Source organism: Phaseolus vulgaris, chromosome 8 (genome assembly GCF_000499845.2).
Source record: "Phaseolus vulgaris cultivar G19833 chromosome 8, P. vulgaris v2.0, whole genome shotgun sequence".
NCBI lineage: Eukaryota > Viridiplantae > Streptophyta > Magnoliopsida > Fabales > Fabaceae > Phaseolus > Phaseolus vulgaris.
The window spans coordinates 36,272,925-36,335,230 of NC_023752.2; the positions used below are offsets into that span (position 1 = coordinate 36,272,925).

The 62,306-nt window shown below is 35.9% G+C and overlaps 1 protein-coding gene across 5 annotated transcripts; it reads right to left on the reverse strand.

The window, feature by feature from the left end:
- Nucleotides 1-19,708: 19,708 nt before the first annotated feature.
- On the reverse strand, nucleotides 19,709-21,892 carry LOC137826609 (LOB domain-containing protein 25-like). 5 transcript variants are annotated; one of them, XM_068632640.1, is made up of 3 exons: nucleotides 21,605-21,659; nucleotides 21,395-21,519; nucleotides 19,709-20,483 (listed from the first exon to the last, which is right to left on the reverse strand). In XM_068632640.1, the coding sequence occupies exon 3, from the start codon at nucleotides 20,473-20,475 to the stop codon at nucleotides 19,987-19,989; it is 489 nt and encodes a 162-aa protein (XP_068488741.1). In that variant the 5' UTR covers nucleotides 20,476-20,483; nucleotides 21,395-21,519; nucleotides 21,605-21,659; the 3' UTR covers nucleotides 19,709-19,986. The 5 variants fall into 5 exon arrangements, with proteins under 5 accessions (XP_068488741.1, XP_068488739.1, XP_068488743.1 ...); XM_068632638.1 differs by having other exon boundaries at nucleotides 21,039-21,519; nucleotides 21,605-21,656; XM_068632642.1 differs by lacking the exons at nucleotides 21,395-21,519; nucleotides 21,605-21,659 and adding an exon at nucleotides 21,661-21,892.
- Nucleotides 21,893-62,306: the final 40,414 nt, after the last annotated feature.

Below are 62,306 nucleotides of genomic sequence, written 5' to 3' on the forward strand. Positions count from 1 at the left end.
TTTTATTTTAATAAAGAAACTTGTATCATGTTTTTTTATGTTTATTGTGTTAGAGTATATGACCTTAAACGAGAGGGGGGTGAATTGTTTAAGGGGGATTTTCGAAAAATTTTTAAGCTAAAATAAAATCCTTTGTATGAAACTCAATCAGAAATTCAGTTAGCCAAGATATAAAGCACAAAACAGCAAAGCACCAGAAAAACAATCGGTTGTTTCTTCGAAACAATTGGTTGTTTATACCAACAAATCAATAACAACTGAATTTAAATAAGTTTAAGGGAAGAAAGAAATACACAAACAATTTATACTGGTTCACTCTTAAACCAAGAGCTACATCCAATCCCTAGAATCCACTGGGCAATCAACTAAGCAATCAAATACAGATTACACACAAAACAACCAAAGAAGTGACCTTGAACTCTTCAAGAAACACACTTCCTTTGGCACAGCACACACCAAGAATGTTGATCTTGACAACCTCAAGAGCACACAACACTCCTTGGCTTACAACACCAGAAAATACAAAGTATTCAGAACGAATTACACTTGTTTACAGAATAAACTGAAATCAATACAGATGTAATCCTATTCCACTCTCTCTTGAGAAAACCAAAGCTGAAAAGTGAATGTTCAAAACTTGAAAGCAATCTCTCATAGCTGAAAAAACACAAATCTGTTTTTCTTGTTTGTTATAAAACATAAACAAACTATTTATAGCTTTCAAAGATTGGTCAAAGTTGAAAATTATTTAAAGCACACTCAACTAACAAAACAAAATTCTGTTAGGATTTTCAAACAAACAATCAATTGAAAGCACGAAACAATCGATTGTTTTGGTTTGACAGCAAGTTAACCAACCAAAACAGTTTTCAACCTTTTCAAAAACACCTAAGAGTAAAACAATCGATTGTTTCGACAAAACAACCGGTTGTTTTTCACTTAGTTTGAGAAACACTTTAATCTTAAAAGATTTAAAAACACTTTAGCTTTAGATTCAACAAAGAGTGGATTACACAGATAAACTACCCAAATTCTATCCTAAACACAGCAGCAACTTCAGCTTTGCATCAAACACTTGGATTTGGATTCTTCTAAGCCTTTGATCACTCTTGATCCAACAATCTCCCCCTATTTGATGAAGACAAATCCCTGATTGCTTATGTTGGACTTGTTTGAATCTGAAGCAGTTCCTGCAAAACAAAGTTTAAGCAATATACAACATCTATGGTAGCAGGTTAGAAAAGTAATTCACTAAGCACTGTATCAGACAAACAACCGGTTGTTTCCTCGATTCAATCGGTTGTCTCTATCAGCAGAAGCAGAAAACAATTCCAATTTCTGAAATTGGAGAGATTTAACAATTTGAAACATATTATAGAGAGCAAACAACACAAAAACCAACCACTTCTCCCCCTATTTGTCTTCACAAATAGAATTAAAAAACAGTTTAAGAGAGATTTTGAGAGTCAAGAATGCCTAACTCATTTCTTAAGAAGAAAAACCTTTCTTTTGGTAGAGGTTTTGTGAATATATCAGCTAGTTGCAGTTTTGTTTCAATGAATTTCACATCATAGTCTCCATTGTTCACATGATCTCGTATGAAGTGATGACGAATCTCAATGTGCTTAGTTCTTGAATGTTGAATATGATTTTTGTGAGATTTATAGCACTTCTGTTGTCACAAAGCAAAGGAACCTTGCTGATCTTCAATCCAAAATCTGCAAGTTGCTGTTTAAGCCAAAGTATTTGTGTACAACAGCTTCCAACAACACTGCAGTAGAAAGAGCTACACAAGCTTGCTTCTTACTATGCCAAGAGATGAGGCTTTTCCAGCAGCATCTGCATCCATATAACAACTTGAAAGCATGGGTGTGCTTGCTTCCTTGCAACTTTCCATTTCAAATTTCTTGAGAATTTCTTTGCAATATTTTGATTGGCATAGAAAGATTCCATCCTTTGTTTGCTTGACCTGCAATCCAAGAAAGAAAGAAAGCTCCCCCATCATAGACATTTCAAACTCACCTTGCATAGCTGCCACAAATTCTTCACACAAACTATCTTGGGTAGCACCAAAGATGATGTCATTAACATAGATTTGTACTAAGATAATTTCAGAATTTGACTTCTTGATGAAGAGAGTTTTGTCAATCATTCCTCTTTCATAACCATGTGACAAAAGGAAATTGCTAAGCCTCTCATACCACTGCCTTGGAGCTTGCTTAAAACCATACAATGCCTTTTTCAACTTAAAAACATGATTAGGATGTTGATGATCTTCAAAACCCGGTGGTTGCTCAACATACACTTCTTCATTGATAAAGCCATTGAGAAAAGCACTCTTCACATCCATTTGAAAGAGTTTGAATCCACTCATACAAGCAAAAGCCAGCAGCAACCTCACAACTTCCAATCTTGCAACTGGGGCAAAGGTTTCTCCATAGTCAATCCCTTCCTCTTGATTGTATCATTTGGCAACTAGCCTTGCCTTGTTCCTCGTAATTACTCCAACCTCATCAAGCTTGTTTCTGAAAACCCATTTAGATCCAATGATGTTCATCTCAGCTGTCTTGGAAACCAGAAACCACACATCATTCCTAACAAACTAATTCATCTCTTCATGCATAACTTCCACCCATTTTTCATCTTTAAGAGCTTCTTCAATAGACTTTGGTTCAACTTGAAAGACAAAAGTAGTGTGCCTGCAGAAGTTTGAGATAGAGCTACGTGTAGAAACACCCTCCTTTATCTGCCCAATGATGTTCTCCACTGACAGATCTCTTGGTATTCTCCATTCTTTAGGTAGCTCACTCTACTGTAGAATTTCAATCGGTTGTTTCGATGAATCAACCGGTTGTTTTTCTGCACAACAGTCCAGCTTCTCCAGATTAATGTTCTGCTCATCCTCTTCTGTGTTGTTCTTTGAGACTTGAATGCTTTTGTGATCAACTTCATCAAATACTAGATGAACAGATTCTTCTACAGTCATGAGCCTCTTGTTGTAGATCCTATATGCATGACTATTTAAGGAATAACCAATAAAGATTCCATGATAAGCTTTTTCATCAAACTTTCCTAGATTTTCTTTTCCATTATTCAGAACTGTACTAGGATGGCCGACCGGTCTATTGACCCGGTCAACCCATGTGTCAAGACCATACTCCAAGGTACGAGGTTGACCACGTGCCGCACGTGGCCGACCGACATGGAGTGCTCAAGTCAAAGGTTGACCCAATTAGCAAAGGTTAACCTATGGTTAGGAAACGACCTAATCCAACCCTAATCGCTAAACAACCCCCTAATCCGGCCCAACAGCGAGGGCCCATCAAGGTAATATAAATATCACGCATTCCAAGGAAGAATGTACGTCATTATCTACAGTATTCTAACCAGCCGAATACGATACCCCACTGACTTGAGCGTTGGAGTGCCATCTGCAGGTACCCCACCCGCCTGAGGAGTCATTCAGCGAGGAAGACCGAAGGAGTAAGTAAGATACGACCGACCGAGTGACATCCGAAGACAATAGTTCTCCTAGTCCCCAACCTAGTTCGAGAACAGGTATAAATATAAGAAGTAAGAAGAAGTATGCTTTCCTAAAGGAATTGGGAGCAGATGTTTTTGCGAATACACTGGGCAAGGAATAGTTTTTTACACAAGTTGGGATTCATGATTTTCCCCTACCAACTTGAGGGTGAGTATTAAGGAAATAATAATTATCAAATTATACGCAATTATTGTATGCAATATTGTATGCAATTATATGCAATTGATTTAATAATGATAGAATCCCATGATTAGTGGATACCTACCTAATTAGCTTATAATTTATATGCAATATTTTTTAATGATTTTTTTGTAATTATCTTTTGCGGGATTAGTTACAAAATGTCAATCTGTTCAAAAAAAGAATGAAACAAAAGGATGTATATCACAATTTCAAGTGCATATGAGTCCTAAAAATTTGAAAAAAGCGATAAAATAGTGGAAAAAAAATCAAGGATAACAACGAAGAGGAGGGAAAAGTGTTCAGAGTTCGTTATAGGAAATATGGTATTAATGTGAAGGTGTATCGTTTTTGACACAAGAGATTATAGAGAAATTTTTAGAAATGGATTCAAGGCTTGGCCTAAAGGAAGTACGCCAAATTCTGACTATTATAACTTGTCAAAATCTATTAATAGTAGAAGTCAGCCTCTGGATTACAACCGGTGTCCATCTAAATCAAGCATAAAAGTTGTAATGAATATTGGAAACGAACTCCTCCCACGTCTTCCATGTAGGACTCAAACACAGTACTACAGATATGAAATCCATGCCCCGGACATAATTTCAGTTGATAATGCTTTTTGAAAAGAGTATAAATATAAGAAGCAAGAAGAAGTATGCTTCTCTAAAGGAATTGCGACCAGATATTTCTACGAAGGCACTGAAGAAGGAACACTTTTTGACGCTACGACACAAGTTAGGGGTTCACGATCTTCCCCTACCAACTTGAGGAGGAGTATTAAGGAAATAATAATTATCAAATTATACACAATTATTGTATGCAATATTGTACGATATTATACAATATTGTAAACAATTATATGTAATTAATTTAATAATATGATTAGTGGATACCTACCTAATTAGCTTCTAATTTGGAGAGAGAAAGTCTCCCTACACTTGTAAATATTTCTATACATGAAGTGAGGTAAATACACACAAGAGAATGAAAAAAACACCTTCTTTCTATCTTCTTCGTACATACTATATTCTTGAGGTCACACTTGTGGGAACCAATGATGTGAAAAGGGCAGGAAAGCATGCTCTCATCCAAGAATATGAATTGTTCAAGATGCAGAAAGGGGAAACAATTTCTGATGTGCAGAAATGTTTTTCTCACATTGTGAATCACCTAATGAGTCTTGGAAAAAGTTTTGACAAAGAGGAGCTGAACTTAAAGATTTTAAAGTGTCTTGGCAGGTCTTGGCAGCCAAAGGTTACTGCCATTTCTAAATAAAGAATCTAACATCCATGACAACAGCTTTCTTGTTTGGTAAGCTAAGGGAACATGAATTGGAAATGAACAGATTGTTTGTTCTAGAAAATGAGGACAAACATGGAAAAAACATAGCTTTAAAAACAACTGGCCATAGAAGATATCAAGATTCTAGCTCCTCATCCTTCTTGGCCAGCTCTTCCTTAAACCTCTCCATCTCAGCTTGAAGCTCCATGTTCTTGTTGGATAATTTTAAGGCCTCCATGGACTTTTCAATCAGAAGAGCCTTAGCTTCTTTTTGAGATCGCTGAAGCTCTTTGTGAAGTTTGGTCATTTCTTGCTTGAGACCCCCAACTTGCTGCGAGAGTTCGGCGACCTTGTGGGATTCCTCCTTGGCTGATCTTTCCACCCTTTCAGCTTGGAAATGGCTAAGCAGTTTGCAGTTAAGGCCTTCCCCAGTTGCCTCACAGCCTGCTCCACCAAGTGATCTTCCTCTAGGCTCTCCAACTTTTCCTTGGCCTTGGTGGGCAGTAGGATCTTCTCGAGGAAGGAAGGGGCATCCAAGTTAGGATCCCACAGTCCTCCCTCTAGAGAGCTTGTCCTACACCACCACCATGTCGTGAGGAGGAGGTGGGCTTGGTGGAGGAGCCTGGGGTGAAGGTGCACACCCATCTGAGACGGAGTGTTCGGAGGGTTCAGTGGTGGCCTTTCGTATCTTTTTGAAGACCGACCCATAATAGGTCTTCTCTTTGTCAGTAGGAGCAACCTCAACAACAGCCTTGAGCTTCAGGTCTTCGGCAAGGAGAGCTTGGGCAGCTGCCTTCATCTTCTTGGCTCTAGCTGCCAAGTCTTTCTTATTGATCTTACCCAACATGTTGTCTGCAAGAAAAACAAGGGAAGTTCAGCAAAGAAATGCATAAGTCAGCATCAGTAAGAGTAAAGGAAGAAAAGATACCAACATATGTTTTAGTCCCATTGGGAGAACTCTTTGCTTATGAGGGAGGTTGTATTAAAAACCACCTTCAAACTAGAGAAGAAGAGACACACTTTCTGGTCCCACTATGGCATGTCCTCCAGGCATACCTTGGAAGTTTGGTTTTTGGGTCCAGTACAAAAGGAACCCTTCTATAAGAGTTAGGTCCCTCTTGTTGTAGTGAATTTTCAAAAATTTACCCTTGAAACCCTTATAAGATTATTGGAAGAGCGATAGCAATGCTCTCCCAGCCACCCCGTTGAAAGAAACCCACAATTGGCGGCCCAAGTGTTTGGCCTCAAAGAAATACAGAAAGACCTCCACAGATGGCAGATGGCCGAAATGGGTACAAAGGATGGAAAAACCCCGAACAAACGTCCCGTTATTTGGATGTGGCTGGGTTAGGGTGACGTTGATTTTAGTAAGAAGCTTTTTTTCAAAAATTGTACAAGGGTAAACGAAAGAGAACTTTCTTAAAGACAGTGGTGTAGAAATAACAAAAAGGACCATCAGGGTCCGAGAACTCGTCGCAACAAACGGGTTCGTACTCCCTGCATGGCACTAACTTAAGACCCCTATCACCCAAGATACACTTTTTGGGACGTTCGCTTTTCATATAAAGAACTATCTTCTTAGAGGAGGTGTGTATGAATGTTTCCTCTAAGAGTTTCTCAGGAGCCCAGGGGTACATGGTTCGGTAATCCATCACAACAGAGTATCTAAAACAAAAATAAACAAGAAAATACAAACACACATTCAGGCAATGAAGGCAACACGCATTTCATATTCAAGAAAAATGACGATGCTAAACAGAGATAACAATCAATATTGTCAAACAAAATGAATACAGAGCAGTCCCAGAACGGGTAATATGATCATAATAAAACCATCAGGTGATGTGAGTACATAGTCATGAGTTGAAGGAGGTACCTTGATTCAAAAGGCGAGGGGAGGCGAGGAGATTTCCCAGGTTAAGGAAGAAGGTGCAAAGAGTTAGAGAAGAGGCGTGAGGGCTTCGTAGGGGAGAAATGAAACAATGTGAAGTGTTGAAAGGTTTAGATGTTGGAAAGGGTAAGCGATAATGCTTTGCAGCCATTGATGAGGGCCACGTGTACGCTCAAGATGGAGTATGGTGAGATGTCCTCTCAAAAACGCTTCGTGCATCGCGCCACACACGCCACTACCCATAAGACACTTAAGCCACCAAGGGCGAGCAAGTAGCCTTTTCGCTGAAGCAAGCTCAGCTCGAGCCCGGGGGCTTGTGTACTGGACCAGAGTGCTCAGAGCTCAGCACTCGATGGTCGAACCTCAACACTTGCCATAGGCAGGTCAGCTCGGCTCTTGGGCCAAGTTGGTGGGCCATGTGATTAGGACCTAGATGTTTGTGTTAGTTCCTTTTTCGTATAACCCTTTGTGCATGAGGCCTAGGCGGCTAGCGAAGGGTAGTTTTGGACCTAGGGTGTGCTTAGTGCGTAGGGGGTCTAGCTTAAGTAAATATTTTCTTTTAAACCTAAGCCCTTGTGTGTCAGGGCACATAAAGGTTAGGTTGCATGTATTTAAGAGAGGAGTGTAACGCCACGCTGAGGATAGCTACGTAAATAGATTGGACCCCTAATGCTGGTACATGAGTTGGTACCCTGGTGGTTATTATGTTATTATTTTATGCACTACATGAAGGAAAGTTTCCATTTTGCTACAACACTGTGAGGGTGTGCCCTTGAGCATAATATTTTCCTGTTGAGTATGCTTTCAATTGAGATTATATTCTCGTGATAGAAAGTTGTTACAAGAGATAAGTTATAAAAGGGGGCTTGAGACCCCAGGTTAAGGTATGTTGTTTCTAAGATTGAAACTTACTACTTCTTGTTTCTTATAAGCCCTATACTGACTTGATCGTCGGAGTGCAATCAATAGGTAGAGCCTCATCTGTTTCAACGGAGCAACATTTCAGTGCAACAAGACGCAGTACAAATTCTAGAAGAGACGGACGGAGCTAGAGCTTGTCATTAGAGTCAACCGGCGAGCAGGTCAACCGGCGAGCAGGTCAACCGGCAAGAACAATCGGACTTGGAGGTAGGCTCCGATTTGAAGCGACTTTGCTTGGTATTATTGAACCGAGATGCTAGTGCTTTGTGATGAAAGGGGTCCCACCTATTGATCGCACTCCGACGATCAAGTCAGTGAGAGCATTCAAACTACGATTATCTGAATAACATCTGTATAAGTGTAGAGTCCTCAGAAAAACATACCTTTACTCAGGGTCTTAAACCCTTTTTATAAACGTTCTTTCAACAATTTCATCAACCAAAATATGATTTCAACAACAAGAATATAATTTCAGCAACAAGAATATAATCTCAACAACAAGAATATTTCGTTAATGTGTGCACCTTTAGTTTTCGGGTACAATGCAATATTATTCCTAACGAATTTTATTTACATCGAAAATATATATACGCTTAACTACTTCAATTATTCACCATGTGTTTTGCTTTTAACTATCTTTTCAATATGGACTGGTAATTATATGCGCTGACCTCATGACATGTTATTGGGCTCATACTTGCCCCAGGCCGAGCTAGGTATTTCTGACATGGACATGTCTAGCCGAGCTACTACACTTAAGTGCTTGGATTGAAGACCCGAGCACGTCCGACCCGTACAAGGTTCAAACTAAGATAACATGAACATTCTATTTGAAGAGAAATTTGATCTTATCTTCATCATCACACTCTCTTATAGGTTCTTCTTCAAAACAAGAAGAATGGAGTCTTTTCTTCCTTTGAGTAGATTGATCATGATAATAAACTAAACTAACCATAAGGTAAACAACGTGCTTAAGTTTCATAGGAAAACATAATTCTTAAGAAGAAATATCAAAGTAATAAATGAAATATTAGTTTTACTTGTTCCATGGAAGGTTACCTTGCTAATCTTCATGTTCTTTTAGTTCAATATGTGTATCATGAGATAATTCATTTCCTAAGAATCTTTAAGATCCTTGGTTTCCTTTAGATTTACGATCATTATCCATGATAGAAGGATGGCTTTCACCTGTTGTATCCTGTTTGATGTTTCTTCATATCTAATTGTCATTAAAATGTATCTTCTTTATCCTTTTGAACAAGTTTACATTACGCGTCCTGATTTTCTTTATTTTTAGTGGATGATATCCTTTCATCTATAATCTATTGTTTTTTACCTTACTGTGTTGAATCATTTCCTCTAGTTGTTGTGAGGTGTCAACCATTTAGAGACTAGTTCTAATACTAATTTTAAAAAATAGAAAATAGTAAAAGGATAGGGTTGAATTGCGATTTAATTAAATTTAAAAACTTTTCGTAAATATCGTTTAATTAAAGTTGTTCAAACAATGTTTGAGTTTATGAAGCAATCAGACTATTACTCTTTCATTTGTAGTTAACTCCACTGAAGTTTTTTTATATATCTGACTAACGATTAGATTGTGCTTCTCAAGTCTGATAAATTACACCTCAAGCAAATTTTACTTAAACTGATTTGTTGAAAAAGATAGACTTAGAAATATATATTTTCATAAACATTTTTTCAACAGGTTTGATCTTATAAAAAACATAACGTGTATCTTCATAATCTCACAAAATAGTAAGATGGACATATTTAAAAGCTTATTTTATCCTCAGTTATTTTAGTCTAAATAGTTACATCAGATGTAGATTTTTCAACTAATCTAAATCAATTGATTAATTTATTTTTTTTTACATAAAAAACTAATCAAATCATAATTGTTGCATATGACCAATCAATATAGATACAAAATAAATACTTAGTTTTATAAACTCTTTGATAAAACATTTTTATTATATATTCTTACACTAACTTATGTGACTTGATTTTAGGATTGCACATTTATGCGTTGCACTTTGTTTAGGATTTTTTGAATTAACAATTATGGTGAGAAACCCAAAGAAGATGAGGTGCGGAAATAAAAATATATAATGGAAAGAAACAAGATGGAAGAACCCAAGGACATAAAAAGGAATGGAAATGGCGCAAATAAGAAAGGAAAAAAGATGAAGAGATGAAGAAAGCTTCTGGAAAATGGAGCAAAGAATCACGCCATTTGGAATGGTGAATGGTTCCAAGATGAGTGGTGAGGAGCCGTCACTTGAGGTGCACTACACTCAAGATAAGACCCAAGAACTTTAGGAGACAAAGCTCACTAATCACCCTAGCAGAGTTTCTTTTTTATTCAATTTCCATTGTAAAAATACATGAGGCAAGACACCCTTTATATAGGAGAGAGTGACTTGGGAAGCAAGAGTGAGAGGGGTAGGGGTGTCATTTGTGAGAAACCTTCTAGAAGGTAGGTCAAAGAAACCATAAACCTAGGTGCACATGTCATGAAAGGTGGGCTTGACACAAACCCAATTTACTAAGCACACCCTACTCAAATTACTAAGCACACCCTACTCTAGATTATTCTTCTATTTGGACCCCCAAGGTGAGCCTAATTTATTTATATAAACTTGTCTTTTAAAAAGACCAGAAGAAATAACATTTGATGCTCTGGCCTATGCCCAGTTCTTCTTCTGCTGAGGTCCTTCTGAAGTTTGGTGGGGCCTTGCCTTGGATGCTGAGATGACTGACTTAATTGTGAAGTGTTTGTTGTTTCCTTAGTCATTTGTTTGTCGAGGTGGGTTGTATCACTAACTCTCCTTCTTGGGTTAGTACATGCATTATAAAGGAGATAAGGGAGAGAGAGAGAGAGAGAATACATAGAACAATTTATATTGGTTCATCTATCACAAAAAACTACATCCAGTTTTTGACCAACAAGTGTAGTTCAACTAGGTAGACTAATGTTGTAAAGTACGCTAGAGCATTCTTTGAGCTCGTAGCCATTTCTGACTAACCCCTTGAGTATTCTTGTCCAAGTTACTCCTGGCTAACCCTTTGAGTATTCTTGTCTAAGTCATTCTTGGCTTAACAAGTATTATTTCCTAAGCCACTCTTGGCTCAAGGACTATTCTTTCCCAAGCCACACCTAGCTTAACGAGAATTCTTTCTCAAGTTACTCTTTACTTAATAAGTATTCTTTCTCATGCCACTCCTAGCTTAACGAGTATTATTTGGGCACCTAGATACTCCTGGCTACTCCCTTGAGTATTATTTGCAAAACAACAAATTTTGGCTACTCCCTTGATTATTATTTTCCAAACAACCACTTTTGGCCAAGATCATAGGGTTTGGTGTTTCAATGATCAATAGATCATTGGGTGTGATCACAAGGGAGGATTGCGTATAACGATGAATACACAAATGAAAGCTTTCTCTCCTACTTCAAATATTCTTTCACTTTAGGAAGGGATTATTTCTTTTGACGTTTAGAAAGGGCAAGCACTCTCTCTTTTTGGTGCTTGAATGAACAATATAATCTATTTTTTATCCATAAGAATAGCAACATCTATGCTTTGATCATTCTTTTGAAGCTTTGAGGGATGCTTTTTTATCTTAGCGGCATGCTCTGGCTTTCTACTTCTTGATGGTAGGATTTATATAGGCGCTAGAAGAAGATAGGCATTGAGAGATCGTCTATATCCATTTATCAACTTCAATTTTTTTGATGACTTTTCTTTGTTTGTGGAGCTTGAATATACTTATTTATATTTAATACATTTTTTCTTTACACAACGTCCTTAATAACTAACAATCCTTATCGTCCTTGATAACTAATAATGTTTATCTTCCTTTGATAGTCTTTTGCACCAATTCATGATAAAAGTCTACATCATAAAGGCAAACAGTTGCATGAACTGGGAAGTTGTTTGTGTCAAGAGGTTGGTGACAAAGGTATCATTTTATGTCGACTTTAACTTGCAACTTTAGCAAATCTCTTCTAGATACGAATGTAGTGGATATTTTGTGCATCCAAATCAAGAGTTATAAAGAAATCACTTATTTAACATAAGCCTTTATAAATATTCTACTATATAAATATTCTTAGTAAACTAAGAAAACCAATATTAATATTTTTTAGAAATACAATATTAGTTTAAAATTATACGTGTATCGTTTGAACACAACAATATTTATTATACGTGTAAAAAAGTTTGATAATATTGTATTGTCTTTCAAACAAAATATTTATGTCTTTATTATCCGAACATTTCTTCTTAAAAATAAATAATTATGTTTTACATATATATAATATTGAATTTTTCTCTAATTTTTGCTTCCTTCTCATTCCCATTTCCGTATTCATTCGTGTTGTTTCCGTATTATAATCTTTCCATTAAATGAAAATTTCTCAGTTTTCATTGAAATTCTCTCGGAATCATTCTAAATATAAAAAATCCATCCCAAATAAGAAGGCATATAAAAATTGTATACATGAGCAAGGTAGATGTAATGGTAATCATAGTTTTAGGAAGAACAAATTTCCTGCTCTCAAAAGTACAAAATGAATTTATTGGAATTGAATCAATGAGCCAGGAATAAAGACTTTTTTGCTCACCTGGCATGTGCGTGAGTTCATTGGGCTTTAATTTTGGGCATGTCATTTGTCTCATCAATCAATCAAACTAAAGTGACCAAGTATTGTGATATAACTTTTGGGATAGAAGCGATCTTGGGCGGTTAAGGGTGACCCATTAGTTTTCAGAGTGAATGAGCATCATTTCCACACATTTTGTCGCCCAATGAACAATCCCTTGGATTTTCTGTGATTCGCAACTATAATATAACATAACTCAGTTTTCAAATCTCATTATTGATTTACAATTACAATATTTTTGTCCAACATCATGTAAATTTTGAAATAAAAGCCTTAAGTACATTTCATACTCATAAACTCAATTATGTGAGAGTAATATTCAACGGGACATATCTAGCAAAAGATTTAAAATTGTCAATTTAATTAGAATTTAGTATAAAATATGTGCAGTATTAGAAATTATTGAATCGTTGGAATTAATTGAAAAGAAAGAATAATTTGCTTTTAAGAAGGTGATAAGAAAACAATTTCCCCGAAGCAAGCTTAATCATACACGTACTAAAATAACCTATTATGGAAATGTTGATCAGTACGCGTGCTCAGTTTTGCATGACAAAGGGAAACATTTGGTATCTTTTCCATGTCAATATGTTGCCTATTCTTTAGTTCTCTACTCCCTCTCTCTCCCAACTCTTCACCTAATTTCTCTCCCCCTCTATCTCTACCACCAATTCTACTTAATACACACTTTAATTTACAGTGTGGACAAAGAGGAAACAGATCCTAACAACCCATACAATTTCTAGAACATGAGAGGATCACGAGATACGAGGTGTGAAATGATTCTTCCTCTAAAATCTCATTTTAATAGTTGAGAACATAATGAACATTAAAGATGAAAATGTTTGACGTCTTATATTAATTAGATGAAGAAATTTGACTTCTCATATAAATAAAGAAATTTTATCTATATAAATGAGTATAAGTTTTATCTTAAAATTAATTTTATAAGATTAAGTTAAATTTAAAGTTTACTTCTTAATACAATATTAGAGTTATGTAGAACAAGATCGTTCATAAATATATAATTTCTCAATGCGCAAACTTCATTTTTTATAAATAAGTTTTATAAGATTTAGTTAAGTTTAAATAAGATAAAAAAAATAACAAAAACAAAAGTTTCATATAAATTATAAATAGAAATTAAGAATTATTTATACACATATTTCTCTCTTAATCTATTTTTTAAGAGTTAAATTAAATCTGAAAACAGATAATTTTTCTAATGTAAATGAGACAGGAGCACATTGTGATGATAGTTCCGTTGGGTCAAGGGAGATCAAGTTGTTGAAGGGAAAGGACAAGTATAATTCTTCAAAGGCGATGCATAAAGCTTAACTTTCTCTTCTTGTTCCCTAATTTAAATCAATGCAGTTTTGAGACATGTGCAAAACTAAAAGGTTTTGAGTATGCATTTACCGCTTTCTCTTTAATTCACAGTAAAAGTTGACGTCAATCATTTTCCCTTTTCTTATTTAAAACAATAGCAAAAAGTGTATGCATCTTGCTTAATTTGTTTTAAGCATTTACCAAACCCTCACATTTATCTCATCTCAAATAATTGAGCAAAGCCTAAAAACTCTCCCCTCTGTATCAGGGGATCATACTGTAGTTTTTTAAGAAAGGAAAGATTATGAAACATACCTGCCGAAGTATATAATATAAGCTTTAAAAATGGATATATTATTAGCAACAAGTTTAGTTAAATTTATTTTAAACAAATTTTCACAAACATGATTGTAGATATATTTTTTTTTTATGTTGGAGTTTTGTTATAATTTTGTTGAGTTTCTAGTACTTATAAAAGAAAAAAGAAATATGTATTTAAACTATTCTAGATTTTAACTTTTAAGAAACCTGAAAGAATTAGACATATCGAAATAAACTCGAAATAAACTCTCACATGTAAGAGGAATGAAGTTCATTTTTGAATTACTTTGCATTCTCTCTAGTCTAATGCTAAGAGAAAGAGAAGTTAATTTTTATGATCAATCCTAACAAATGTTAAATTTGAAGTAAGAGTACATTTTGCTTAAGCTTTGTTCTCTCTACCCTGGAAGGGTTTTTGGTGTGGCTAGAGTTTTTGTGGGTGGTCGTTCATTCTCCAGCTTGGTGGTGGACGGTTGTGACGTAAGGGTTGTGGGTGCTGGTCAGTGGCGATGCAGCAGTCTGCCGAGACGCTGGTGGTGACGCGACGACTCTCTACGTCTACATTCAAGGTGTATTATTTCCTTAAATTTCTTCTTGGAAATTCTAAAGTTGCCACCTTTTTATGTAGCCAGTTCTAATTTGTGGTAAAGTCGAGATTTTTATCAAAATTTGTGGTAAAGTCAAGATTTTTATCAAAATTTGTGGTAAAGTCACGATTTTTATCAACATTTGTGGTAAAGTCAAGATTTTTATCAAGAAACGTGTGTGGGTGCTGTTGGCGGGGATGTCATGGCATTGCATACAAAAAAAATGTCTCCTTTTTCATGTAGCCATATCTAACTTATGGTAAAGTCAAGATTTTTATAAAGAAATGTGTGTGGGTGTTGTTGGTGGTGGTGTCAACGCATTGCACACAATATAAGTTGTCACCTTTTGTGCCTGCTCTGGTGCAGCAGGTGCACGACGGTGGTGCGACTAGTGGGACGGTGGCGGTTCGGGTGGGCTGGTTGACAACTTGTTAACCTTTGAGAATGAAAGAGGGCTCTACAGGTTTCCTCATCCCATGGGCTTGTTTTATGGATGATCATAGGCATCAATACTCTTTTGTCTTTGAATAATCATACCATGAGAAAGAAAAGGGGTTTGTTTGCTAGAGTGTTGATGGATATTGATATGTTGTCCCCTCTTCCCAATCACCTCATGGTTGAACGTTCACACTTTGCTTTTGTAGCTGACGTGGAATATGAATGACTCCCTATATTTTGCTCTCACTGTAAGATGATTGGGCATGAGCTTGCTCAGTGTCGCGTGATTCATGATCAGGGTCATGTTCCTGGACCTCAACATATTGCGGTTCCTAAACAACATAAAGAGTATTGGAAGAAAGATTCGCAGCCGAAGCTCGTGGAAGGCCCTATTGGTAATTTGACAACTGATGCTCCTGGCGGGACTAATGCATGGCCACTCTTAGTTCACCTTGCTTATGATAAAACAGATGGGGAGAGGATGATTTTTCATATATGCCTCCTTTCGAGGATGCCTTGGATCATGATAGGTCCTCACCCAGGCAAGAGTTGTTCAGTACCACTTCTAATACATTTAGGGTTTCAGAATCGAGGATGGTAAGGAATTCACCAGTTGTTATGCAAGCCAAGGGCTCAGAGTCACAACTTGTAGTAGATTCAGTTACGACTTCTATTGATGGTCATCATGTAGAGGTCTGCTGCTGTGGTTGTACCATCTCCGTTGCATTATACCTCTCATCGGAAGGCTAAATCACTTGGCGATGCTAAAACACTAGTTAAGACTCCTATTGATCGTCATCATGTGGGGGTCTTTCCTACTGTTGTTGTACCATATCCGTCGTGTCATACCTCTCCTCAAAAGGCTAAATTACTTAGGGATGTTAAAGCACTACTCCCCGATAATGATACGTTGGTCCTACAAAATCATTTTTCCTCTCTTGATGGTTTGGAAACTACGTATCATCATATTAAGAATAAAGATTTGCATATATGTTATATATGTACGCTTTGTGAAAAAGCACGAGAAATCTATTCAACATTTATTTTTTAAATGTTGTAATGCTTTGCATATTTGGAGTTGAGTTCAACAGATTTTTCTTACTTCTTATTTCTCTAATAAAGATGGTCTTCTTTCTTTATTAACAGTGATGGTAGTCCTTTGGTTAAATTGATTAAGCTTGATGTGATAACCTTTTCTATTTTGATGACATGGCGTATGAGGAATTATGCTAGATTTCGGGATAAGATTGATGTTTCTAGGGATATTTCAGTAATTAAAGATTTAACTTGTCTAGTGGGAAATTCGTCTAAAGCTTCAATGAAGAATGATATGTTAGATTTCAATGTGATTAGGTATTTTGGTATTAATACTCACACTATTAAAGTTCTTTGTCTCTTCTTGTTAGATAGGAGTTCCCTTCACCAGGCTGGATTAAAATTAACACTGACGGGGCTGCTAGGGGATATATCCTGGTCATGCTACTTGTGGAGGTATTTTCCGTGGGAGTATGAGGGAGTTTATTGGTGCTTTCTCTGCATTTCTCGAAGTCCAGACTACTATGATTGTTGAGTTTTATGGAGTTATACATGTTATAGATGAAACTCAAAAGATGTGACTTATTAATGTATGACTTGAATGTGATTCTGCCTTGGTTTGTGTTGCGTTTACTACTGAGACTAATGTTTTGTGGATGCTTCGTAATCAATAGACTACTTGCCTTAATTACTTTGAGAAAATTAGGTTTAGGGTTACTCATATTTTTCGTGAAGGGAATGTGTGTAAGACTAATTTAAGATTTATTCATAGAGAATCATTTCATCGGTATAATAGATTTTCATCTAGTTTGTTCTTAGAATTCTTTATGAATATTTATAGTTTACCTATGTATCGTTTTTGTTAACAAATGAGTTTTGGTTTAGTCCCTCATATTTTTTGTATTTTTGTTCTTTTTTCTTTTTTTAATAATATTTTTTTTATGTGATGGCAGATGATTGTCGATAATGTCAGCCTAACTTAGATGTCAAGTTGCATAATGATACCTAACATGAAAAAATTAACTGACTTATTATAAAAAAAATTAACTGACTTATTTTATTTGTATTAAAAAAATTAGAATATGTTTAGAATAAATATTATATAAATAATTAAACTTAATTATTTATTATTGAATGATAGTAGTTTTTTTTTATTATTGGTCTGTATTATGTTTTGATGAAATGTTATTAAACGAAGTCAGTTTTATTACTCGTGAAATATAACAAATTCAACATATAATAATGTAAGGGATTTACACTTATATTATGTTCTTCCATTTCAGTACCAATGCCCTTCTTTTGATTAAATCATCGTATAAGTAATATATGTACGGACAACTTAATGTTTACCACTCAAGGTTGGCAAGTCATTAATAAAAATTTGTTAGCCACAAAGTAAATCGCAAAGGTTAATAATAAAGATACGGTAAAAGCAACAATGAAAGTGAATCTGTATCTTTGTTTCTTGTTTTGTTTTTATTGAATGTTACTGATATGAAATTTGCTGACACATTAAGGAATCATTCTATAAAATGTTCTCTTTTAAAAAAAATTACCTTATAAGGTATACTATCTTGATTCCTATGCTTGTTACATCTAAAATATCATCTAATTTAAAATTTGATAATTTTGTTACCATTTTTTTGTCTAGAAAATACATCTTGATAGATTAAAACTTATAAATTATTACTAACCTCAATTCTTAAATGATAAGATTATGCTTATCACATTACATTGGCATCATAGAACATAATCCAGATATATATTTGTTGAAATTAATGTTAGTGAAGTGATGTCTAACATAACAAATTTTCAAAAAAAAGGTAATGTTAGTGAATAAATGTAAATTGTTTAGTTTGTGCTACCTATGAATTGAAGGTTACTAAACCGAAATGAGGTTTTAAAGTGATGGAGAAATATAAAAGCAGAAGAATGGTTGAAATAACTGTGTTATGTGAGATATGTAGCAGATTAATGAAAAGGGTTAGGGATGAAAGGAGAGGAATGAGCAATAAGTATAATATTCACATGGCTGAGCGTGAGAGAAGGGGGCGAAGAAAATGCCCCGTTATATCCGCACCATGCACACTACTTGTCTAAAAAGGTTGAATGTACCCTTATCACATGCCGTTGAACAGAACAATCTCTTTCGTGTGAATCCTCCATCCCTAGGCACCAGTACCAGTACCACTTATACTTGATACTCATCACAATGATAATGTTGTAATGAAGAGAGGACATGGAAATGCAATCACGGAAACATCACAAATAATATATTCTCTTTTTTCATAATTTTGGGAAGCAAACCAAAGAATCAAAATGCACATACAAAATGTCATATCCTTTGACCAACTTATACAATATTAGCAGGGAAAGTAGCAGTAAAGAATTTTGAGACTTAATATCTTGCACACTTTGAACAAAATGTGTCATATCCCTCTTCCATTTCTTCTCATTAATAAGGCTTTTAAGTTATGATGAAAAAAGTGAAGCACACCGGGATAAGAGGTAATCTGTCTTCTCTTTATGCCGATTTGCATGGGATGCCATTATTAGGCTATATATACACACACCTTATAAATAGATAATTGAACATCATAGGTAACCCATTACATTTTAGTGAAGCTGGGTATTTGGGAAGGCCATTTTCAGATTATGGCGTTCTCCACTTCTCATGCAACTACAAATTTTATATGTAGTAATATCTAAGTGAGTAGTACATAGGAAGAGGGAGTTCATACATGCTCGACAAGGTAGGTTCCAACTAGTGCTATATGTTTTCATTCTTGGAAGATTAAACTAATTACTTTTTTTTTCACCCTATTTTTATTTTCTTTTCCGAGATGCTATTTGGATACAAATTCCAGATATAACTTTTTTTCGTAAAATTTAAATATTGATTTATCATACTACCTAGTTTCATATTAACGTTGGAATAAAAATAATTTTTCTAATGGCTAAGAAAAAAAGACCAATATGATTCCTTTTAACCACCAAATTCTCACAATTTATTATGATAGTCGGTTTGAATTGCTACGTGGGGGCCATTTCGGGTATATTTATTAGTTAGGTTTCTTATCAAGAGAAAAGGTAAAATATAGTGGGAATTTAGTGGTCTCAAAGCTGAGAATATACATAATTAGTATGTGTAGTAACATGATTCCGAAATAGTAAAACATTCTTATCATTTTTTTCCGTTTCGATGTTAAGAAACTTTATATATTTTTATCCAGCATTAAGTTTTGTAGTACTATTTCTATGGCGATTGCCTGAATGTTTCTAAGAATGACTTATTTGTCACATTTTTTTATCAACAACAAAAGAATATCTTATAGTTAGATAATATAAAACGTAGGGCAAAATATTATAAAACATATATATATATATATGTATATATATATATTATTTTTTAGTGACACCTGCAAAGTCAATTACTAAAATTGCAAGGTCAGATTAAGTTTGTATGAATTGAAAAAGAACTGTAAAAAAATGGCTTCCTTTCTACGATATCAGCAGAAATTGAGTTTTATTATGAACCGAAATTTTGACTTATGAAACTGCAGAGAAGTAGTAGTTTCAGTTACATTTATAACAAGAGACACATTTTATGAAATATCAACGGCACCCTTACAATAACATAGAATATTTTATTGATATGCGCCCCTTAGAACCAGGCTATGACTATATACCACCCCTTCATCTTAATAAATACTATACAATATAAGAAACCCTAGAGGGATAGAACTCGTTAACTAATAGGAATTTTATACTATAAGTAGGTTGAAAATCACATATTATTGTCACCTCTGTGATAACCATCCCCAAGTGGATCATTGTTCCAAGGAGAAGGGTAGTAATAACCAGGAGATTGACCTAGAGAGGAACCTCCCCCTTCACCCATTCTTCTCCCATCTTGAGTGGGAATTTCATTGCAGGTATAGCGGATCAAATCAGCGTTTGTGGCATCAAGTTCCTTTTGGAGCCTAATTACTTGTCTTTGGAGTACTGAAATTGCTCCAACACAACCATAAACTGGATCTTTTATCCGTGCTTCAGCTTCATAGGCCAGAGAATTCACTGCATCCTCCCTTTGATGGGGTTGGACTTCATTCAGGAGTTTACTCACGTTGCTGGCACCAAATATCTTGTGAACATTGGCAAACTTTTGAGGCTCTTCTGGTGGGAAATATGGAGCAAAAATGCAATCTGGCATGCATTTCCTTCTCAAAAACTTGCAGGCAGCACAGGGAGAGTTAGAGTAACTAGAAGAGGCCATGATCTTCACTGCAATTACCAAATATTGCAAAAACAAATAACAATTTAATTATATACAAAGTCTCAGATTTGGAATCAACTTATAAGTATCTTTTTTTTCATATACTTCCATTTATATTTATTATATTTCCGATTAAAGAAAATATACAAAATCTCAAATTTGCAGTAAACTTAATTATGATTGATTATTGTAGTCTTTCTTATATCAGAAACAAGAAACTTCATTAAAGAGAGTAAGTACAAAAGTACTCTAACTCATTAGTAAAAAACGTTTAAGCTAACATGAAAAATCAAAATACAGCACAAAATAATTGATTACATTTTGAATATATACTGTAAAAGAAAGAAAGTATCCTGTGATTATGCATCTCATGAATAGGAGAAAATAAAGGTATATATGTTATATAAAGAAAATTAGCAACAGACTTAAATATCCATTTTTTGAAAATAATCAAATAGCTAACACGGGCTTAATTAGTTGGAAAGTGATGGTATAGAATCAAAGTTTAATCTCTAGACTTCCTTGAACATGTAAAAAACTAGGGTTAGGGAGACTTTACTTGCCTAAAGCACATCCCGGTACTTCCTTTTTTGGTAATAACATTTTCTGCTACTGTTCTATCTTCTCTTACTTTTTAGCCCGAAGCCGTCTTTATGTTGAATCAAAGTCCACTATTGAATTAGTGGATTGGAAAAAACGAAAAGAGGAGGCCCTATTTATAGATTTTCTGACTACACTACCCAGAACCCTTATTTCTACATGTGAGACGACAGTATTATTAATTGTGGTGTCTTTGATTTCCTCATCTCAGACTAATAAATTTCTTCCCTGAATTTCTCTCCCTGTCTCTCCTCGTCTCTCCTTAGGTCTAGCCTTCTGTGTTTTTCAGTTGGAGAGGCTAAAAGAAAGGTACACCTACCAGGAATCTTTTCAGCTTATTGGTGGATATGACGTGTGGAAGTTTTCTCAATTTTCAACTCTTTCAGTAGGATATCATGCACACCCAGAATTTCATTCCTTTCAAAAATTTCCAAAAACCAATACCTGGATCAAGCCTTAGAACGTAAATTTATTAGGCAAACACCAATCAGAAAGAAGAAAAAGGAACATATAATTGGAAAAACTATACCTTGTACAGCTAGCTAGGTTTAATTGAACAAACGATATTGTAATTTAGATGAATACCTTTGTTTTTCTCTCTTGCAGAAGGGTCTTTCAAGATCTATTCTTTAATAATGCCAGTGAAAAAGAAGTCTACAAGCACCGGGATAGAAGTCTTGGGAATTCACTATTGGATGTGAGAGTTCAGAGAGAAAACGGAAAACCCTAGTTACTTGCAGGACAAGATGAGAAAAACCCGCAAATACAATGACAACTAGATAAGCAACAACAAAGAGTATAGGAGAAAAAGAGCATTTCCAGTGAGAGTGGAAAAGAAAGCAAAAGACAAGTGCAATAAATGGGGCTACAAGTGAAAAAGAATGACTATGACACAACCTTTATAATAATACCCAACCCTGTAGCCAAGGTTAACTGTAATAATCTGTCCCACTAACAACTCTATAAATTCTTGGATATCATATTTATGACTAGTTTATTTCTGGTAGTTGAATGCAAACCTGGTTCTTCCTTGCCTTAAGCAAGGGTTTAGGAATTGACCCATTAGTTTAAGTAGTTACTTAAATATATATATATATATATATATATATATATATATATATATATATATATATACACATTTGAGAACAAGTGGAGGAATTGGACAGAAAGTGAGCCAACAGATGAAAGAAAACAATTGTTAGGCTGGTGCAGTGAAACATAAGGTTGGTTTTATTTTCATCTCTTTGGCTCTGTTTAGTTTTATTTATTTATTTTATTTTAGACAAGGAATAAATGTTATCAACTTCACATGGTACTTAACTTTTCATTCTAATATGTCTGTTTAATATATCAATTTAACCAGTTTTTTATTGCCAGAATATTAGCCCGTTACTCTCGTTACATTCTATTAAAATAAAAATAAATAAATATGTATATGGAATTATTCAAATGTTTAAAAATGATATTTTCCACCATAAATTATCCGTATATAGTTAAAAAATAGATAAAAAAAAGTAAACCCTAATTGGGATCACCTTTCCCACTAAAACTAGGTATTTTTACAAATGGTAAAGAAGGCTTTGCCACATTTTTTTTTTGATCAGCAAAGAATATAATAAAATAAAAGAGGTACTTCAGGGGTACCTCAACCCATATACAAGGACTAAAGCACCATCATCAACCAAAATACAAGGCTTTGCCACATGTTGGTGCCTATCATCAAAATGATGCATTCTTCGTTCGTCCTCTTCTTCTTGGCTACCATAGTAAAGATAACTTCTTGATTCGTGCCTTTGATGATATCTTCTTCCTTTTTGGGGTCTATCATAGGCCGATTTTAGCCTTTGGAGTCTTTCCTCCATTTGTCTCATCTCTTCCTCCTTTTGTGCTAATGATCTTTTGGTCGCCGCCAATTCACCCATAAGGAATGCCTTTTGGGGAGACTGGGGTTTAGAAGATTCCCCCGAGGACAAATGAGCCATAAAAACACAAGTGACAAACAATTAGATAAAAGAAGTTAGCAAGAAATTCACTAGTACGGTTGTGCCAAGATCACTCCAAACACTCAAAGGAAGAAATTTCTTCCCTTAGCTAAGGTCTTTCTTGTGGATGAAAAACTCTCAAATGAAAAAGGTCAAAGCCTTCAACACTTGATCTCAAAGGAAAAACACCACAAAAATTTTAAGGAAAAGAAAATAAAAGACAAACAATAAAAGCTCAAACAATAGTAAAAGACATTGAAATGATGAACATGATGCCAGGATAGGTGCAGAATTAAGCATGGAAAACAATAGTAAAAGACAATGACAGAATGGAAACAAGACAACAAAACAAGAACATATTTACGAATTAAATGGAATGATAATGGAAGGAAAAAGATGAAGGATTAAGGAAGCTTATGAGAAAGGAATTGAGATGATGAGCACGCCACTTGGAGGATGAAATTACTCAAAGATAAGTGTTGGAAGCCACCACTTAAGAGCTCTCAAATTCTCACAAGATAAGACTAAAGACTAAGAAGAACAAACCTCACTAGCATCTCACACAAATTGTGGGGAGTAACTTTTCTTCTATTTAATTAAACTTGGAAATACAATGAGGGAGGCCTCCTATATATAAGAGGGGGGTGAATTGTTTTTGAAAGATTTTCGCAAGTATTGAAGGTAGAGTGAAAGGATATGAAGAATTAGTCAATGAAAAATTTGTCCAGCTAAATATAAAACTGTTTTTAAGCTTAATGCAGAAAATCAACCAATTGTTTTTACGAAATAGTCGGTTGTTTTTATCAGCACTTTATAAAAGCAAAGTTAAAGCAGTTTAAAGAGTGTATGGATGGAGAAATTCACACAAAATGTTTATACTTGTTCACCAACACCTGAGCTACATCCAATCCTCACAAACCACTGAGAATTCACTATGTAATCAACCCTAGATTACAAGCTACATACACCAAGAATGATGATCTAGAACCCCTCAAGAACAGACACTACTCCTTGGCAAAAACTACACCAAGAATGTTGATCTTAATCCCCCTCAAGAACACACAACACTTCTTGGCAACACTAGTACAAAAATACAATTATCAAAAAGAAGGGAATAGAATACACTTGGGTAAATCACAAGATCAAAGTTTAGAATACAAGACCCAATCCTATTTCACACTTAGAAAAATATCCAAAGCTTGAAGCAATCTTGGAAAAACTGATTTTGTAAGTGTTAATTGAATCCTTAACAACCAAGAGTGTATAACCACTTATTTATACTCCAATTAGTTGTTAAAAACATTTAATGCAAAAGCCAAATCAATTTTAAAACAGACAAAACAAATTGAATCAGTTAAACTGAATTCTGTTAAGGATTTTCAAAAATCAATCCTTTCAAAAACACTGTGTAAAACAACCGGCTGAAACGATAAAACAACTGGTTGTTTTTCTGCTTCTCTTTGAAAACACATCTTTTTCAAAAGGATTAAAATCAAATAACCTTGGATCAATTCTATGAGTGAATTACAAATTCAAACTACCCAAAACGGACCTAAAAGCCCATCATCAAAGTCTTAAAGCAATCCACATAGATTTGGAGACATCAAAGCCAATGTTCAACAATCTCCCCCTATTTGATGAAGACAAATCCCTGGTTTGCTTGTGCTGATTTGTTTGAAATTGAAAGCACCTGCAAAACAGAAATTGTGCATGTACCAGAGAGCAATCGTATCTTAGCACCAATGAACCAGTTTTCACCATGTGATTTCCATAAAGAAAACCATCAAAATCAGTGTGAAAACTAGTGAAAGTGATACGCAAAATCAGAGTTTCTGCACAACTTTAAACCAGCATATAAAAAAGATTTAAACCAGCAATAAACCAGCATACAAACCAGCATATTCTCCCCCTATTTGTCTTCACAAATAGAATAATAGGAGGGATAAAAACCTGTCTTTTGCATCAAAGTTTTCCAGCATTGAAAACCAGTATGAATTAATGATACCATATCAGAATTTCAATTGAAATTTGTAGTGTATCAGAGTTATGGCAGTAGCAGAATAAACCAGAAAACCAATGTGTGTATCAATAGAACTATGGTGAACCAAAGTTATGGCAGTAGTAGTCTAGAGCAGTTGTCAACACACCATAAGAGTGCTGAATTACAACACACAAACCACCAATTTCCCTCCTTTCTTTCATGTAGTTCTCCTTCAAGGAAGACATCAAAGTATTGCTTCATTAAAGTATTAGTTCCAAAATTTGAAAACTAAAGATGCCGACAATGCTAACAACACCAACACAGCCAATAGTACTTCTTTTTGACATTTATAGGATAGCAGTTGGTAACATATTTCTTGGATATTTTCAATTCCATATTGTAAGCATACTTGTCCAAATCTCCCTTCTGTTAAGAACAAACCTTCCAGACGTTCCAAAGATACATTTTCATTCACCATCTCCATGCAAGGTGAAGACTTCAAATATAATCACATTCACAATTATTCATCAACCCCATGACCACCAATGTGATTGTCATTCATAAAAAGCTTTGAATTTCAAGGAAAACAAATAATACATCTCTTTATTATTTGATTCAGAGGCACGATAAATGCATATTTAGCTCACTATGGGTTTTGAAAGAAAAGAAACAGTTGTAACCATGCATAAGAATTAATAACAACTTTATTCACATGTGCCAGAGGTAAAACAATCAGCTGTTTTTCTTGTAGAACATGGGAGCTTTGATGTTTCAAATCCATGATGAAGGTTGAAGTTGTGCTGCTTTTGGTTTGGGTTTAGTCTAGGGTGTTTAGAATCGTTGTAAAGATCTTTCCTAGTCCCTTCCACAAGTTTGCTCAATCTGTTTTAAAAGAGAAAAATGTTTTTCTAAGCAAAGAGAAAAAAAAAACAGTTGAATCCTTGAAATAATCGGTTGTTTGAAGGTTTTAAAACTGTTTTTGACTTGGTTAAATAACTGCCTAACCAATTCAACCTGTTAAAACGAATTTTCAACGGGTTGATTGTGACATTTAATAACAGCTTTTTGAAAACCTGTTAATCTGTTTTAGATGTGAATCAAAACTGTTTTGGCTCATCAATGCTACCTAGAATGGATAGTTTTGAGTACTATAAATATGGCTTCTCTTTTAAAACAAAATACAGAAGTTTGATATCAAACACAGTGAGATTGAGATTGGCTTTGAAAGAAGTTTTCAAAAGTTTGCAAGATTGATGAATAGTTGTGCACTGGTTCTAAGTCTGATCATAGGAGCTTTTTTATTCCTGAAAGCTCAGGTGTAATCTGTTCCTTTCATGATTCTTGTATTTGTTCTTTCATAAACTTGTAAGTGTGTGAAAATCCTGTAAAGTCAGAGGTTGTTCTGGCTAGAGGTGTGTGCTTGCAAAAAGGGTATGTGCTTCTTGTGGTTTCAAAATCACTGTGGTTATGTAAATTGTAATATGTGAATGATTACTAGTGGAACCCAGTGGTTGTTCTGGGAACTCGATGTAGCTCAAGGTTGAGTTAACCAGTATAAAATTGGTTGACTAAATCTCTCTCTCTCTCTCTCTCTCATTCCTTATAAACTATTTCTTTTAATTATGCTTTTGCTGCTGCTATAAACAACCGGTTAAAACGAAGTTTCAATCGATTGAAATTCTGCAAACAGTTTCTTAATCATTGTTTGATTGCTTTCCTTGATTGCCTAATCTATGAATTGTGTTAAAGCTTCATTCTTATTCAATCTTTGCGAAAATCTTTGATAAACAATTCACCCCATCTTGTTTAAGCCATTAATTCTAACAATTGACATCAAGAGATAGGTTCTTGAAAAATATTCAAGTTTTGTTTTTCTGAAAACTGTTTTAATGGCTAGCAAGTTTTCCTTTGTGGAAGGTGCCTATTTAAATAAACCACCTCTGTTTTGTGGTGAAAATTATCAGATTTGGTATATAAAATGAAATTCTTTATTGATTCTTTAGATAAAGAGATGTGGAATGTTATTTCAAATAATGCTGCTTCATCTAAAAATGAAAGAGATCACCTTGATTGTATAGCTAAGAACATAATTGTCTCTGCCCTCGATTCTGATAAACTTCTCAAAGTTTCAGAGTGTATCTCTGCCAAAGAAATGTGGGATACTCTTGATAGAATTCACAAGAACTTAAGAAGTGCTTGGATGGACAAGAACGAGTCCTCTACTAAATCATCTTCTTCAGAATTCAAGATGAAGGTTTGTCTTATGGCAAGAGAAGAATCTGGGTTAAACCAAGTAAGTACATCTTCTTCCAATAAATGTGAAAGTTATTTCCAACTTCTTAAGGCTTTCCAAGAGACTCATAAAGAAGCTAAAAGATCAACCCTTTCTAATAATCGGTTGAAAAGTGAAAACAGCTGGTTGAAAGAGAAAATCAATGTTCTGGAAAAAGATTTGAACAATTCAAATGCTGATTTTGAAAATTTTGAAATGATTTATCAAAACTCCTTTTGCAAGTGTCATTCTAGTATTTACAAAAATTGTGAATCTCTTTAAAAGAAAGTTTTGTATCTTGTGAAAACTGTTGACACAACTTCAAAAGGCAAATCAAATCTTGAGAATGTTTTAGCATGTCAAAAGTGTGTTTTTGGAAAATCTGGTTTGGGTTTTAACCCACAAAGCAAAAAACAGTGGTTATTCAAAACCTTTTTCAACCATCACAAAAAATCAATCGGTTAAAAGATCAAAACAACCGGTTGTTTGTTGTTTCTACTGTATGAGAAAGGGCCACTCTGTTAGATTCTGTAAAATTAGAAAGCTTTTTGTCCCAAAGGTATCCTAAAGTGGGTTCCTAGGAATCCTAAGGTTCCTTGGAATCATATTAACATCCATGGACCCAAATTTGTTAGGGGACCAGATCTTGCCACCTGATTTTGAATTTTGCAGGATTGCTTGGTGAGAAAACAACACCTGTGGTACTTGGACAATGGCTGCTCCAATCATATGACTGGAGATGCATCAAAATTTGTCAGCATCACTCTCAAACAAGAAGGGCATGTGACCTATGGAGACAACAACAAAGGAAAAATCCTTAGTAAAGGTACCATAGGCAATGAAAACAACTTTCTAATCCATGATGTGCTCTATGTAGAAGGACTCAAACACAACCTGCTCAACATTATCAACTCTGTGACAGAGGCTACCAAGTCACCTTCAGAACTAATTCTTGTGAGATCCGGTTGCCAAATTCAAAGGAAGTTCTACTTGTTCGTAAGAGATCAAACAATGTCTATTTGCTTGACATTTCTAACTCTACATCTGTTGGTTGTCTCTTAACAAAGCATGAGGAATCTTGGCTTTGGCATAGAAGGTTTGCTCATATACATATGAATCACTTGAATAAACTGATTTCAAATGATATTTTATTGACTTACCCAAACTAGAGTTTGAGAAGGAACATGGGTTGTCAAAAAGGGAAACAAACAAGAAAATCTTTTAAACTGAAATTTTTTGTTTCCACTTCAAAACCTCTTGAGCTATTACTCATGGATCTTTTTGGTCCTTCTAGAATTGAGTCTTGGAAGAAATTTGTATGCTCTTGTGATTGTAGATGATTTTTTCCAGGTTTACTTGGACCATATTCCTACACTAAAAAAAGGAGGCCTATCCTGAATTCAAGAAGTTAGCAAAAAGGCTACAAAACACTTGTTGCTGCAACATTGAAGCAATTAGAAGTGACCATGGTGGAGAATTTCAGAATGAGAAATTCAGCAACTTTTGCAACAAGCTAGGTATCTTCCACAACTTCTCTGCACCAAGAACACCTAAACAAAATGGAGTGGTGGAGAGAAAGAACATATCACTTGAAGAGCTAGCAAGGACAATTCTGAATGAATCATCCCTGGCTAACTGCTTTTCGGTTGATGCGGTAAGTACAACATGTTATGTGATGAATTGTGTGCTTATCAGGCCAATCTTGAAGAAGACCCCTTATGAACTGCTAAATGGAAGAAAGCCTCACATAAGCCACCTAAAGGTCTTTGGATGCAGATGCTACATCCTAAACAATGGTAAGGAAAATCTGGGTAAGTTTGATGCTAAAGTTGACAAAGATATTTTTCTTGGATACTCTCTATCTAGCCATGCATATAGGGTTTACAATAAGAAGCTTATGATTGTTGAAGTATATATTCATGTTGTTTTTTACGAAACTAAAAAATCTGAGCAAGGTTTAGCAAAGATCATTACGGAAGAAGATGAGCATAATATCTTCCTGAAGAATCTGGAAAACAATACAGAAACTGAACCCGTTGATTCTGCGAAACAACCGATTGAAAATCTACAATAGAGTGATCTTCCAAAAGAATGGAGGATTCCCATAGATCTCTCTATTAACAACATCATTGGACAAATCAACAAGGGTGTGTCTACTAGAAGGAGTGCGGCAAACTTCTGCAACCATACAACATTTGTCTCTAAGATTGAACCAAAGACAATCAATGATGCACTCAAGGATGAGCCCTAGACAAGAGGTATGCATGAAGAGCTCAACCAGTTTGTAAGGAATGATGTGGGGTTCCTAGATCCTAAATGATGTGAGTTGATTAAGAGATGATTTATTAGAATACACTTTTAGAATTAGGATCAAGATTCTCAAGCAATTCAAGAACACCAAACAAAAACAATGAACCGATTGAATCTATGATACAAACAAACTAAATCGAATAGAAACCCATTCCAAAGAAGATGAACCGATTGAAAACACTATTAAAGGCACATGAACAGATTAGAACATCAAATAAGCAATTTTACCAAATGAAAAGAAGAACAACACAATTTATACCGATTAAAATCAAGAATTAACAACATTAAACCGATTAAAAATCAAGAGCAAATGAACAAGATATGTTTTAGGATTTGATATGGAATGGAAATGGAAGAATAAGATGAAAGGATGAAACACTTATGTGTTGAAGCAAGGGAAGATGAACACGCCACTTGGAAGGTGAATAGGCTCCAAGATGAGTGAAGAATGCTGCCACTTGAGAGCTCCCAAAGACTCACAAGATAAGACTAGGAGAAGGAGAACAAGTCTCACAAAATCTCTCTCAATTTGAGAAGAGTAACTTTACATTCAAATTTCAATATCAATGTGTCGTTACAAGAGCCAAGCACCTCTTTATATAAAGTAGAGGGCTGGTCATAACAAAGCAAAGGGAAGTGAAAAGGCATTGAAAATGCCTTCCTAAACAAGTCACTCCTATTCTATAAAATGTGACTTTTCCACTACTTCTCTTTTATGTTCTATTTTAAATCTACTCTAAAGATATTACAAAAAGAGACATTAATTGATGTACATCTCCTAATGCTTGTGCCTTTCTTCTAGTAATTCTTTGAGGCATGGTGGAAGATGTAATCATAGGTTGGGCTTGGGCCTGAAATTGGACTTGGGTTTGTTGGGCTTGAACCTCAGGCATCCTCTCTCCTTGGTCTACATCACTAAAACAACTCAAATGAATGTCATAGGAACAAAATGGGTTTTCAGGAATAAGTCAGAAACCAAGTCACAGTTCCCTTGTGACTAGGAATTGGCTCCAAATTCAAATGCTTCTCATTTGAATTTCCCTCCACTTTCATTTGCATTTTCAGCCTCTAAACACTATAAATAAGAGGGCTTGGCTCATGTAATTTCAAGATTAATCTAATAGTAAATTTCTGCCAATTTTGTGCCAATCTCACTACTTGTCTCTCCTACCTCCCTAGGATAGACAATTGATCTTCAAACTTTCATTCTACCAAAGTGAGATGGCCTCACCACTCACATTTCATACCTAACCTGCACCTCCAAGGCAACCACATCTCCTAGGAGAGCCTTGAGCGTGAGCATCCATTGAGCTTCCGCATATTCCACCAACAATTCTCCAAAGGATTAAGGCTCTCTTCCATCATTTGGTATTATGAGCTATGGTTCTTCAGGAGCTAAGTGTGCCTTCTAATTTTAATTTTAATTTTTGTGTTTAATTCTGGATTCCTTGTTGTTCATCACTTCCATATTGTCTTGCTATTTTTTATTTTTTAAATTGATTTGGTGTGCTGGTTGAAAATTCCAATCGGTGCATCTTGTTCAATTGTTCTTGAGCAATCCTTGTGCAATTTTGTGTAGGATTCCATATAGTTTTGTGTTGATGTTTTAATTTTGCCTTATTTGAGTCTTTCTAGATGTTTTAATCAGTTCATTTTGTGTTAATTTGAGTCATTTTGATTTTTGAATCCAATTGTGTTTTGTCATGTCATGTTTCTCCTAAATTGTCATCAATTTCCATGTAGTGCTGTTTTTGATAATTTTGCTTGTTTGATTTTAAATTTGAGTCCATATTTATAATTCTGTGTTTGATCCTTTGGTGCATTTTAATTTTTAGATTCAAGTTCATGCTTGAGTGCCAGATCCACACAAATTCTTATACATCACTTCTATTGTGTTTTTGAAGTTTCTTAAAACTGTTTTTAATTCTAGAATTAGGATTCCTCTGCTTTTGATTTTGTGCTGACTGTTTTAGCTTATGAAATTAAAAATTCGTTGGAGAAAATTATGAAATTTTGTATCTAAATAGTTTGAAGTGTTAAAAAAAGGTGAAAAAAAAGTGAAAAAAAAACTGATAAATCAAATTCAAAAAGTGTGCATTCTGGCGCGAACAGAAACGGTGATTTGGCAACAGATTTGAAAAATTTATCACAATTATTTGGTGTATTTTTTTGGAGTGATTCCAGTGCCAAAATATTGCTAAAATCTTGAACTGTTTGTGATTTAAATTTCAAATTCAAATTCAAAATATACAGCTCAACATAAATGTTTTAAGTCACGCATTTTGTGCTTCAAAATTCCAGTAGTACTGTTTTGGTTTTATTAATCAATTCTACTGCCACTCTTTAGGTTCAATTTGTGTGCTACCTTTTGTTGAGTGCCTTATTTTTCTTGCTTTTCAATTTCATTCAATTACTCTTTCAAGTTGTCATATTATTACTCCATTTGCTGTTGTCCAAATTTCAAACTGAATTGTTTCTTTGCTTTAAATTTGTTGACCTCTATTGTTGGTGAAAGTTTTCAAAAGTGGTGCTTGGTTAAGTTTGGAATTAACCTTTGTGGTGAGTCCATTTTTACTTAGTAGGTGTTGTTTTGAAGACTTGATTGAATATCCTTGAGAGGTTGAACAAGAGTGTTGCAGTAAGTGAGTTTACAAAAAAATACACAAAGAGTGGGTACCAATAGCAAGGGTCACAACAAGAAGGAGTACCAAAAAAGCAAAAGAAGTGCATAGAATAGGAATTCTAAATTTCCTTTTTGTAATCCAATTTCCATTGTATTTCTTTTGAATTGTAATTGCATTAAAGCTTGATTAATTAGTGGATTAATTACGCATTAGACAGTGAGTGTGTCTTCAATGGCTCTAAGTGTCTAGAAGTCTCACCTTAGGTTACGCCTTGCTTTAAAGCTTTATAGTTAGTAAACTTTAATTGTGTTTTAGTTACTTGATTTGCATTGTTTACTTGCTTTGTATTGTTTAATTGCTTTGCATTTTTCTTGCATTAAATTGTCTTTTCATTCTTGGTTGTGATTTAAGTGAATTACTTAGAGAAAGTTTTGTGAAAGTCTTGAAGGATAGATTCTGGCTAGGAAAGGCTTGGTACTTAAGTGATCCTAGTGATTCACCCTTTCCTGGGAATCTACCTTGATTACTACACCTATCTTTCTTGAGATAAATTACTTTTAACACAAAACTTTAATCATTTCAGCTCATTCTTCTAAATCTAGTGAAAGTGATCTAAAGTCCATTAAAACTCTTTTAAAACAATTAGCAAAGGACTTTCAATCACTCTCATATAGACAATTGGAACATGAGGAACAAATCAAAGAGCTGAAAATGGTTAAAGAAAGGGATGAATACTCTAATAAATCCAAAAACAGTTCACATGCATCTAGTTCTAAAAGTCATGAATCTTTTGGGGAAGAAAGTCTAGAATTAATGAGTACTATTAACCATCCCCTAGGAAAGCTAGAAAGGAAAGGAAAGAAAACCCAAAGGAGGTTAGGGTAGAGCTACCTCATTTTTATGGAAAAGAAGAATAAAAACATATCTAGATTGGGAGGTGAAGGTAGAACAATTGTTTGCTTGCAACCATGTGAGTGAAGAAAAGAAAGTACCCTTAGCCACCTTAAGTTTTTAAAGTAATGCTATGTATTGGTGGACTGCCCTAAAAAGAGAGAGACATCTCCACAAGGACCCTCCCATTTTATCTTGGAATGACCTTAGGGGAGCCTTGAGATGTCGCCATATTCCGTCACATTACAATAGGAAGTTGATGGACAAGCTCCAAAGACTTCATCAAAGAAATCTGAGTGTAGAAGAATATTGGCAACAAATGATGTTATATATGATAAGGACAAGGATTAATGAAGAAAACCATACCACCATATCTAGGTTTTTAAGTGGTCTCAAACCTGAGATAAGAAACAAAGTTGAACTTTTACCTTATAAAGATTTAAATGATTTGATTCAACTTAGCATTAAAGTTGAAAAACAAATTTTGAGAAAACAATCAAGTCAAAAAGAAAGTTCATAGTCTGTATCTTATGAAAAGGAAGAGTTCCTGATGGAAGAGGGCCAAGCATCACTACAACTGAGAGCCAACCACCATGTCATATTGGGCCAATCACAAGGGCCATGGCTAGAAGGCTTGAAGAAGATTGGAACACTGCTACTGATGGCAGAGAGACTTATCTCTACATGCACCAAGATGTTTAAATTCAAGCGTAGAATAGCTTTTACATTTTTGTCAAAAGTAACATAGTTTAATTCTTTTGTATTTTTGTTGAAACATGCAAAGTGGTACCTAAAATGCTAACCTAAGTTTAATTAGAGTTTCCTACTCCTAATTAAACTTAGGTCCGACCCACATTTTAACCTAAAGGAGCATAAGGTTCTAGATCTTCTAGCACATGGAAGCATTCTAGAACCTACCTCACATGTGCTGAAAATAGGCGCCACTTTTCCCATGTGCCAACACTTGAATTTCCCTCTCTTTTCCACTTTGTAGACCGACCTCCAAATGTTATTTAAGGAGTGCCTTGGCTCTTAGTTTTTCAAGATTAATACATTAGTGAATTGCTGCCAAATTGTGCCAATTTCACTTCTTGCCCAAAACCTCCTAGGTTAGGCTTTTAATCTTCATAAACTTTCCCTTTCCAAGTAGAGTTGGCCTCACCACTCTCAAATCCTACTTCTCATGCACCTTCAAGGTCACCACCACTCTTAGGAGGACCTTGCTTCATCTTCAATCCATAATGCTTCCGCCATTCACCAACAAATTCCGAAAATATGAAGGCACATCTCCATCATTTGGTATCAGAGCCATGGTCTTCAAGAGCTAAGTGCCTTCTTTTTGTTTTAATTTTTGTGTTAATCTTGTTTCCATGTTGTTCTTCAATTTTCCATATTTTTCTGTTTTTTACATTTTAATTTGATTTAGGTGCTGTTTTGAGAAATCCAATCGGTGCATTGTGTTCAAATTTTCCATATCTTCTAATTTTCAAATTTGTGTAGGAATCCATATAGAATTGTGTTGCTGTTCTGTTTTTAGTGTATTTGAGTCTTATTTGTAATTTTAATCGGTTCATATTGTGTGTTTTGAGTCATTTTAAATTTTGAATCCAATTGTGTTTTGTCTAAGTCATGTTTCTCCTAAATTGTCATCAATTCCATGTAGTGCTGTTTTTTGATAATTTTGGTTTCTTAATTTAATTTGAGTCCAGTTTTATTTTGAGTTTTTTTTTATCCTTTGGTGCATTTTTCTTTTTAGTTTTGAGTTCATATTTGTGTGTTAGATCCATACAAATTCATATACATCCACTCCATTGTGTTTTTGAAGTTTCTTCAATCTGTTTTTAATTCCAGAATTAGGATTACTCTGTTTTTCAATTCTGTCCTGGCTGTTTTTTTGTTATGAAATTAAAATACGTTGAAGAAAAATTATGAAAATCTGGATCTATACAGATTGATGTATTATAAAATCAAGAAAAAAAGAATCAGATCAAAAGACAAAACAGAAAAAAAATGATAAATCAAACAAAAAAAATGTATATCCTGGCGCCAAAAGAAACGGTAATTGGACAAGAATTTTGAAAAATTTATCACAATTATTTGGTGCATAATTTTGGTGTGATTCTAGCGCCAAAAGTTTGCTAAGACCTTGAATTGTTTGTGGTTCAATTTTCAGAATCAGATTTTAAATAGCCAGCTCAGCATAAATTTTATAAGTCACGCTTTTTGGACCTAAAATTTCTAGTAGTACTGTTTTGTTTTTTTTAATCAATTCTAGTGTCATTCTCTAGGTTCAATTTGTGTGCCACCTTTTGTTGAATGCCTATTTTTATTGCTTGTCCAATTTATTCAATATTCCTTCTAGTTGTGTCCTATAAATCAATCCATTTCTTGTTGTCCTATTTTTAAATATGAATTGATCTTTGCTTTCATTTCTTGACCTCTAAATTGTTGGTGACAAAATTCAAATTGGTGCTTGTTAAGTGGAATTAACCTTTGTGGTGAGTCCATACCTACTTAGTAGGTACTGTTTTGAATATTTTAATTGGCTAACCATAAGAGGTTAAGGCAAGGAGCTGCAGCAAATACAAAACCAAATGCATACACTTTGTAGAACACATCAAGGAAGATCAACCACAAGTCAAGGAGTGCATAGTTTAGCAAAGCTGAATTTTATTTTGTGTAATTCAATTTCTTTGTATTTCCTTTGAGTTGTAATTACATTCAACCTTGACTAATTAGTGGAATAATTACGTGTAGACGGTGAGTGTGTCTTCAATGGCTCCAAGTGTCTAGAAGCCTCACCTTAGGATTCATCTAGTTTAAAGCTTTTTAGTTAGCAATCTTTAATTTGTGCTTAGTTAATTGTTTTGCTTTAAGTACTTGTCTTGTATTTTTAATTGCTTTGCATTGTTTTCTTTGCATAAAATTGTGTCTTCATTCTACTTGTGACTCATGTAGTTTACTTAGAAAAAGGTGTGAGACAAGTTTTGAGGGATAGTTTTTGGCAAGGAAAGACTTGGTACTTAAGAAGTCCTAGTGACTCACCTCTCTTTCCTGGAAAGCTACCTTCACTACTATCTTTATCTTTTTTGAGGTAAAATACTTAGGACACAAGTCTTTAACCATGAATTCTCCATCTCGCAATTCTAGTGAAAGTGAAATGACAATTTTTAAAAATCTTTTGGAAAAAGTTGCTCAAGATGTCCAAGCACTTTCATTTAGACAATTGCACCATGAAGCTCAATTTGTTCAAATACAAGATGATTTGAAGATGGTTAAAGATGAATTCACAAAATCCAAAAAGAGTTCACATCCATCTAGCTCTAGGGGTAATGAATCCTATGGGGAACAAAGCCTTAAGATCAATGAATATTATCAACCACCCCTAAGAAGAGGTAGAAGAGAAAAGAAAGAAAGCCCTAGGGAGGTTAGGATAGATCTACCTCATTTCCATGGTAAGGAGAATGTAGAAGCCTATCTAGTTTGGGAAATGAAGGTAGAACAATTTTTTGCATGTCACCATGTGAGCGAAGAAAACAAAGTATCCTTAGCCACCCTAAGTTTCAAAGGGAATGCTATGTATTGGTGGACGACCCTTGAGAGAGATGTCTTCATAAGGATCCTCCCATAGAATATTGGAATGATCTTAGGGGAGCCTTAAGACGCCGTCATATTCCCTCCTATTATAATAGGGAGTTAATGGATAAGCTCCAAAGACTCCAACAAAGAACCATGAGTGTAGAGGAGTATAGGCAAAAAATGGAATTATATATGATGAGAGTCTCCATTAGGGAAAACGAATCCACCACCATAGCTAGATTTCTAAGTGGGCTAAATCTTGAGATTAGAGATAAAGTTGAACTTCTACCTTACCAAGACTTGAATGATTTGGTTCAACTATGTATCAAGGTTGAACAATAAAAGTTAAGGAAAATTTCAAGTCGTAAGGAAGGTTCATACTCCAACTCCTATCCAAGAAGAGAGTTTAAAAGGGAGGAGAGTACACCTAAGGAAAAACCAAACGAGACTCCCAAAAATATAAGTAAAGATATACTCACCCCACCCATTCGCACTAGGGATGTTAAATGTTTTAAATGTTTTGGAAGAGGCCATGTGCAAGCTCAATGCCCAAACCAAAGAGCCTTGTTTCTAAAAGGGATAGATGAGTATACTAGTTGTGATGAAGTACCTAGTGGGAAAGAAGAGGGGGAAGATAATGAAAGAGTGTATCCTTTTGAGGGGGAATTAATGATGATTAGGAGGACCCTCAACAATCAAACTAGCGGGACCCTAGAAACACAAAGAGAGAACATCTTTCATACAAGATGCAAAGTTTTAGAAAACATATGTTCTCTCATTGTGGATAGTGGTTCTTGCTGCAATTGTTGTAGCGCTAGGATGGTTGAAAAGCTAAATCTACAAGTAGTCCCTCATCCAAAACCTTACAAACTTCAATGGATAAATGAAGATGGGTAACTAACTGTAGACAAGCAAGTGAAAGTCGAGTTTGCTATAGGTAACTACAAAGATAATGTTTTATGTGATGTAGTTCCTATGGAGGCTTTCGACATCTTATTGGGTAGACCTTGGCAATTTGACAAGAAAACCATGCACAATGGTCTAACCAACGAGATTACCTTCACCCATAAGGAAAAAAAGTTTATACTTAATCCTTTACCACATTCCCAAGTGGTAAGAGATCAAGTACAAATGAAACAAAAGAGGGATGAAGAGAAAAAATAAATAAAACTAGAAAAAGAGCGAATCCTTAGGGAGAAAAAGACGTGGGAGAAGAGTGTTCCTTCCCACAAGGTCATTCAACAAGACAAGGCAATTGAAAATACCTTTGAAAATATGCTTCTTGTTGAACAACCTAGCCTTATCTTTTGTAAAGGAACACTTACATGCACTGCCACAAATCTTGAGACTATGACTCTACCTCCTTAAGTAAAAGAGCTTTTAAAAGAATTTGATGATATATTCTCTAAGGAAGGCCCCATAGGACTTCCTCCTTTTAGAGGTATAGAAGATCAAATTGATTTAGTTCCGAGGGCTAGTCTCGTAATAGACTAGCCTATAAAACTAATCTTGAGGAAACAAAGGAGATAGAATCTCAAGTACAAGATTTGTTGGAGAAGGGTTGGGTGCAAAAGAGCCTAAGCCCTTGTGTTGTACCTGTCTTGTTGGTGCCAAAAAAAGATGGCAAGTGGAGAATGTGCTGTGATTGTAGGGCCATCAACAATATCACCATCAAGTATAGACATCCAATCCCAAGACTAGACGATATGCTTGATGAATTACATGGGTCAATCATATTTTCCAAAATTGATCTTAAAAGTGGATATCACCAAATTAGAATCAAAGAGGGTGATGAATGGAAAACCGCTTTTAAAACCAAATTTGGACTATATGAATGGTTGGTGATGCCCTTTGGTCTCACTAACACACCTAATACTTTCATGAGGCTCATGAATCATGTCTTGAGAGATTGCATAGGTAAATACGTAGTAGTTTAATTTGATGCTATCCTAGTCTATAGCCAAAGCCTAGACGACCACCTAAGACACCTTAGGGAAGTTCTCTTAGTGCTTAGGATTAATAGTTTATTTGCTAATAGTGATAAATGTACCTTTTGTGTTGATAGTGTAGTATTTCTAGGTTTTGTAGTAAACAAAAAGGGGGTACATGTTGACCCCGAAAAAATCAAAGCCATCCAAGAATGGCCAACGTGTAGGAGATGTTAGGAGTTTTCATGGCTTAGCTAGCTTTTATAGACATTTTGTGCCTAAGTTCTCAAGTCTAGCTTCACCACTCAATGAGTTAGTGAAGAAAGACACTCCATTTTGTTGGACCGAGAAGCATGAACAAGGCTTCAAGAGGCTAAAAGCTCAACTCACTAATGCACCCATTCTAGCTTTACCAAATTTTGCCAAAACTTTTGAGCTAGAGTGTGACGCATTGGGAGTTGGTATAGGTGCGGTTTTGTTACAAGGAGGGCATCCAATTGCTTATTTTAGTGAAAAACTTCATGGAGCCACCCTTAACTACCCCACCTATGACAAAGAGCTCTATGCACTTGTGAGGGTCTTAAAGACTTGGGAACACTATCTAGTTTCTAAACAATTTTTCATACATAGTGATCATGAGACTTTGAAATATTTGAAAGGTCAATATAAGTTGAACAAACGTCATGCAAAATGGATGGAATTTCTTGAACAATTTCCTTATGTCATCAAATACAAGAAGGGTAGTACAAACATAGTAGCGGATGCTCTCTCAAGGAGACATGTGCTCTTTTCAAAACTTGGAGCCCAAATTCTTGGATTTCACAACATAAGAGATCTTTATCAAGAAGACCAAGATTTTGCATCTTCCTTTGCTAAGTGTGAACGTAGAGCACAAGAAGGATTCTATGTATCCGAAGGGTATCTTTTTAAAGAAGGAAAACTTTGTATACCTCAAGGCACACATAGAAAACTTCTTGTAAAGGAATCTCATGAAGGAGGTCTCATGGGCCATTTTGGAGTTGATAAAACTCTTGATCTTTTAAAAGGAAAATTATTTTGGCCACACATGAGACGAGATGTCCAAAGACATTGTTTTAGATGTATTTCTTGTTTAAAAGCTAAATCTAAAACAATGCCTCATGGACTCTATACCCCTCTACCGATTGCAAGTGCTCCATGGGAAGACATTAGCATGGATTTTATCTTAGGACTCCCTAGGACTGCAAGAGGTTTTGACTCCATCTTTGTGGTTGTGGATCATTTTAGCAAAATGGCACATTTTATTCCATGCCACAAAGTGGATGATGCTCAAAATATTTTCAAACTCTTCTTTAGAGAAGTGGTAAGACTTCATGGTTTACCAAGAAGTATAGTATTGGATAGAGATCCAAAGATTATAAGCCATTTTTGGAAAACGCTTTGGGAAAAACTTGGCACTCGACTACAATTTTCCACATCATGTCATCCTCAAACGGATGGACAAACTGAAGTAGTCAATAAATCTGTTGGTACTATGCTTAGGGCAGTCATGAAGGGTAGCCATAAATCTTGGGATGAATACCTTTCCCATATTGAATTTGCCTACAATAGAGTAGTTCACAAAACTACCAATATTTCTCCATTTGCGGTTGTATATGGTTTTAACCCTTTTACTCCTTTAGATTTGCTACCCCTTCCTAATTCACAAGCTTTTGTGCATAAGGAAGGAGTTATCAAAGTTGAATTTGTTAAGAAAATGCATGAGAAGGTTAAATCTCAAATACAACAACAAAATGAGAAGTATGTCAAGTACAACAATAAGGGGAAGAGAGAAATCATTTTTGAGGAAGGAGACCTAGTTTGGCTTCATTTTAGGAAGGATAGGTTTCCAACTTAGAGAAAGTCCAAACTTAGTCCTCGTGGTGATGGACCTTTCCAAGTCCTCAAAAGAGTCAATAACAATGCTTATAAATTAGATTTACCTGTTGAATATGGAGTACATGATACTTTTAATGTCATTGATTTGTCTCCTTTTGTAGGTACCAATGAAGAAAATGACGCTTTGGATTCGAGGATAAATCCTTTCCAAGGGAGAGGGGATGATGGGAGAGGGCCAAGCATTACTACAATTGAGAGCCAACCACCATGTCATATTGGGCCAATCACAAGGGCCATGGCTAGAAGGCTTGAAGAGGATTGGAACACTGCTACTGATGGCAGAGAGACTTATCTCTACATGTTCAAAGATGTTCACATTCAAGCGTAGAATAGCTTTTACATTTTTATCAAAAGTAGCATAGTTTAATTCTTTTGTATTTTTGTTGAAACATGCAAAGTGGTACCTAAAATGCTAACCTAAGTTTAATTAAAGTTTCCTACTCCTAATTAAACTTAGGTCTGACCCACATTTTAACCTAAAGAAGCGTAAGGTTCTAGGTCTTCTAGCACATGGAAGCATTCTAGAACCTACCTCACATGTGCTGAAAATAGGCGCCACTTTTCCCATGTGCCAGCACTTGAATTTCCCTCTCTTTTCCATTTTCTAGACCGGCCTCCAAATGCTATTTAAGGAGTGCCTTGGCTCTTAGTTTTTAAAGATTAATACATTAGTGAATTGCTCCCAAATTGTGCCAATTTCACTTTTTGCCCAAAACCTCATAGGTTAGGCTTTTAATGATGGAAGAGGGCCAAGCACAACCTCATATAAAAAGACAAGAGCCAAGACGTGAGCATCCAAAGCCAAACCAAGAGCGTCTAGGCCAAATGAAGGAGCGTCTAGCCAAAGTGAAGAGCGTCTAACACAAGGTGGAGAGCGTCTAAAGGGAGAGCGACTAGAAGGAAGGGTAGACCGTCTAGGACCTATTACTAGGTCCATGACCAAGCTACGGATGTGAGACTTGGGCCAAGCTATGGATGGGAGAAGAAGCAACTTGTATATGCTACATGAAGGCCCATTAAGGATAGCTTAGTATTAGTTGTGGTGTAAATAGCATAAACTTGATTCCATGAGACTTGACCTAGATTTGCTAAAGATTTGGTCACTTTCTAGAAGGATTCTCCACATGGCCATGTGCTCCATGTGATGTAAATTTGCATTTCATTTTGATTAGCATTAGGGTTGCATTATGGTCCTCCTTAGCCTATAAAAGGAGGAGCCTACACCTTGTATTTTCAAGATTGAATAGAGTATTGTTATGCTGCCAATTTAGTGCCATACATTACTCTTTGCCTAGCTTCTAGGTTTTAATCTTCATTTCACCATCTTTAAAGGGGCTGGCCGAACCTCCCCATTTCCACACTCTTCATGCACCTTCAAGGTCACCACACCTCTTAGGAGGACCTTGTTCATCTCTTCCATTAAGCTTCCGCACCATCTTCAACAAAAATCCAAGAATAGCTCATAGGAATGCCATCATTTGGTATCATGAGCTATGGTTCTTCAAAGATGAGTATCTCTTTGTGTCTTTTCTTTTGAGTTCTTCTTATTTCCTAGTTGTTCATCTTGTTTTCATATTCTCTTGCTGTTTTAATTTTCGTTTTGAATTGGTGTGCTGTTTGGAATTTCCAATCGGTGCATCTTGTTCAATTGTTCTTAAGCAATCTTTGTGCAATTTTTGGTAGGATTCCATATAGTTTGTGTTGCTGTTTTTTTTAGGTGTTTGAGTCCTTATTGCAATTTTAATTGGTTCATATTGTGTTCATTTGAGTCTTTTAATTTCTGAATCTATATGTGTTTTGTCTAGTCATGTTCTTCCAAAAATGTCATCAAATCCTAGTAATACTTTTTTTTGGCTTATTTGTTTCTTGTTTTTGGTATAAATGCTTGATCTGAATCTGATGTGTTTTTGATCCTTTGGTGCTTTTTATTTTTAGTTTGAGTTCATATTTTTGTGTTAGATCCACACAAATTCCTTTCACTAATTCTATTGTGTTTCCTTTGGTATATCATTCTGTTTTTATTTCCAAATTTACAGAATCCTTTGTTTTACACCATTCTGTTTTGGCTGATTTTGCTTATGAAAATTAAAATACAGATAAGAAATTTCTGAGCCTCTGGATTTTTCAAGATTGAGGTGTTATCAGGAGGACAAAAAAAGAATCATTTCAAAAAAACAAATAGAAAAAAAATGATAAATATTACAAAAACAGTGTGCAATCCTGACGCTACAACTGGCGAATCTGAGCACTGATTTTAGAAAATTTATTAAAAAAAATGGTGCATGCGTTTGGAGTGAAACCAACACCAAATATTTGTTGAGATCTTGATCTGTTTGAATATCAATTTTCAGAAGCAAATATTAAAAGGCCAGATCAGCATAAATCTGTGAAAATCACGCTTTCTGGACCACAACATCTTGTTTCAGTGGTGCTGTTTTTGATTTTGAAATCAAATCTAGTGCTATTCCATAGGTTCCATTTTGTGTGCCATCCTTTCTTTGAGTACCTTTTTATTTGCTTGTCTAATATTTCATTGAAACTCTTTCTAGTTGTCACATTTAATTCCATTTGTGTGGTACTGTTTTTCAAATAAATTTGTTTCTTGCTTTAATTCTTTCACCTCTAAGCTTGCTGGTGGATTAATTATCAATTGGTACTTGATTGAGTGGGAATTGACTTTAAGGAGTCTAGTTTGCTTAATAGGTGCTGGATTGAAGAATTAATTACCTAATTCCAAGAGGAACAAAGGCAAGGGGCAGAAACAAACACTTTCTAAATACACCACATACATTAGAAGGCCCAACAAAGAAGAGACAACAAAGGAAGTGCAAATAGAAAATCAACAAAGGGAGTTCCATCTAATTTCTTTGCAACTTAACTCTTGTTAATTACTTGTTAATTACGCAATTAGACGGTGAGTGTGTCTTCAAGGGCTCCAAGTGTCCAAGAAGCCTCACCTAGGGCCGACTAGCTTAAAACTATCTAGCTTAGCACTTGTTAATTGCTTTAATTACATCATTTTCCTTTAGTTAGCTACGCTTATTTGCTTTGTTTTTGTCTTGTTTAAGCTTTGATAATTTTGCTTGGGTTGTTAGATAGTTTGCATTGTTTCTTGCATTAAAAAAAAATTGATTTCTCCAACCTCATTGTGTTTTAAGTGGTTTACCAAGAGAAAGATTTGTGGAAGATCTTGAGGGATAGTTTTTGGCTAAGGCAAGACTTGGTATTTAAGTAGTCCATTGTGACTCACCTCTCTTACCTGGGAAACTACCTTCTTTAACTTTCCTCATTTTTTCTCAAAGTAAAACATTTCTAGACACAAAGTTCTAGTCATGTCTTCTCATTCTTCAAAGTCTATGGAAAGTGATGTGAAATCCATCAAATCCCTTTTGAAACAACTTTCCAAGGATATTCAATCAATTTCATCTAAACAATTGGAGAATGAGACCAAAACTAATGAATTGACTAAAGCAAAGGATGAGAAGTCTCAAATGTCAAAAAAATTACCTTCTCATGCATCTATCTCTAAAGATCATGATTCTTTTGGGGAGGGAAGCCTTAGAATAAAAGATTATTATCAAGCACCCCCTAGAAGATATAGAAGAGATAGAAGAGAACAAGAAAGCCCAAGAGAGGCTAGGGTAGACCTATCCCATGTCCATGGAAAAGAAAATGTAGAAGCTTGCTTAGATTGGGAAATGAGGGTAGAAAAATTGTTTGCTTCCCATAAAGAAAAGAAGGAAAGAAAGATACAAAAGAAAAGAGAGGAAGACGAAAGGGAAGCTAAAGAAAAAGAAAAAGAAAAGCCAAGTGAGGGGTGGTGTGAATCTAGAAAGAATGAGGAATATCTTATAACACCCCTTACAAGCATATTAAAAATAGAAAAGCAAGAGAAAACCTTTGGGAAACAAAAGGCGTGGGAGAAGAGTGTTCCTTCCCACAAGGTCATTCAACAAGACAAGCAAATTAAAAATACCTTTGAAAATATGCTTCTTGTTGAACAACCTAGCCTTACCTCTTGTAAAGGAACACTTCCAAGCATAAGCAAAAAAGAAGAGTCTTTAAAAGAAGCTTACATAGATAAAGATGAAGTAGATTATTTCTCATATGTGCTAGGATATCACCAAGTGAATGTCAAGTTATCTATAAGCATCTACAAAAACAAATTTTTATGTGAAGTAGTGCCTAGAGCAACTTGTCATGTCTTATTGAGACAACCATTGCAAAGTGTACAAATTCTCATAAACAATGGTTGTAACAACGAGACTATCTTTACACATAAGAGAAAAAATCTTCATGAAGGAGAACTTGATGGAAACCAAGTAGAGGATGCTCAAGCCCATGAAGCCCAAGCCCAACAAGGGGCCCAAGCCCAACAAGGGGTCCAAGCCCAACAAGAGGCCCAAGCCCAACGAATCACTAGGAGCATGGCAAGAGCTTTGGGACAAGAGTATAATAAGATGGCTCTTCTTATTTCTTTTATAGAATAGGGGTGCGGATGTAATAAATAGGTGTAAGTAGTAAGGGAGGTTACGGGGGAGTGTAGATAGGATTTAGGAGGTGCCAAACTAGGAAGGAAAGTCACACTTCCTTCATTGTCTAGTTGGCGCCGAATTTTAGTAGCATTTGAGGCTCATTTGGCTTTGCATTTCAGCACCTCATAGGCTATAAATAAGGTGCTTCCCTTTGTATTTTGCAGATTTGGATTTGATAGTAGAGAGACTATACTCAAATTTAGAGAGAAATTGTGAGTCTTGAGTCTTCTTCTTCCTTTGCCTTATCTTGTGAGCAATGGTGAGCTTCAAGTGGCGGCACTCCTTCACTTATCTTGGAACTAAGCTCCAAGTGGCGTGAATGGCTTCTCCAAGTCTCAAAATCCAGCAAGCTCCTTTCTATAAGTGTTCTTCTTTAATTTTCTTTCAATTCCATTCGGTAGTTTAGCATTTTTTGGTGTTTCCTTTCATTTGTACCGATTAGATTTGTGTTTCCAGCTTTGCTTTGCAATTTCTGTTCGGTGCAGTAGCATTCTTTCCATTTTCTGTTCGGTTTCTATTTGTGTTCTTCCACTCTTTGTTGTTTGATTCTATTTGACAATATATGGACTTCCATATGAGTTTTGGTTGGTGCAAAGTCTTGGTGAGTTCTTGAATTAGAACATTGATCCAATTCTAAGTAAAGTGCCATTTCATGACCAACTCAAGTTGCTCTTAAGAATGTCAAAGAATCATGTATTCTTGTTATTGCATTCACATCATGTGGTATCTAGAGTCTAGGCTTGTTTCTTGCTTAAATTTTGAGTTGTATTGCACTTTCCTTTCAAGAGCTCTTTAATTCAAGTTGTTTAGCATTCTGTTTTAGGATTTATTTTGAGTTTTCTTGCTGTTTTTCTTTTGTTACACCAAGTGTTGTGAAAAGGATTATGGCACTCATTGTTCATATGAGTATGGCTGCTCTTTTGGAATGGCACTCTCCTTCCTAGAGCTGACCTTAAGCTTCCTTTCACTTGTTGTTATATCTTGTGATATGTCTTTTAATTTTGTAATCATGTCCAGTTTTGTCTTAGTCATGTTATTCCATAATTGTCATTACTTCTAGTAGTACTTTTATTGCTTTGATTGTTTCTTGCTTTGATTTACTTTCTGTTTTTTGAGTTTATTGCTTGATCCTTTGTGCATTTTCATTTTTAGATTTGAGTTCATGCTTGTATTTTCATTCTATACAAGTTCCTTTACACAAATTCCATTATGTCTTTGCTAGTTCATCATATTGTTTTTCATTCCTAAATAGGATACTCTGTTTTCTTACAAACGTGCTACTGTTTTCAATTTACTGCAATTAATTGGCTCACTGGAAATTTGTGAAAATTTGGATTTACATTCTTCAAAGTGTTACAAAAGCATAGAAAAAATAATTACTCAAAAATTCCAAGTACACAAAATATGATAAATAAAATACGGAAAGTGTACAATACTGCCGAAAAGAATACGGTAATTGGGCAGCAATTTTGAAAAATTTATTTCTCTCAATTGGCTTACTGTTTTTACCTCATTCCAGTGCCATTATTGAGTTAAGACATGAAGTTTCTGTGGTTAATTTTTCACATTCCAGTTCGCTTTCAATCATTCCAGTTAAATCTGTAAACATAGCACAGTTTGCATTTAATTTTTTTTTTCCAGTAGCTGTTTTCTGTTTTCTTCAATCTACTCTAGCACTTTTCTTTAGGACTCTTTTGGTGTGCCTACTTTTCTCATTGAGTTCCTTATTTTCTTTCTTGTCTTTAATTCATATTCTTTCTAGTTTGTCATACATTGCTCTCTGTTTTTTTGGTTTAGCTTTTATTGTTTCTACCTTTTCTTGCTTGTCTTTTTTTGTTTTTCTTAAAGTTGTGTGGAGACTTGTTCTTAAGTAAGTTGGTTTGCTGTGACATATTTCACTTGAAGCTACTCCATTCCACAAGAAAGGCTTGGTTGAGGACATAATATTTTCTTGGAGTGGTTTGAGTGCTTTCTTGGGCATTTTTCCAGCAACCTATATCTCACTTTTATTTGTCTAACAAGTTTCTTTCACTGTTTTGTTTTCTGTTTTTTGTATTTTTTACTCATGGCTCATTTTTCTAGTGGAGAGTCCTCCAAACCGTGCTCACCACAAAAGGCAGCCCTTTATGAAGACTTAAAGAATGCCAAGCAATCCAATGCTCACTATCTTGAGGTGATAAGGAAAATGGAGGCAAGGCTCCAAAGTTTGGAGTTAAACCGAGAGGAAATACATCAAAACCGTGAGAGAAGAACTTCTCCTCCTCTTCGGCATTCTTCAAGGAACTCTCATTCTTCTCATGGTTATTATGAAGACAATGCAAGGCCAAGACATCATCACCATGAAGAGAGGCGCCAACATGTGGCTGACCCTTGTTCTCCTAATGTAAAACTTCCTAGTTTTAGTGGTGAAAGTGATCGCAATGTATACTTAGGATGGGAGGCTAAGGTTGACCAAATTTTTGATGTAAATGGGGTTAGGGATGAGCATAGGGTTAGGTTAGCTTCTTTAGAATTTTTGGACTATGCCATGCAATGGTGGCATCAATACCTCATGGACATTGACCTACACAAGAGACCCTCCGTGGTCTCTTGGAACGATTTGAAAGCATGTTTACGCGCTAGATTCGTACCCCCACACTTTAGGAAAGACCTTATGTTGAAACTCCAACGGTTTCATCAAGGCACGCTAAGTGAGGATGATTACTTTAAACACCTAGACACGCTTTTAATTCGAGTTAATATGGATGAGAGTGAGGAAGCTAAGATAGCTAGGTTTGTGAGCGGCCTTCGAAGGGACATTCAAGACGTGGTGGAGTTACAAGAATATTCTTCTTTGGAAAATGTGGTGCACCTTGCTAGTAAAATTGAAAATCAACTTGCAAGGAAAAATGCTTTCAAAAATTCTTCTAAGGATAACTACTACCACTCTTCTTGGAAAAATAAAAATAACTCTTTTTCAAATATCCCTTCTAAGGACTCTACTTTCAAACCTAGAGCGTCTAAGCCTTCTACTTCCAAGTCTAGGCCTAAATCACCACATAAATCGTCTAGTAAGAAGTGTTTTAAATGCTTAAGCTATGGACATATTGCTTCTAATTGCCCTTCTAAACAAGCTATGTATATGCACAATGGGGTAGATAGTAGTGAGCATGGGTCCGAATCTTCTAGACATTCCCCACCTTCTAGATCCCCAAGTGAGAGTGAAAGTGAAAGCCCACATGAGGGTGACCTATTAGTAATAAGACGCATGCTTGGACAAGTTTTAAAGCCTTTTGATGAAACTCAAAGCGAAAATATTTTTCATTCAAGGTGTCTTATTAATGATAGAGTATGCTCTTTGATTGTGGATGGGGGGAGTTGTGCGAATGTGGCAAGCACAAGAGTGGTAGACAAACTTGGATTGCCTACCATCTCTCATGCCAAGCCCTACAAGTTACAATGGTTGAGTGAGGTGGGTGAGATAGTAGTGAACAAACAAGTCCTCATTACATTTTCCATTGGCAAATATAAAGATGAGGTCTTGTGTGATGTTGTTCCAATGGAAGCTACTCATATACTTTTAGGTAGGCCATGGAAATTTGATAGAAAAAAATTTCATGATGTGATGTGATTCCACTAGCCATATGGAGAATGATTCTTGACATTCTTAGGAATCACCTTGAGCTGGACATTATTGAGGCACTTTTCTTAGAGTTGGATCATTGTTCTAAGACAAGAACTCACCAAAAACTAGTACCAAATCCCAAACTCATTTGGATGTTCCACATATTGTCAAATTGAACCAAAAGAGGTGGAGGAAAGGCAAAAACACTAATTAACAACATAAAACAGTAAGGAGCCGAATCAAATTGCTGGATCTGAAGAAGAAAAGATGAAAAACAGCCAAGAACACAAATGAACCATAGCTACACAAAACAAGCTGAAATTGCCGAACCAAAACAACTAGGAAACAAGCTAAGACAAGGAAATTAACAAGATAAGAAAGAAAGGAGAAGAGAATGCTCATGAAGATGGAAGAATGGTTGGATGATCACGCCACTAGAAGTATGGATGCTCCTAGATGAGTGTGCAAGCCGCCACTTAAGGAAACCATGATCCTTCAAGATAAGACTAGAGAAGAAGGCTCAAAAGCTCTCCAATGCTCACTCCAATTTTGAGTATAGTTTCTTTAGATAAATTCAAATCTGAAAAATACAAAGAGAGCACCTCTATTTATAGCCTAAGGTGCTGAAAATCAAAGCTAAGAGAATTCAAAATTCCCTCCTAAACCTATTTAAAACCGGCGCCTAAACCATGCATGAGGAAGGTGTGACCTCTTCCTTCACTTTGGCACCTCCTATTCTACTCCTACACCTATCTACTAATACACCCCCCCTCCTAAAGCTCCTAACTAAAGCCTAAAAGATGCTATAACAAAAGAGGTTTCTAATGTTTCCCTCTAAGCACCTTCAACTAAAGAAATTACAAAAAGAGAAAATAAATGTCCCCTAGCTCCTAAAGCTTTGAACATGCTTCTTGTAATCCTTTGAGGTGGGCTTTGACCTCCATGGGCGTCCTCCATTTGTGCCTCTACCTCTTCTTGATCTTGTTGATTGGCCTCCATGTCCTCTTGAGCTTGATCTCCATCATGATGGCTTTACCAACAAAATTTCTTTTAACTTCCATGGACACAAAGTCATTCTTAAGTCTCTCTCTCCAAAGGAAGTACATGGGGAACAAGTCAAAATGAGAGAAAAGAGAGAGAAAGAAAAAGATATTTAAAAATTCCAAGAGAAGCCTTCTCATATCTTCCCAACAAGTTAAAAAGGTAATAGTTACTCACAAGCCTATTTTTTTAGCTATTCCTAGACCTATTGAATATGAGTCGGCTAAGGATAGTCCCACATGTTTGGACCATTTGGTAAAGGAATATGAAGATGTGTTTCAAGATCCTCCTAAAGGCTTACCACCTCTAAGAGGGATTGAACAGCAAATAGACTTCATGCCCGGGGTTTCTTTACCAAATCGCCCTGCATATAGGACCAATCCCCAAGAGACCAAAGAAATTCAAAGATAAGTTGAGGATTTATTAGCTAAGGGGTGGGTACAAGATAGCATGAGCCCATGTGCTATGCCTGTCATACTTGTCCCAAAAAAGGATGGGACATGGAGAATGTGTACGGATTGTCGCGCTATAAATAACATCACCATCAAATATAGGCATCCCATTCCTAGGTTAGATGACTTGTTGGATGAATTACATGGGTCTAAAATATTTTCCAAAATTGATCTTAAGAGTGGTTACAATCAAATACGAATTAAACATGGTGATGAATGGAAAACCGCTTTTAAGACCAAATTTGGTTTATATGAGTGGTTGGTCATGCCTTTTGGCTTGACTAATGCTCCTAGTACCTTCATGCGACTCATGCATCATGTTTTAAGAGCATTCATTGGCAAGTTTGTTGTGGTTTACTTTGATGATATTCTTATATATAGCTTGTCTTTAGAAGATCATGAGTCACATGTTAGACAAGTTTTAGAAACCCTTAGGAAGGAGAAGTTGTATGCTAATCATGCTAAATGTTTCTTTGCATTAGATCATATAGACTTCCTAGGGTTTGTGGTTAGTCATAAAGGGGTGCATGTAAATCAAACAAAAATGGCAGCAATTCAACATTGGCCTACACCCACCAATGTCAATGAAGTACAAAGTTTTCATGGACTTGCTAGTTTTTATAGGCGGTTTGTGAAAGACTTTGCCGCACCTTTAAATGCCATAGTAAAGAAGGATGTGGTTTTTAAGTGGGGCCAAGAGCAAGAAAACGCTTTTCAAACTTTGAAGGATAAATTAACTAAAGCCCCCATTCTATCCCTTCCTAACTTTGCTAAGACATTTGAAATAGAGTGTGATGCCTCTAATATAGGCATTGGGGCCGTCCTCCTTCAAGAAGAACACCCCATAGCTTATTTTAGTGAGAAACTCAAAGGGAGTCATCTCAATTACTCCACTTATGATAAAGAACTTTATGCTCTTGTTAGAGCTTTGCAAAATTGGCAACATTATCTTTTTCCAAAGGAATTTGTGATCCATAGTGATCATGAGTCCCTTAAATATTTGAAAAGCCAAAGCAAGCTTAATAAGAGACATGCTAAGTGGGTGGAGTTTATTGAGCAATTTCCTTATGTGATCAAACATAAACAAGGTAAAATTAATGTTGTTCCCGATGCTCTTTCAAGAAGATATACCTTTTTAAATGTTTTGAATGTTCAATATTTAGGCTTTGATCACATAAAGGAACTTTATAAAGATGACTTAGATTTCTCTCTAATCTATCAAGAGTGTTCCAAGGGAAGTCACAAAGACTTTTTCTTACATCATGCTTTTCTTTTCAAAGGAAAAAGACCTTGTGTTCCCCAAGGATCCATAAGACAATCTCTTGTTAGAGAGGCTCATGAGGGTGGGCTTATGGGACATTTTGGGGTTGCTAAGACTTTAGAAACATTGCATGAACATTTTTTTTGGCCTCACATGCACAAATCCGTACATACCTTCTGTGATAAATGTATAGCATGTAGGAAGGCTAAATCTAAGGTTCAACCCCATGGTTTATATACCCCTCTTCCTATCCCTACAATGCCTTGGGTTGATATTTCTATGGATTTTATCTTAGGCCTGCCCAAGACATCGAAGGGTAAGGATTCCATCTTTGTGGTAGTGGACCGTTTTTCTAAAATGGCTCATTTTATTCCATGCCACAAAGTGGATGATGCATGCCATATTGCAAATCTCTTCTTCAAGGAAGTTGTTCGTTTACATGGACTTCCTAGAAGTATAGTATCCGATAGGGATTCTAAGTTCTTAAGTCACTTTTGGCGAACCTTGTGGGGGAAACTTGGCACAAAACTTCTGTTTTCTACTACTTGCCACCCCCAAACTGATGGTCAAACCGAAGTGGTTAATCGAACTTTGGGTCAATTATTGAGATGCTTTATTTCCGGGAATCCAAGGGCTTGGGAGGATTTACTACCTCATGTTGAATTTGCTTATAATAGGGTAGTAAATTCCACCACTAATCATTCTCCTTTTGAGGTTGTTTATGGGTTTAATCCCCTCACACCTCTAGATCTTCTTCCCATTCCTGTACTTGATGAGGTTCTATGCAAAGATGGTTTTGAAAAGGCTTCTTTTATTAAGGATTTGCATAACCGCATCAAGTTACAAATTGCGAAGAAAGTTGGTAAGTATGCTGACACTGCCAACCAAAGGAGAAAGGCATTAATCTTTGAGCCCGATGATTGGGTTTGGCTTCATTTGAGAAAGGATAGATTTCCTTCTCTAAGGAAGTCCAAACTTATGCCTCGTGGTGATGGCCCTTTCCAAGTCATCAAGAGGATTAATGATAATGCCTATGAGTTAGATATGCCCCCTCCTTATCTTGGTAGCAATTCTTTCAATATTACTGATCTCACTCCTTTTGCTACAGGTTTCCCAAATTCGTGGACGAATTCTCTCCAACCCGGGGAGTATGATGGAAACCAAGTAGAGGATGCTCAAGCCAATGAAGCCCAAGCCCAACAAGGGGCCCAATCCCAACAAGGGGTCCAAGCCCAACAAGGGGCCCAAGCCCAACGAATCACTAGGAGCATGGCAAGAGCTTTGGGACAAGAGTATAATAAGATGGCTCTTCTTATTTCTTTTATAGAATAGGGGTGCGGATGTAATAAATAGGTGTAAGTAGTAAGGGAGGTTAGGGGGGAGTGTAGATAGGAGTTAGGAGGTGCCAAACTAGGAAGGAAAGTCACACTTCCTTCATTGTCTAGTTGGCACCGAATTTTAGTAGCATTTGAGGCTCATTTGACTTTGCATTTCAGCACCTCATAGGCTATAAATAAGGTGCTTCCCTTTGTATTTTGCAGATTTGGATTTGATAGTAGAGAGACTATACTCAAATTTAGAGAGAAATTGTGAGTCTTGAGTCTTCTTCTTCCCTTGCCTTATCTTGTGAGCAATGGTGAGCTTCAAGTGGTGGCACTCCTTCACTTATCTTGGAACTAAGCTCCAAGTGGCGTGAATGGCTTCTCCAAGTCTCAAAATCCAGCAAGCTCCTTTCTATAAGTGTTCTTCTTTCATTTTCTTTCAATTCCATTCGGTAGTTTAGCATTTCTTGGTGTTTCCTTTCATTTGTACCGATTAGATTTGTGTTTCCAGCTTTGCTTTGCAATTTCTGTTCGGTGCAGTAGCATTCTTTCCATTTTCTGTTCGATTTCTATTTGTGTTCTTCCATTCTTTGTTGTTTGATTCCATTTGACAATATATGGACTTCCATATGAGTTTTGGTTGGTGCAAAGTCTTGGTGAGTTCTTGAATTGGAACATTGATCCAATTCTAAGTAAAGTGCCATTTCATGACCAACTCAAGTTGCTCCTAAGAATGTCAAAGAATCATGTATTCTTGTTATTGCATTCACATCAGAACTCATGGGCCAAATTAGAGTTGATAAAACTCAAGAGCTTTTAAAAGGAAAACTTTTGTCCCCCATGAGTAAAGAGCTTCAAAGACATTACCTTAGGTACAATTCTTGTTTTCAAACTACACCTAAGGCAATGTCTCAAGAACTCTATGCTCCTTCACCTTTTTCAAATGATCCTTGGGAAGACACAAATTTCATATTAGAGCTTCCTAGGACAACAAAAGGTTTTGATTCGATTTTCATGGATAAACTCTTCTCTAGAGAAGTGCTACATCTTCATGGTTTATCCTCAAGCATAGTGTTGGATAGAGCTCCAAATTTCGCAAACCATGATTTGAGGATTCTCTTTGGAAAACTTGCAACTAAGTTGTACACTTTAAATTTTTATCATCCTCAAAGGCATGGTCAAAATACATTTGAAAATCTAGCTCTTTCTTCTATGCCTAGAATAATCATAAAGGACAAACACAACTCTAGAGATGAGCATACACACCATAAAGTAGTTCACAAAACTACTTGTATTTCTACTTTTGAGGTTATATGTGGGCTAAATCATCTTTCTCCTTTTAAGTTGTTACCATCTCCTATAGGATTTATGCCTAAATAGAAAGTAACCACAAATGAACATTTCAAAATGCATAAGATGATTAGAGAACACATACAACAATCAAAAGAGAAACATTGTCCAAAGTTGTTGCCAAAACCAAAAGAAAAACAAAAATGGCAACATAGTAAAATTGATTTTCAAACTAACACCTATGCTTTATTTGATGATTTCTATAGGTGGACGTTTGATCCAGGAGGACAAGCTTTGGCGAAACAAGAGGCTGCTATTCGAGATCAAGTCTGTAGATCTGAGGATAGATCTTCTCAAGAAGGAGGAGATGATGGACACCATCCAGCCACATCCATTCCCCTAGTTGAAGAAAAAACATTGGATTTGAGGACAAATCCTTTTCAAGAGGGAGGGGATGATGGAAGAGGGCCAAGCACAACCTCATATAAAAAGACAAGAGCCAAGACGTGAGCATCCAAAGCCAAACCAAGAACGTCTAGGCCAAAGGAAGGAGCGTCTAGCCAAAGTGAAGAGCGTCTAACACAAGGTGGAGAGCGTCTAAAGGGAGAGCGTCTAGAAGGAAGGGTAGACCGTCTAGGACCTATTACTAGGTCCATGACCAAGCTACGGAAGTGAGACTTGGGCCAAGCTATGGATGGGAGAAGAAGCAACTTGTATATGCTACATGAAGGCCCATTAAGGATAGCTTAGTATTAGTTGTGGTGTAAATAGCATAAACTTGATTCCATGAGACTTGACCTAGATTTGCTAAAGATTTGGTCACTTTCTAGAAGGATTCTCCACATGGCCATGTGCTCCATGTGATGTAAATTTGCATTTCATTTTGATTAGCATTAGGGTTGCATTATGGTCCTCCTTAGCCTAAAAAGGAGGAGCCTACACCTTGTATTTTCAAGATTGAATAGAGTATTGTTATGCTGCCAATTTAGTGCCATACATTACTCCTTGCCTAGCTTCTAGGTTTTAATCTTCATTTCACCACCTCTAAAGGGGCTGGCCGAACCTCCCCATTTCCACACTCTTCATGCACCTTCAAGGTCACCACACCTCTTAGGAGGACCTTGTTCATCTCTTCCATTAAGCTTTCGCACCATCTTCAACAAAAATCCAAGAATAGCTCATAGGAATGCCATCATTTAATCTTCACAAACTTTCCCTTTCCAAGTAGAGTTGGCCTCACCACTCTCAAATCCTACTTCTCATGCATCTTCAAGGTCATCACCACTCTTAGGAGGACCTTGCTTCATCTTCAATCAATGATGCTTCCGCCATTCATCAACAAATTCCGAAAATATGAAGGCACATCTCCATCAGTTCCAAAGAGGGGAAGAGCATATAAAAGAAACATCTCTAAAACCTTCCCAAAACCTATCCAAAACCTATCCAAATTGTGAACTTCTTGAAAAGAAGATTTGCTATCTTTTGAAAACCTTGGACAAGCTCACAACTGGAAAGTCCAACTTTGAAAATGTTTTAGCCTCACAGAAATATGTATTTGGAAAAGCAGGTTTGGGATTTTATCCTCAAAGCAAAGAAAGAAGGATTGCAAAACCTTATTCAAATTTTACAGAAAAACAATCGGTTAAAGTGTCGTTTCAACTTGTTGTTACATGCTTCTATTGTATGAAGAAAGGCCATTCTGTCAGGTATTGCAAGTTTCGTAAATCTCCTGTACCAAAAGGCATGTATAAGTGGATTCCAAGATATACTGTCAATACAAAAGATAAATCAAACACTGAAGGTCCCAAATTCTTCAAGGGATCAAATCTTGAGATTTGACAAAGTTCTGTTTTGCAGATTTCTGATTTCTTTTGAAAGGTTCAGCAAGGGCTGGAAGTTATGTACATGTCAACATATCAAAGTCTTGCTGATTTCTTGAACTTCTGTAATTAGAAATTCAGTAATCTGAGAATTAATTTCTCATTTCTTGTTGAGAACTATTGGTGTACAAAATTCAATTCAATATGCTTCTCCTTGTTTCTATGTGTTCCATCTACTCTTCATATGTTTTATAGCTTGCAAATATATGAAAACATAATAATTACATGCAACATGTGTTTTTGGTTTAAAATGAGTTGTTTTTCTTCTGAACAGAAATTTAACCAATTGCTTCCTCGAAACAACCGATTATTTTGTATAGGATAAGCTCTGGAAAAATTTGTTTTTTGTGTTTTTTTTCTGGTTTGTGATTCTGTTAGACCTAGTGATGTGTATGGTCAAAAGTGCATTTATTGGATGGTTGAATACAGGTTAACTATGGTACTTTTTCTTTTAATAGATCAGATCTCTATCTATCTTGAAAATCAAATATGTCTTAAATGCTTGGTCAAATATCATATGTGAATCTGTACCTTTCTGATTTGACTGACTATGTCAGCTTTATGGTTCAGATTTGATTCGTTTTTATGTTGAATGGAACCAGCCTTGACCAGGTGTTCTTGATGCGAATCAAATAAAGAAGGCTTTTAATAATGAAGGACAAGATCATTCGCCCTCACATTTAAAGTTATTCTTATTATTCTTTGCAAAATATGAGGCCCAAAGCCCAAGCCCAAGCCCAAGAAGGCCAAAGCCCAAAAAGCCCATGTTCATCTCATGAAGGGCAAGGCTAAGTATTAAATAATAAAGAATATTGTTGAAGGTGCTTAGAGGGAAACATTAGAAACCTCTATTGTTAAAGCATCTTTTAGTCTTTAGTTAGGAGTTTTAGGGGGTGTGTGTTAGTAGATAGGTGTAGGAGTAAATAAGGAGGTGCCAAAGTGAGAGAAGGGATCACACCTTCCTCATGCATTGTTTTAGGCGCCAATTCTAGAAGCTTTTAGGAGGGAGTTTTTTTGAATTTGTGTAGCTTACATTTCAGCACCTTAGGCTATAAATTAAGGTGCAGCCCTTGTATTTTTCAGAATTGAAATGAGAGTAAAGAAACTATACTCAATTTTTGAGTGAGCATTGGAGAGCTTTTGAGCCTTCTTCTCTAGTCTTATCTTGAAGGATCCATGGTGTCCTCAAGTGGCGGCAGCACACTCATTTAGGAGCAACCATCCTTCTAGTGGCGTGATCACTCACCTTCTCTTCCATCTCCATAAGCTTTTCTCTTCTCCTTTCTTCCTACTCTTTCAATTGTTCATGTTTAGCTTGTGTTCTTGAGTTTTGGTTTGGTTATTTTTCATTTTCTAGCAGTTGTTCTTATTCTTTTCTGTTTTGGTTCGGTGCATTTTAATTTCCAGCACTTCTAATTCAGTTTGCTTATCTTTTGTTCCATTTTGTTCGGTTCAATTTGACTATAATTGGAACTTCCATATGAGTTTGGAATTGGTGCTAGTTTTTGGAGAGTTCTTGACTTGGAACAATGATCCAATTCTAAGAAAAAGTGCCTAACTATTGTCCAACTCAAGTTGATTCCTAAGAAGGTCAAGAACCTTTCTCTATGTGGCTATTGGAATCACATCAGTTCTCTTCTATAAAACCCAAAGCTTGTAGCTGCTGCTTTCACTCACAAATAACTGGTTGATATAGAACTATTATTTCTATCTATCTCTAAAAGCTTTCTTTGCAAAAATTGTTTCTGACTTAAGCAATGGCTGGAACTCCTCCATCTACGAAAAGGATGAAATCCAAGGGTGTCAAAAGCTCTGGAAAGCTTGAAGGATGGTTTGCAGGAGATACCAATCTCATCAACAAGTATCTACTTGAGACTAGTAGAAAGAATGTGAATACCCCAAAAGTTGTTTCCTTCACATGGATGAAACAACAGAAGTTGGATTCTGTGAAGAGTATTCTCAAAGAACAAAAGTTGAAGAGATTCCTAGAACTTACCGGGAATATCTATCCTGATCTTGTAAAGGTATTTTACACTAACCTCAGTTTTGATGGTGACTCACTTGTTTCTCATGTCAAAGGTGTAGATATGATCATCACAAGTGAGGTGTGGTCTGTTGTGACCGGACTGAAGTCTTTTGGACTAAGAATCAATAGGGGAAACCTTGGAGTACTGGAAGATTTCAACAAAATCCAGTTTTAGAAAGGTTGTCTCAAGAATCCCCACTCCAAAGGATGCTAAACATGTCATCCTTTGAAATGCAAATGATCAATAGAATGGATACCTTTGCTGACAATCAAAGGAACCTTAATGAGATGTACGAGTCAAGGTTTACCAACATGGATACACGAATCTCTACTCTGGATGAACAGATTGAAGAAGTTCAGAGGCAGATTCTGGAACTGCAATTCCAAAGGGAGGATAGCCCTTCCTTTTAGCTTAACATTTTTTTTATGTTGTTTTTAATCCTACCTTTTGTCCATTTGATGAGACAAATAGGGGGAAAAGTATTGTTGGGAAGTTGTAATGATTCTTAAATTGTGTTTAACTGTGTTTACTGCTTTAGAACATTGCCCTTATTGTCTGTGTTGCTTTATTTCTGGAAGTTTTAAAGTTGATGTCTTTTCGTGTTTTCAGTTTTTTATCCGGTTATCTCTGTGATATAACCGATTGTTTTATGCAGCTCTGCTTATTTGATATCTAATATACTGTGGATATCTATTTTGGACTAGACTATTTTGTGTTTGTTCAGTGATTGCAGGATTCAACAGACAAAGAACATTCATAAAAGCATCCCAAGGATTTGTCTCCATCAAATAGGGGGTGATTGTTGAAGATGGGAAACTTTGATGTATCAAATCCTCTTTGAAGCCTGAAGCTGTGTTGCGTTTTAGGTTTAGGTTTTGGTTTGGGGTTTAGAATCTTTGTAAGATCAGTCTTGATTCTCAAACAAAGCTTATTCCAATCAGTTTTAAAGATTTAAGTGTTTTTCCATGCAAAGGGAAAAACAACCGATTAAAGTTTCGAGATAATCGGTTGTTTGTCACTTAGCTGGCAAAGGTGTTTTGAAACTATTTTTGAATCAGTTATATAACTGTCAAAACCATTCAATCGGTTAAATCGCAGTTTTAACCGATTAAATGTGTGTTTTCATAACAGTTTTTTGAAAACCAGTTTTAACTGATTTGGTTGTTCAAATCTGTCTTCAACTGTAACTTCTCATGTAATATAAAATTAGTCTTCTTTCAAATGTGAAAAGATTGATAAAACAGAAAAGTGTGGTACTCTGATTTGAGATTGTTTTGAGAGATTACCAACTATTTCTGAAAAGGTTTTTACCAAATTTTAGCAAGATTGCTTTTGAGCTTTGCTGTGATTCAAAGAACTTATCAATAGGGTTCTGGTGTACTGTGATTCCAGGTGTTTTCTATCCCTGTTTAGGTTTTTGTAATTGTTCATATTAGTCTCTGAAAAACTATTGTAAAATCCTGTAAAGTCAGTGTGATTATGGCTTTAGGTGTTGGTTGTGTGCAAAGAGGGTGAGTAGACTTTGTGGGATTCAAAGTCACCTCTTTGTATGGTGTATGTGTAATCTGTGATTGGTTGCATAGTGAAATACTCAGTGGTTTGACTGAGGACTAGATGTAGCTCTTGGATAAAGTGAACCAGTATAAACCTTGTGTGTAATTCTCTCTATCTCTTCTCTCCATATCTGTTTGATATTTTCCGCTGTCATAAACAACTGGTTGAATAGTAATTTTAACCAATTATAATTTTGTTATCTATTTCTGTTTGGAAGTTTGATTGGCTTTCTGAATTGCTTTTCTGAGTTGATTGTTAAAGTTTCATTCTGAGCAAAGTATTTGAGAAAATCTGTTGGAAACAATTCACCCCCCTCTTGTTATAACCATCAATCCTAACACAATTCTCCAAAGGATTAAGCACTCTTCCATCATGATTCAAGTGTCTTCATAAGAAACAAGGCAAGGCTTGTTGCTAAGGGTTACTGTTGAACAAGATGCTTTGATGTCTCCAAATCCAAGGGGAAAGTTTGAAGACCTTGTTGCTGTTGTGTGTGTGTTTGTGTCTAGTTGTTTGAAACTTGTGTATTCACTCCTCAAGTTGATCCAAGCTCAATTGAATCTTTAACATTTTGAAAAGATGGATTTTCTAAAAGGAAGTGAAATTTCAACAGGTTGAAATTTTGAATCAACAGGATGTTTTGACACTTACTAGATTTTAAAATGATTTGAAAAAGCTTTGTCTTTGCCTTTGCTGTCAAACAAATTTTAACAGGTTGAAATTTCGAAAGAACAGGTTATTTGACACTTAATGGATTTTAATGCTAACAAATAAAAATCAATCGGTTATTTCTAAAAATCAACCGATTGTTTTGCTGAAAACCTTAACAGAATTCTGTTAAGCGGTTTTTCTGTTTTAAATTATTCCCACTACTTTTGGGATTTTGTTGTAACTGTTTAACCATTTGATTGAAAGATAAAAAGGAGGTTTTACGCTCTTATGCATTAACTAAGTGAGAGTGATCAATCAAAGAGAGTTTTCAAGTTTTCAAAGAGCTTTTGGATCATCTCAAGTGTGTGTAATAGGATTGGGTCTTGTATTCTGATCTTTGATCTTGTGATTTACCCAGATCTATTTTATTCCCTTCCTTCTTAATAATTGTATTTTTGTACTGGTGTTGCCAAGAAATGTGGTGTGTGTTTGAGGGGATCAAGATCAACATTCTTGGAGTGGTGTGGTGTTTGCCAACGAGTGGTGTGTGTTCTTGAGTGATTCAAGATCATCACTCTTGGTGTGTGTGATATCCTGTAAAGTCAGAGGGTGTTCTGACTTGAGGTGTGTGGTGTTGCAAAAAGGGTGAGTGGGTCTCGTGGTTTCAAGATCACCTCTTTTGTGGATGTGTTGTTTGTAATTTGTGATTGATTACATAGTGAATTCCTAGTGGTTTCTGAGGACTGAATGTAGCTCAGGTGTTGAGTGAACCAGTATAAACATTTTGTGTGAATCTCTCTATCCTTACACTCTTTAAATTGCTTTAAATCTGTTTTGATAAAACTGTTGATAAAAACAACCGATTGTTTCGTAAAAACAACCGGTTAATTTTCTGCATAATCAAGCTTAAAATCAGTTTTTGGCTGGACAAATTTTCCATAGATTAATTCTTCATTGCCTTTCACTCTACCTTCAATACTTGCGAAAATCATTCAAACACAATTCATCCCCCCTTTTGTTTAAACCATCAATTCTAACAGTTACAACCAAGAAGAAGGGATTGACTATGATGAGACCTTCGCCCTAGTAGCAAGGTTAGAAGTTGTAAGACTCTTATTAGCCTTTGCATGGATGAATGGATTTAAGTTATTTCAGATGGATGTGAAGAGCGCTTTCCTAAATGGGTTTGTGGATGAATAGATATTTGTATCACCAATATCCTAATCATGTATGTTCTCGCCAGTTGACTCGCTCGCCTGTTGACTCTGACGACGATCTTACGCCCGCCTATCTCTTCCCAGATTCGCGCTCGTTTGCACTTCGACGCTCAAGTCAATATTGGGGCAAAGAAAACCGCATGCATGTGTAACAATTCAAACTTAGAAAATTGTGTACCTTGTGGGTTTTCTTACTACCCTTTATATACGTGATAACTAGGGCTGCTGGGATAACGTCCTCGCGCCGCTATTACTCAGTCTTAGCGTAATCTAGCACGTAGGACTGCCCTTAACTGGAGTGCAACGACTAACATAATGGCCGCCAAGGTACCAACTCATGCACCAATGCTGCAGGGCCATTTGTTCTTGGGCGCCCTAAGTATTCACGTGACATGCATGCAGCCTAGCCCTGGAAACCCTAATCCTAATGGGCCTTAGCGCTTCCAGCGGTTCTAACCCTAATGGGCCTTAGTGCTTCCAGCGGTTCTAACCCTAATGGGCCTTAGCGCTTCTAGTGGTTCTTTACTTGTGCTGCGCCTGGATGCGCCATTTACACCACACACATGAACTCTTCGTGACCTAGGGCTTCCTTTTATCTCTAGGTGATTTTACTGATAACTGATATGTTCTTCTGAGGCCCACCTCTCGCGGCCCCACTTGCTGTATCAATGCCCGAGGAGTCGTCAGCCCTCATGTATGCCTGACGACTTTTCGACCCTTCTTTGTGGTTGACGTCTGAGGACTGGTCGATACTCCTGGTAGTCAACGTATAACAACTGATCAACACACTAGCTTATACCGCTTGTGGGACCCAGCTTACATGGCCCCCCATTACTTCCAGTCCGATGACTGGTCGATACAATGTATATAAGTTGAAGAAAGCCTTGTATGGCCTTAAGCAAGCACCAAGGCA

Bases quoted from the DNA above. Each gene is read 5' to 3' on its own strand.
- LOC137826609 (XM_068632638.1), bottom strand. From the start codon at position 21,078: ATGTTATTACCAAAAAAGGAAGTACCGGGATGTGCTTTAG. The intron at 20,484-21,038 runs GCAAGTAAAGTC...TGGTAATTGCAG, and splicing joins AGTACCGGGATGTGCTTTAG to TGAAGATCATGGCCTCTTCT.